Source organism: Nicotiana attenuata, unplaced genomic scaffold, assembly GCF_001879085.1.
Source record: "Nicotiana attenuata strain UT unplaced genomic scaffold, NIATTr2, whole genome shotgun sequence".
In the NCBI taxonomy this organism is placed as follows: Eukaryota; Viridiplantae; Streptophyta; class Magnoliopsida; order Solanales; family Solanaceae; genus Nicotiana; species Nicotiana attenuata.
In genome coordinates this window covers 267,899-331,022 of record NW_017671203.1, presented here as the reverse complement: position 1 = coordinate 331,022, position 63,124 = coordinate 267,899, and the positions used below count along the sequence as shown (strand labels likewise).

At 38.5% G+C, this 63,124-nt stretch overlaps 4 protein-coding genes across 4 annotated transcripts; 3 read left to right on the top strand and 1 right to left on the bottom strand.

Moving 5' to 3' along the window:
* Positions 1-21,453: 21,453 nt before the first annotated feature.
* On the bottom strand, positions 21,454-22,027 carry LOC109206669. Its single transcript, XM_019369515.1, has 2 exons — positions 21,779-22,027; positions 21,454-21,579 (listed from the first exon to the last, which is right to left on the bottom strand). Exons 1-2 carry the CDS (start codon positions 22,025-22,027, stop codon positions 21,454-21,456), a joined length of 375 nt encoding a protein of 124 aa, XP_019225060.1.
* A 4,150-nt stretch (positions 22,028-26,177) lies between these two features.
* On the top strand, positions 26,178-27,555 carry LOC109206668. The gene is made up of 3 exons (XM_019369514.1): positions 26,178-26,629; positions 26,743-26,957; positions 27,062-27,555. Exons 1-3 carry the CDS (start codon positions 26,178-26,180, stop codon positions 27,553-27,555), a joined length of 1,161 nt encoding a protein of 386 aa, XP_019225059.1.
* A 4,327-nt stretch (positions 27,556-31,882) lies between these two features.
* Positions 31,883-33,740, top strand: LOC109206667. Its single transcript, XM_019369513.1, has 4 exons — positions 31,883-31,928; positions 33,039-33,101; positions 33,219-33,316; positions 33,399-33,740. Exons 1-4 carry the CDS (start codon positions 31,883-31,885, stop codon positions 33,738-33,740), a joined length of 549 nt encoding a protein of 182 aa, XP_019225058.1.
* Positions 33,741-45,822: 12,082 nt separating this feature from the next.
* LOC109206674 (pentatricopeptide repeat-containing protein At5g55740, chloroplastic) lies at positions 45,823-48,821 on the top strand. The gene has a single exon (XM_019369522.1). It carries the CDS (start codon positions 45,919-45,921, stop codon positions 48,439-48,441), a length of 2,523 nt encoding a protein of 840 aa, XP_019225067.1. The 5' UTR covers positions 45,823-45,918; the 3' UTR covers positions 48,442-48,821.
* The last annotated feature ends 14,303 nt before the right edge of the window (positions 48,822-63,124 follow it).

Genomic DNA, 63,124 nt, shown 5'->3' with positions numbered 1-63,124 from the left:
TATCGACCCCTTAGAGTTGACTGGCTTCGATTATTGTTTTAGCATTGCTTGATGATCCCTTTAAAGTCTCACCATGACAAAACCAAGTATCATATGATGGCATAATACCATTAATCACCAGATGATCATATGCTGTAGCCCGATTAACTTGATGGATAAGCACACACTTCATACAAGGACATATAATTTGTTCCCCATCTTGTTTTATAGAAAAGGCATGGTTTATAAAATCTTCTACTCCATCCAAATATTCCTTAGTAACTCGATCGCAATGCATCCATCTTTTATTTCTAGGATTGTCCATGACGTTCAAGATATTCTTTTCTTTACTACACTTACTGCAATAGCTAAAAAATCGTTAGTAAACAGCGGGAATTATTCAAAATGTAGTAAAATAACCATCCTATTTGTATGTAATTCCATAACTCAAAGATTATTGTACAACAAACAACAAAGTACTGGATATACTCGTTTATCTCATTCTTCTCTTCTATCTCTTCTCAGTTATTCGACAATAGCTGTTTTGTTTAATTTTTCTTTTCTTAGTTTGATTTCTCGATTCAGTTTTCCAGTTTGGGACCTAACTAATCTTGTTTAAAATTATAATTTCTTAATATATAGTTTGGGATCCACGCAGGCATTGTTTCATTGGCAATTTACTTATCTAAACATATTTATTAGTTTACTAAGGTTCACTTCTTTTTTTCTTTCCTGTGTGTTCTCTTCTTAGTGTTAGGTGAGATAGCGGGAAACATTTGTTATTACAAATGGAAATGCTATCATTTTGATTTTACCTGAGTTTTGTTATTAAAAGCATCACATCTATGTGGATTCACCCACGACTATTCGGTTTTCTAGACGCAAATACTTTGTACCTACCTAATAGAACTAAAGTTGTCTAGCATACCAATCCGTTGTCTGATTGTAGGTTTTTAGATCTCAAGACTATAATGTTGTTCTTTACTGTGTAAGACATGTATCTTTCCTTCCTTTCAATACTCAATTATACTTTTAGTATTTATATAGATCAAAGGAACCATTGCCTTTGCATTTGATTGGCAGCTTTTTGATAAGTATAACAGAAAATATATAGAGGAATACATCTCGACTGATGGTAGATTCAATGAAAACATCAATATGCATCGACGACACTTAAAAAATTATGAACAATGTCGAGAATAACAGAAAACATACAGAGGAATTCATATCTCGACTAGTGGTAGATTCAATAAAAACACCAATATGTATCAGCGACACTTATAAAATTTCTAAATAATTACAAGAATAGCAAAAAACAGAGGAACAAAATCATAAAACAGTCAAAGAACAGAGGAGGAATAAACACAATCATCGCACGTCAATTTACAGCAATCGGATATCACAAAAGACTCGCATATGCAGAAAAAACTGTACTTTCGCAAAGCTCAAATTGCAACAGTTAAAGACACGAATTTGTACCTGGTAAGCAGATTTTTTTGTTAATAAACACAAGAAATTGAAATCTGAATTTTGCAATGATCTTGAAACCTACTGGAAAAGAGAAGTGGGAAACGGATAAAACAGAGAATACTAACAACGACGATAGATCATAATCGAGCAGCATAATCCTAACTCCACTGTTAATCGCGTCTGCTGGGTGGAAAAACGAAAATACCTGGGGAAGAAGAGCAGTTATCTGGGGAAGAAACTGGCCGGAGACCTTCGATTCTGTTAATCTGGCCGGAGACCTGCGATTCTACGATTCTGGCTGGGGAAGAACAACAGTTATCCCGTTTAATGAAACGATAAAAACTCGCCAGACCTATATGTAGACTCTGTAAATTGTATCTAGATCAATGAAGGAAAATCGATATGTGAGATTCGTATCCTATTCGATGAAGGAAAATCATATCCCGTTCAATGAAGGAATAGGTTTTCCTATTTTTTCTGATTGCAGGGAATCGATCGATTATTTTTTGTGCAAAATATTTGGAGGGAACGATTTATTTGGCAGGGAGGGAAAGTTTTTTAAAAAAAAAAAGAAAGAAAAACCTATATGCGCGGTTAGTCGATTAATAGTTTTTAATGGCAATTTATTTTAATTGCCGGTGAAAGGTTATTTTTTAGTGGCCAATGGTCATTTGCCGCATATGTTTTAGCTTATAGAATATATTAGCGGCAATTGACTTCTTGCCTCTAAATAATTGCCGCCAAATGCCTTTTTTGTAGTAGTGCCCAGACATACTGCTAGGGGGCCATCGAAGGTTCTTCTGTACAGAGTATTGTTTTCGTCGAGCGAGAACCGCGCTGCCTTAGTTTGCAGGGCCCTCGACTCTTTTGGGTCCGTGGATAGTTTCCTATCTTTTAAATAATCAATATATTTGTTTCTCCAGTCCCATGTATGGCTGGTGGAGTTAATCTCGGCGTGACCTTCTTCGACCACTGATTTAGATAACTGAACAACAGCCCCAGGACTAGGTCATCTTCTTCGACCGATGATCCCAAGTTTGCGAGTGCATCGGCCTCACTATTCTGCTCTCGAGGTACGTGGACCATGGACTATTATTTGAGACGGGGTAATGTGACCTGGATTTTATCTAAATACCTCTGAATCCTGTCTTTCCAGACTTCGTAGCTCCCATTCACCTAGTTTACTACCATGAGTGAATTGCATTTTGCCTCGATGGTCTCAGCTCCCAAGCTTTTAGCCAGTTCCAAACCTGGAATCATAGCCTCGTACTCAGCTTCATTATTAGTCAATTTTGCAGTTTATATAGATTGTCTGATGACGCCGCCCGTAGCTGGCTTAAGGACTATATCGAGTTCGGATCCTCTCACGTTTGTGGCACCATCGGTGAACAGGGTCCATACCCCGAAGGACATGCCTGATTTTAATAAAAGTTCCTTCTCTACCTCGGGCACAAGGGAGGGCGAAAAGTCGGCCATGAAGTCCGCCAGAATCTGGGACTTTATGGCCGTTCGAGGATGATACTCGATGTCATACCCTCCGAGTTTGATGGCCCATTTGGCCAACCGGCCCGATAACTCGGTTTTGTGTAATATGTTCCGGAGAGGATATGTTGTCAGAACGCATATACGGTGGCATTGAAAATAGGGCTTCAATTTTCGCGAGGCGCTTATTAATGCGAGAGCCAATTTTTCTAGGTGTGGATACCTAGTTTCGGCATCCCCTAGGGTCCGGCTTATGTAATAAATAGGGAATTACGTACCTTGCTCTTCCTGAACTAGCACGCCGCTTACTGCTATTTCTGACATGGCTAGGTATAGATACAGTGTTTCATCCTCCTTAGGCGTATGGAACAGAGGCGGACTTGTTTGATATCGTTTCAGTTCCTCCAAGGCATGTTGGCATTCTGAAGTCCATTCAAAGTTGCTTTTCCTTTTGAGTAAAGAGAAAAAATGATGGCTCCTATCGGATGATCTTGATATGAATCTGCCCAGAGCCGCTATTCGCCCCGTCAGCCGTTACACGGCCTTCATATTATTTACCACCGTGATTTCTTTGATGGCCTAGATTTTATCGGGGTTAATCTCGATCCCCCTGTTTGATACCATGAAGCCCAGGAATTTTCCCGAACCCACTCCGAAGGCGCACTTCTTGGGGTTGAGCTTCATGTTGTAGCTCTTGAGGATGTCGAATGTTTCCTGCAAATGATTCAAAATGTCCTCTGCACGCAGGGACTTAACCAACATATCGTCAATATAAACCTCCACGGATTTGCCTATTTGGTGCTCGAACATTTGATAAACTAGACGTTGGAACGTAGCCCCCGCAATTTTTTATCTGAAGGGCAATACGTTGTAATAGTAGGTGCCGTATTTTGTCATGAACAAAGTCTTCTCCCTATCCTCGGGGTTCATCTGAATTTGATTATATCCCGAGTAGGCGTCGAGAAAGGTGAGGGTCTCGTGGCCGGCCGTAGCGTCAATCAGACGATCGATGTTAGGCAATGGTAACGAATCCTTGGGGCATGCTTTATTTAAGTCCTTATAGTCTACACACATTCTTAACTTATTTACCTTTTTGGGTACCACTACAACGTTGGCCAGCCATTCGGGGTATTTACCTCTCTAATGGATCATATTTTAAGGAGTTTCGTTACCTCTTCCTTGATGAATGCATGTTTTACCTCGGACTGTGGTCTCATTTTCTGCTTTACCGGTTTGAACCTGGGATCGACACTTAGTTTGTGGGAGGTTATTTTCGGCGAAATACCTATCACATTTAAGTGGGACCAGGGGAAACAATCGATATTGTTAAATAGAAATTGAATGAACTTTTTCCTGAGTTCGGGGGTTAATCCCGTTCCAGGTATACCTTACGATCTGGGAGGTGTTTGTTCAAGACAGTTTTCTCCAGATCTTCGGTCGTTGACTTCGCATCCGACTCTTCGGGGGCATTGAAGGTTCGGGGAGCGAAGAAATCTTCTTCGTCATCCTCGGGGGTCTGTATGCTCTTAGACTCTTCCAAGATCGGATGCTTCAGTGTCAGTGCCTCATGGTAAACCGCAAACATTTCTTTCGCCGCCTGTTGTTCTCCATATATGGTCACTATGCCATCCCTTGTGGGGAATTTTATCTTCTGGTGCAGGGTCGATGGTACTGCTCTCATGCTGTGTATCCATGGTCTGCCGAGCAATGCATTGTACATTATGTCGTCGCCGATGACTTGGAACTCGGTGTTCTGAATCGTGCCGGACGTGCCGAGGAATTTCTTCCTTTGCCCAACTTGGATTTTGTTGAGTTCCACATGGGATATTTTGATGTGCTCTTTGGAGAATGCGAGAAATGGTGTCGACACATTGGGTGTCGCGTGAGGTCATATCCTCGGGGATTGGCTTCAAAGCACTCACAAGGTTCTGTGGTGGTATACTGACACCTGGAATAGCCATACCCTTTCCTCCGCAGTTCTCGAAGTAGCTGTTTTCACCTTTATTTACCGAGTTACACATTCCGACCTGAAACTTGAAGATCTTGGACAAGGAAAGCGTGAAAGATAGCTTGCGTTGTGTAATGAAACCACCAAGAAAATAATCACTATTATTTTTAGCCCTACGGTGGGCGCCAAACTGACCGTGAAAATGGTAATAACAATTAAATTTGTTGATGGGACTCTAAAAATATGTGATCTAATTTTATGCTAGTTGTTAAGCAGATAATTATGTGTGTTTGAAGTTTAGAGACGGAGTAAGAGTTAGAGATTAGACGATAATCAAACCAAGAGGCTGGCAATTGAGGCCTCGAGCTCGTCGATATGAGGGCCTCGGGGCCAATTCAGTGGCTCGATAATGAGCTATCGGGGGCGACTGGGGTATGACTAATAGTTATGTCGAAATTAATAAAGGCTCTTTATGGCCAATGATAAGCAATAAATGAAGAACAAGTATGAAGATAATAAATGAAAGCAATAATAAGAAGAAAATGTGTTAGAAAGTAGAGAGAATGTTCTTCATATATTCGTGTGGATTAACTGAAGCAACAGAACCTTACATAATGATAGGGATCCCCTTTTTATAGGAGGGGAGTCTCAACATAGTACAAAAACATATTAACGGCAAAGAATTGGAGATGGGACAGCTAGATATGACACCCCGATTCAGGGTTAGGGTAGTCAAGTAGGCTCTGTCAACCCTAGCTGTGTACCTTGGGAACTCCCCATTTCTCTCAATATATCTGTTGATCCGCAAGGTCCCGAGATCGAACACCGACAATCCCTCTAAGGTGAACCTCGACCCCGGTCTCAAGCCTCGAGAAGTGTCCTTATGGGGCATCATGGTCACGGGGAAATTGGACCCCCCGATTTTACCCTACACAATGTGTGAGTGACTTTACTTATTATTTCATGGTAGACTATCAATATATAGTAATTTGTGGAATAGACTTCTAATTCATACTGAATGATGTAGGTTGATGATTCAAATCATCATGTAACAATAAGTAATTATACTATATAATAATATATGCTTTGGTATAACTATATGTGCAAAATTGATTTAAATCCTTAATATGTTTGTTTACTTTATGTTTTATATTTTAATTAAATAAATTAAAAATAATAAAAGTCTCTTACGATAAATATTTGAGTTCATTTTTCTCTTTAAAGGAATTATAAGACCTTAGTACTATCCTTTTTGGTAATTTGACACTCAAAAGTACTTTTTAGAAAGGTAGGCCAAAAATAATTTGTTTACCAAATGTTGCAAAAAATACTTCTTAAATAAATTGGCCAAACACAACCTATTTTTTTCCAAAAGTACTTTTGAAAAAAGTACCCCTGAAAAAAAGTACTTTTCAAAATAAGTAGATTTTGGCAGCTTGGCCAAACGGGCTCTAAATCAATGAAACATGTTACGTCGTGCAACCCGATCCCATAAATATCCTCGCAATCAGGCCCTCGGCCTCACTCAGTCATCAGCCTCTCCAGTCTCTCGGGCTCTCAGTAATCATGAAAATCATCCCAAACGGAAATGATATAGTGTATCAACAAAGAATAATAAAGAATGAGATATAATATGCAAGTAAAGCTGAGACTGAGTACAAAACAGCAATTTAGCAGATAATTTAACATGTACACGACCTCTAAGGGTCCCTACGATCCCAAAACATGGCCTCAACATGATTTCTAACCGAATGCTCAGCTCAATTTCTATATCACATGAAGAATTTACGGATAGCAATAGATTATTCATCTATACAATTCCATGGAATGGACCAAGTCACAATTCCTACGGTGCATGCCCACAAGCCCGTCACCTAGCATGTTTGTTACATCAACACCAATCATAAGCCACATAGTACGAGGTTTCATACCCTCATAACCAAATTTAGAACTGTTACTCACCTCAAACCGTGCAAATCTCTACTCCAGCACGCCTTTGCCTCACAAATCAGCCTCCAAATGCCTCGAATCTAGCCACAACCAATTCGATATCATCAACACATGCTAAAGGAATAAATTCCATAAGAAAACACTAAGTTATTAATCCAATGTCAAAAGTTGTCTCAAAAGCCATCCCCCAGGCTCACGTCTTGAAACTCGAAAAAGTTATAAAACACGAAAGCCCATTCAATCACGAGTCTAACCATACCAAATTTACAAAAATCCGACACCAAATTCCCACACAAATCCCCAAATCAGGCTCTCTAAATACCTAGCCTCAAACTCTCAATTTACAACTCAAAAGCACACAATCTATGTGGGAAAATCAATAGGGAAATAAGATTATTGAACAAAAATGAGCACAAATGATTTACCTCAAAAAATGAGCACAACCGCCCAATCCCGAGCATGAAATGTCCAAAATGAAGATAAATCATGAACCCTTGATTTGACTTATGATATGGAGCTGGTGGCCATTTTAGATCGACAGGTTCGAAAATTGAGGTCAAAGAATATAGCTTCAGTGAAGGTGCAGCGGAGAGGTCAGCCATTCAAGGAGGCTACTTCGGTGATCGAGCAGGGGATACAGAGCAGATGTCCCAACCTATTTAGGACTCCAGGTATGACTCTAGACCCATTCGAGGACGAACATTTGTTTAAGAGGGGAGAATGTAACGACCCGGTCGGTCGTTTCGAGTATTATAGCCTCGTTCCCCCATTTATCGCATATTCTATGTTTGATGTGATTTTACCCCTTGACTAAGTTTGTATCATGTTTTAGCACTTGTTGGTATGTTTGTTTGAGGTACCGGGGGCCTCGAGTAGATTTCGGATGGTTAACGAATCGAAATTTGACTTAGAAGATTTGCTGAAGTGTTTTAGGTCTGCTGTCATTGCTCCTGCAAAAGGATATGCAATAGGTGCGGAGCTGCAGAAGCGGCTAGGTACGTGCAGGTGTGTAAAAGGAGAAGCCAGGTGGGAAGCGCAGGTGCGGAGGAGAAATCCGTAGAAGTGGACGCACTCCTGCACGAAGTGTTCAATAAAAACGGAGCTCGGCAGTGTAGCTGGGGATCATAGATGCGATGGTGTGATACGCAGATGTGGTCCGACAGGTGCGAAGGGGGGGACCATAGGTGCGCTAAGCCGGGGAGAAACGAAGATTTCTCCACAAAAGCAGAATCGCAGGTGCGCCCCCTGACTCCACAGGTGCGAAATGCCCGGGCAGTGTATTAATTCGAAGGGTTTCGAAATTTTCTCAGTTTTGGACTGTGCAAGCTCAGTTGGAGGCGATTTTTGAGACGGGTTTCACAGTATTTTAGGAGGTTAACCACTTTTGGTCATTTTTATCTATTAATATTGAATAACTATTGAATTTCCCACCTAGATTATGTGATTTTTAGGTGGAATTTGGGGATTTTTGGACTAGGGATTAGAGAGTAAGATTTGTGGATTTGAGTGATGATTTGATGTCGGAATTGGGTAATTTTGGTGTTGTTGGACTCGTTATTGAATGGGTGTTCAGATTTTGTTAATTTTATTGGATTCCGATACATGGGACCAGGGTTGACTTTTGACTTGACTTTTTTTTACTTTTGTTAACAAACCTAGCTTTACCATATGGAATTGATTCCTATAGCTTGTGTTTATTATATTAAGTTATTTGTGGCTAGATTCAAGTGATTCGTAGGCTGATTCGCGAGGCAAGGGCTTGTTAGAGTAGAGATTTGCACGGTTGAGGTAAGTAACACTTCTAAACTTGGTGCTGAGGGTATGAATCCCTGAAATACGTGTTATGTGATTGGTGTTGAGGTGACGCACATGCTAGGTGACGGGCGTTTAGGTGTACACTGCATTAGTTGTAACTCGGTTGATTCTGTGGTACTTTGTAGTCATCTAATCTTGCTAATTCTCGTATTTATTGCATGTGTTAGAGAAATTGAGCTGTGATTCCTGTTAGAGATCATGTCTAGGCTATACTCTGGTACTATTGGGACCCACTGAGGTCGTTCTTTTATTGTTTAGTCATTTGCTTAAATTGATGTTATGTACCCAATCGCATTCATCATTTGCATATCATATCTCAGTCTCTATTATCATTTATTGTTACATCATATGTCATTGTTTTGGGCTGATTGGCATGAGTGTTGTTAGCCCGAGACACTGGAGAGATTGATGATTGAGTAAGGCCGAGGGCCTGATTGTTATTAATGGGATCGGGCTGCACACTACAACAAGTTTTATTGACTCATGATGGGAACGGTATTCGCGTCGCAGCAGGTACTATTGATTCATGATGGAATTGGGTTGCGCAGCGCAGCAGGTTTATTAGCGCTTAGGCATGATACTCCTCTTTGGAGTTTGACATACCGGCAGTGAGCGCATGTACCATACAATGCTGAGTGACTGAGTGTGATGAGTGAGAATTAAGATAGCCGGACTGAGTACTCAAAGAGTGTGGGTACGTGAGGTTATCATTGTGATGTATTACATGTGACATGCACATTTGACATGTAGATGTAGAAATATAACATTCCTCGTATCAGTTATACTTGGCATATTTCATCCATGTTGAGCTTAAACTGTTAAACTTGAAAGCATATCTACCTTTCCATACTGTGTACAAACTATTTAAGAGTTTTCTCTGAGATTTCACTATCATTCTTCCTGTCATATCTGTACAGCTATAAATCTGGATTTTGATTGTAAGTATCTGAGCTTGTCACTACTTTATCCCAAGGTTAGTCTTGTTTATTGAGTACATTGGGTCGGTTGTACTCATACTACACTCTGCACTTCGTGTGCTGATCCAGGTACCTCTAGGCACGGTGATTCCTAGCTTTGGAGCTTTGTTTGTTGGAGACTATTGAGGTAATGCCTTGGCGTCCGTAGACCTCGACTCTCCTGCTTTTCAGTTTATTTCTATTGTTCTATCTTTCTAGACAGATGTTTTAGCAGTTAGATTGTATTGTCATATAGATCCAGGTACCTCTTGCTCATGTTCTAGACAGATATTATCATATAGATGCTCATGGGGGATTTTGTATTGAGTCGCGGAATTTTCTTATCAGTTATTTATGAGATTTTCACTATCAAGCTTATTTCTTTATATTTTAAACTTTAAAGATGCGTGGTTATTTGTGAATTGTCGGCTTGCCTAGTTTTGCGATAGGCGCCATCACGACATATGAAATTTTGGATCGTGCCATTTATGATAATGATCCTTTAAAGTCAAGAAATGAAAGTGTGGAATATGAAATACGGCCGTCGTGCCATGGAAGAAGAACTCTATGAATGGCCAAGAGAGCCAATGAAATAATGATGTTGTGAGTGGCTAAAAGTACTAATGAAGCTATATGTGGTATGAAAGATAATGAGGTGAATGCACTTGTCTTTTTATTTTCTTTGTATACAAAAATAATTTTGGGAGTATCATTAGCGAGCCGAGGAAGGGTGGGTTGTAACGGCTCACGCCCGAAACTACACGTGCCAGTGTAGGAGTAATTGAAATTATTCCCCTTAATTGGGAAGAGATTGATATGTTGAGATTATTCCCCTTGATTGGGATGAGATTGTTGTTGGCCTTTGATTGGATGTCGACTCACACGGCATATGTGGGGAGGCGACCTAGCCGATTGGGTGGTGATCGGACATCATGTCATGCGCATTGTGGTTCCTCCTTCCTATTATCATATTTTGCATGCATCGCCATGTCAATCCACATTGATTCGTGGAGAGATGGCTCAGCCGATCGAGTTTGTGATCGGACTCCATGCCTCGTGTATGGTGTGATGATCAGAGGCTAATGATCTCACAACCAAAAATGTTAATTTCTTATTGAGTTAATACCCTAAAACCCACGTAAACTATAATATTTTTATCAGTTTCCTACTTAAACTATTTAGTGTCCCCAAAATCTCCTTAAACTATATTGTCCTTCGTATTGAAACTCCCTCGTTGCGGACCTAGCATAACGTGTGTAAACACTCGCTTGGGATCGCGTGACAACTAAAAAAAGCTATCAAAATGGCTCACATGACAGAAAATAATGGCTTATTCGCCTAACCCTCTTTCACATTTATATTATTAATAAATATTCTCCTTATTTTAGCTCTATCCACCTTTCTTCCTCATTTTTTTACCATTCTTCCTCCTTTTTTTCCACCTTTCTTCTTTATTTTTTATCTTCTTCATTTTTTAACTTTTTTTCTTCAGTTCTCCATATAGGTTTCCTCTAGAAAAAAAATTTCCCTCTCTTGTTTCCTCTGGAATGATTTATTCACTTTCTTGTTTCAGTCTTCTTTCATGCCTTACACATATTTTAAAAGAATACCAATTTAAATCTTCTTATTAAACTCAACACCTTGTATAGAATAAAGTTGAATCCCTTGAACCTTCTTTATTTAATCTGGACTTTGAGAACGTAATTGTTGGCCAATTAATTTTTATTTGTGAAATTTTATTTTGTGTAATCTTTTTTATGTAATATCTGATAATTTTTAAGAAATGCAACACAATATGCCTTTATTTATATTTTTACTATACTACAAAGTAAATTTAAATAAGGGCTTATTTAATTGGAGTTAATTAACATAAAACACAATCACAATTAAACCTAAAAATAACGCAGCACCTTAGATATTATTTTTGCCGAAACTCCTAAAATTAATCAATCATCCGAGAGTAATACGTCATGAGTAAATTATATAAACAACATGCACAAACTATAAGTTAATATAGTTAGACGGACGCACCTTTAAAAGTCCAGCATGGGGTTTTAATATATAGGGGAATATAGTTCAGGGAGCTTTTGGGGACAACGGATAGTTTATGTAGGTAACTGATAAAAAAGTGATCGTTTAGGCGGGTTTTAGGCTGAGTTAAATAGCCACGTATAGTGCTACATGGCATATTTTTTAGATAATTAGGAGCATGCAATGGACGCACCTCTAAGAATGCAATGAGGGATTTTTAATATGAAGGGCAACATAGTTCAGGGGAGTTTTGGGGACACTGAATAGTTTAAGAAACTAACAAAAAGATGATAGTTTAGGGGGATTTTAGGGCATTAACTCTTTCTTATTTTGAAAATTTATTATGTTTTCACTTGATATTTTGATATCTTTGGTTTTTCCTGGTTGCTTTCATGATTTTTTCCATTTTTATGTTGGCATTCTATTTTATGAGAGGGTATTTAGCTTTACATACTAGTACTATTCCATATGTACTAACGTCCCTTTTATCGGGGGAACTACATCTTTAATGGATGTAGGTGGTTCCTCAGTAGGCGGTTATGATCCCTGTCAGCAGCTACCCTCTACCCAGCATACTTGGTGAGCCCTATTCTACTTCGAGACCTTATGACATTTGATTTTGCATATTGTGTTTTGAGGAATAGCCAGGGACTTGTCAGTGGCACTTCCATGCTACTCTTTTGTTATACTTAGAGGCTCCGTAGATAGGCTGTGGGTGGTGTTCAGTTTGGGATAATGAACTGGAAATGTTGTAGTTTCCAAACATGTTTTCCTTTCGTAACTATAAACCTGTAATATTTTGAAAATTGTAAATGAAGCTTCTATAAGTAATGGATAAAGGATGTGGTACACTTTACTCTTCTCATGTATATTTCTTGCTACTAATTCTTAAATTGTTCATGGGTAAGGTTGGGTTGAAGGCATCAACTAGGCTTTCTTGACTAGGATGTCTCGGTCGAGCACCGGTCGCGCTCCCCAAGGTCGGGGCGTGACAAAAGGTATTTAGTGTGAAGGTATCTTACCGAACACTTCTTTATAGACAATGTTTTTTTGTGCATGTTTCCTTCTAATGCTTTGGTTACTCTTCCATAACCAAAACTCTTGTTGTCGATATTGATATCTCTCTTGAAAGTACAACATATAGTTATTCGTATAAGAAAATATATTGTTCTAAATATAGTCCAATATTTAGGATATTTGTCCATATGCTTTATATCATGACCCAATTTCCACTATAGGCAGTGATGTCGCCCAACGTCACCGCTAAGCAAGCCAATAGTAAACTACCCATTTAGTTTCTCATATTTATAATTTTAAAGTCTTTGATTTTTATATTTAATACGAAAGCAAATAGTAAGTGAGCGTAGTAATGTAATGCAAAAACTAAACGAGAAAAGTAAGATAGTAAATTAAATAATCAAAACCCATGAGTGTCTACTGAACTCCCAAAATCCGGTGTCACAAGTGCACGAGCATCTATACAAAACTCTCTAAGAACTACTGTCTGAAACAAAATAGATAAAAATAATACAAACATAACAAGAGAAGGCTCTGGGTGCTGCAGAACGGAGCATGAGGAGCAGCTCACCAATAAGCCTTCGAGAAATGAAAATGTGCGCCCGGACGAACTCCAGATGCACCTGCCGCAGAACTTGCACTATATGGGCAGAAGTTTATCATGAGTACGTAAAAAACGTGTAACAAGTAATAACCTAGTCTAACCTCTAAGAAGTAGTGACAGGAGATTGACATCGACACTTATTAGTAGGCAATATACATAATGTACAAGAATATTTAATAGGCATGAAATACAACAACAATAATGGAATAAGAGACAATAATTAAATGACCCTTTAACAAAATAACAATTAAAATTCCCCAAATATCACATGTTAATCTCAACAAGTAAGGGATCAACATTTATAAATCCTCGGGTCATGAACGTCATATCAAGTATAATTGGACTCCAAGTGACACACACGAGTTATGCCGAGGCCGTATGGACCGATCCCTAATAATCATGTACATACACTACTGAGGTCGTCCGGCTCGATCCATGGATGCATCCCATAATATACATATATATATACATATACATACATACATATATATATATATATATATATATATATATATATATATATATATATATATATATATATATATATACATATATATATACATATACATATATATTACCGAGGCATTCGGTCCGATCTACGATAATGGAAACTCTTCGGATTACGAATTATGTATTTACATCTGTAAGGTAAACCAATAAAAGAATATAAATTTCCATCCATGACTAAACATTTCCGCCAAATCTCTGAGTAATGAAGCTCGATTTAACATCATGTTTAACAAAAATTTACTTATTTATTCGAACAATCAAATTAGTAAGTCGAGTTCAAATAGTGCAAGTAATAGCGTGATAGAGACCTATGTCTACCCAGACATAACATTAATTTTAGCTACGCACGGACTCTCATCACTTCGTGCGTACGTAGCACCCACAATTAGTTGCAACTAACAAATTTAAATACCTATGGGGTTAATTTCTTCTTACAGGGTTAGGCAAGAGACTTAGCTCATTCCCAAGTCCCTCACGGACTGGCCTCTTACAATGTTAGCCAAAGATTGTACAAAATAATCAATATTTTCTCAAAGGAAAAAAGGCCATTATTGTCCCTGTACTATGGGAATTTAAGCACGTTTATCCCCCGTTACACATTACGTTCAATCCCCACCCTACCGTTAATAAAGTTTATGTAATTACCCCTAACCCTAACGCCTCGTCGATGTGGCAGCTGACCCCCTCTCTTTTTTCCAAGTCAGCTGCCAACTCAGTTTGCAACCACCAATTCTACGATTAAAGCATGAATTAAGCTAAATATCACTAACCCATAAACAATTTAGCCCTAAAATTCAAGACTTGTTAAATACCCACACTAGGGTTGGGTCATAACCCTAGCTATGGGGTTTAGCTACTCATAATAACAGTAGAAATCAAAAATGAAGATGAAATATTAGCCATAATATTCAAATACAAGATGAAAATCTAAAGATTGAACATAAATCTATTCTAAAATTACTCAAAAAAGTAAAAACCATCCGTTCACGTGTTCTCTCTAACAAAACATGACCTAAAAATGTCAAAAAGGTTTATTTATACCGAGCTGAAATTTCCGGACAAAAATGCCCCTGTGGAGAATTTGAGGACGCATAAATCTGACCGCGTCCGCGCTTGACCTTCCGCGACCGTGAAATAATAAGCGCAGTGCGCGTTTCTTCATAACAGGGCATGGGTAGAGCTTGAATTCGCGGACTGTATATTTCAAACCCCGTCCGCATGAGAAACAGATGCGACCGCGTAATTTGGAACCGGACCGCGTTCTTCACTTAAGCCAACAATGTAGAGTCTCTGGACCTTGGTTCAAGCTCTCAGCAAAAATCCATCTGCGGTTGTGCCATAGATTTCGCGGTAGTGCTTTTGCATCACGGTCAGTGTTGGTTCTTGAGCTCAAAAACAGCCTCTCTGAACATCACTTTCGCGGACCGCGTAATAGTGATTGCCTGAGCAGTAGTCCTTACGCAGCCATATTTTCTGCCGCTGTCGGCGCTCCAGTCCCAGCCTTGGATTTGTGCAAGTTGACTCCTTCATGAGTTGATTATGGCTTCTTTGCCTCATTTTGTCCAAACCTTGCAGCACGCACATTAAGTTAGTTTTCGGAAATACCTTTACGCATTTTCGACCCAAAACTTAAGCAGAAGAGAACAAATAATAGGCTAAAGTCCTTATTTGTCAACTCCCCCAAACCTAAGCTTTTGATTGTCCTCAAGCAAATAAAGTAATTCTCACCTCCACAGAGGAAAAAAAGAAAATTTCAGCTGTCCTAAGATGACTTCATCAAGGATCAATTGGGACTAATAATTACCCTCAACACAAATGCTTTATCAACAACACACAAACTTTTTATTACCATAGTTCTAGTACGACACAAGAGCATCAAGAGTTGACTTATCTCACCAAGGAAGCTCGCTCTACTACGTAGGTCATTGTGGAACCCAAACTCCTCCTCCCCTACTTTCCATGAGCAAATCTCAGTTTATAGAATATGACACTCAAAACAGAGATTGTGAAGAAGTACACTCATCTCTCACAAGGGAATATCACAAGTCCGGCTTTAAGTACCATAAGCTTGCCCCTTATGTGAATCACCACTAATGTAAGCTCACTCAACTCGAAATCCTATAGGAATTTTGCGGGAATGTAACGAAGGCTTTTGGATCAAGGTAGGATATATCGGTCTATGAAGGTTTCATGTTTCCTTAAGCACTTCCTTTTTTTTTCATTTCGGCTCACACTTTCTTCTTCCTCAGCAGAACTAGAGAGATACATGGTCACTCTTTCTCGTTCATGACAATCATTTTTCCTTTTCTAATCATTCCAAGCCTTTCATCATTGCTTTCATTGAATCCCTTCATTTTTCTATACGATTTTCTTTCTTTTTGACTTTTTTGGCTTTTCTTTCTTTTCTTTTGCCTTCCCTTCACTTCATTTTATACCTTTTATCACTTTCACATTCCTCGTCTCTCCCCCCAAACTTATGTTTTTTCCAATTGTGAATGCTAAGGAAAGATGTTGGTGCCAAGAGAGGGTCATTATAGAACGGATAAAGGCTTGAATCATGGTTATTGAAAGAACAAGGGCTTTGGCTCAACAGGGTTGACTAGGGATATCCTATTTGGTGTGCTATGGATGCTTTCAAGTTTAAAGTTGGATCAAGGAGAGCCTATAATCATTTCTCAAGTCGATCTACACTTAAAATTTTGCCTAGACAAACAGACAGGGCAAGTTCTAGACTTATTGGCACGGGACTTGGACTTCCAAATTAATACCTCACCTCACAAGCTGTTGGATTGCTAAAGAGAACAGAGTCGAGGGCCCGCAACAACCCTAGCAACGATTGAGCAACACAAATGGCTCCAAGAAGCCACTCGGTGATTGTTTAGTCAACACAGGAGTCTAAAGGTCACAACTAGAACTATTCTTTGCCAATCAACTTGTTTCCAACCATAAGGTCAAAGGTAAATGTGTTAGGCCCAAGTGAAGCTTGCCTGAAACACTTTTATTCATTACTACTATTTACACAAAAAGAAATAGGAAACAGACTCAAACCCTTAAGAAGGTTTTCACACCATCCATCATCGGGAAGAGCCACCCGGTTCACACAACATTCACCTTTGCAAAGAACCATGGCATTAATAAAACCAAAGGCTTATTGATCACGAATCTAATAACTCAAAAAAAGCTACTAAAGGAGATAAAAAGCTAAGCAATTAAGGAAAAAGAACACAAGAAGTTATAAAGTAAACTACAAAAAGTAAAATGAATATGTACAATAATGGAAAGAAACGAATATACACAAAATAGGAATGAATATATACATAGAATGGTAAAGTTATATACATACCAAAAGTGAAAAATAACGAAAGTGAAAAATAAATGGTAAAGTTATATACATACCAAAAGTAAAAATAACGAAAGTGAAAAATAACAATAAGTAAAAATAAAGAAAAAATAGTATCATAATTATTACATGCCAGTCATCAAATCAAAATAAGACCACCCCTCCCCCCCCCCCCCCCAAATAAAAGCTAGCATTGTCCTCAATGCTAAAAGCAAAAAATAAGATCAGGGAAGGGATAGAGAGTAAAGAAAACTCCCTATGTGGTCTCTGTCTCCATGGGGAAGCTATTTGCAGACCTTCTATAATTCATTAATGTGGTCCGTGAAATTATGCACGCGGCCGCGTAAAGCCAACCGCAGACCACGGAAAAATCACCGCGTCCGCAAACTTGTAAGCAATTCAGCCTCACAAAAGCATGAACGCGGACAACATAATATGGACCGTTGTCCGCGAAAATTAAACCAGACGGGCACTGATGAGTTATCTTAGACCTAGGGTTTCACTTAGTGAAACAATTTGAGCAATTAACAGTCATAACGAACAACCCTATCCCCCTTAGGCATGCAAAACAAGTACCCACATGAATTTTAGCATCAATTAAGCATGATATTGATTTTTGGCATGTATTAACCCTAATCAAAAAGAAAAAGCAAAATTAAATAAAAGAAAAGAAAGAAAATAAAATTACTACAAAAATTTGAACATACCAGTTGTGTTATTTCTGGTAGAAATTAACTCTTGCTTAATGATATGAGATTGAAGTTCAAAGTAGAAAAGGGTGATTAGTAGTCTGATTGCTCTGAGAGTTCGAGGGTCAAAAAAGGGTAACAGTGCTAAGGACGTTCTATTTATACCAACAAAATAGGGACCCACAACTTACCTGAACGGGGCCACAGGATTCTACCGCAGTCCGCAAACTTTTACCTGATGAAGATCCTTTTCAGAAACATGTTCGTTGAGAGCGAAAAAAAGGGCGCGGTTGCATAAGATCAACATGGACCAAGAAATAACGAATTCGGACGTGAATACAACTTCAGAGAGTTGATATTCTAGACTTTTGAAGTCCGCGCCCGCTGACAAATTGCGCCCCCTCGAAAAGCTCTCGCTGACCGCGTAATTTTGAGCGCGGTCCGCATAATTCCCCACACTTAGGCACATTTTTCCAGCAACAATCCTGCACTGAACAAGCAATTCCTACACAAACTTCACAACCAATTAGTCCAAGACAAAGCCTAAACTAAGAAGAAAATCAAAAAGAAAGAAAAATACATGGGCTGCCTCCCAAGAAGCGCCTGATTTAATGTCGCGGCAAGATGCATGTTACCATCATTCATTTGAAATGAATCAATGCCACCATGTGGCTATCATCAAACTTGCCAAGATAGTGCTTCACTCGGTGCCCATTAACTCTGAAGATTTCACCATTTTTTTTTCAAATCAAGAGCACCAACGGAGTTACATGCACCACTTCAAAAAGGTCGCTCCATTTTGATTGAGCTTTCCCGGAAACAGTCGTAATCGAGAGTTGAATAGAACAACCAAGTCATCCTCCTTGATTTCCTTGCGCCGGGCATATTTGTCATGTAAATACTTCATCTTGTCCTTATACAAGGACGAGCTTGAATAAGCATGAAACCGAAACTCATCAAGTTCATTTAGTTGCTCTACCGCGAGATTTGCAAATACATCCCATTCAAGGTTTAACTTCTTCAGCGCCCACGTGGACTTATACTCTAATTCCACCAGAAGATGGCATGCTTTCACGAATATCAACTGGTACGGAGACATACCAATTGGAGTGTTGTACGCAGTTCTGTAAGCCCACAAAGCATCGTCAAGTTTCCTTGACCAATCAGTCCGGTTTGCATTGATAGTCTTGAAAAGAATATTCTTGATCTCCTTGTTGGAGACCTCAACCTGTCCACTAGCCTGGGGATGATAAGGGGTTGACACCTTATGATTGACACCATACTTGGAAAGTAAAGTATCGAAGGACTTGTTGCAAAAATGTGAACCCCCATCACTGATGATTACCCTTGGAGTGCCAAACCTTGTGAAGATGTATTTCTTTAAGAAAACCACCACACTTCGTGCCTCATTGTTTGGCAAAGACACAGTTTTAACCCACTTGGAAACATAATCAACATCAACCAAAATGTAAGTGTTACCACATAAACTCGCAAATGGCCCCATGAAGTCGTGCCCCACGCATCAAAAATATCAATCTCAAGAATAGTGGTGAGAGGCATTTCATCCTTCTTGGAAATTCCACCAGCTCTCTGACACTCATCACATCTCTTAACAAGCTCACTAGCATCTTTATACAGGGTAGGCCAATAAAATCCACAGCTGAGAACCATTGAAGCAGTTCTCGCCCCACCATGATGACCACTGTAGGGCGAGGAATGGCAAGCATCAAGAATACTCATTTGCTCCTCTTCCGGAACACATCTCCAGATCACACCATCATTACAAATCTTGAAAAGATAAGGCTCGTCCCAGTAATAATCCAAGTTGTCTCGTTTAAGCTTCTTCCTTTAGTTAGAAGAGAGCTCACTCGGGACAATGCCGGTCAGAAGAAAGTTAGCCACATCGACGAACCAAGGCATAAAATTCAAAGACACGGAGAGGAATTGTTCATCCAAAAACGAATCATTAATTTTGAGGCCATCATGGGGCCTCCCCTCCTCTTCCAAACGGGACAAGTGGTCCGCCACTTGATTTTCACACCCATTTCGATCAATAATTTCAAGGTCAAACTCTTGAAGCAGTAGAACCCATCTCATCAACCTAGCCTTAGAGTCCTTTTTCGTCATCAAGTAACGGAGTGCCGCGTGATCGGTGTGCACAATCACTTTGGTACCCTTGATATGGCCTGAACTTTTCCATGGCAAAGACAATGGCTAGTAACTCTTTCTCGGTCACAGTATAATTGACTTGGGCATCATTCATCGTTTTGCTTGCATAATAGACCGGATGAAATATCTTGTTGATCTTTTGCCCCAAATCCGCTCCTACCACAACGTCACTAGAATCGCATATGAGCTCAAATGGCAAGCTCCAATTGGGTGTGGTGATAATGGGAGTGGTAGTCAATCTATACTTGAGAACTCAAAAGCTTTCATGCAATCATCATTAAACACAAACTTTGCATCCTTTTCCAACAACATGCACAAGGGATTCACCACTTTAGATAAGTCCTTGATGAACCTTCGGTAGAACCACGCATGCCCTAGAAAGCTCCTAACTCCCTTGATGGAAGTAGGAGGGGAGTTTTGAAATCACTTCAATCTTCACTTTGTCCACTTCAATACCGTTCATTAAGATCTTATGGCCGAGGACAATGCCCTCCTCAACCATAAAGTGGCACTTCTCCCAATTTAAGTACTAAGTTGGTCTCTTTACATCGGACCAACACTTTGTCATGATTACCCAAGCATTCTTCAAAGGAGTCACCCACAACACTAGAATCATCCATTAACACTTCAAGGAAGTCCTCCACCATATCCGTAAATATAGCCATCATACACCGTTGAAAGGTGGCCGGTGCATTAAACAAACCAAATGGCATCCGTGAGAATGCAAAGGTGCCATACGGACACGTGAAGGTGATTTTCTCTTGGTCCTCCGGTGCAATCAAAATCTGGTTGTAGCCTGAGTACCCATCCAAAAAACAATAGTAGGGACGCCCGGTAAGTCTATCTAACATTTGGTCAAAAAAGGGCAATGGAAAGTGGTCTTTGTGGGTCACTTTGTTCAGCTTTCGGTAATGCATACATACCCTCCATCTGGTGACAATCCTAGTGGGGATCAATTCATTCTTCTCATTTGTGACCAAATTCATACCCCACTTTATCGGCACACATTGTACCAGCGAAGTCCATGAATTATCCGAAATAGGGTACACAACTCATGTATCCAGCCACTTGATAATTTCCTTCTTGACGACCTCTTGCATGGCCTCATTCAACATCCTTTGATGTTCCACAAAGGATTTGGCATCATCCTCAAGTATAATTTTGTGCATGCAAAAGGCGGGGCTTATCCCCCGAATGTCAGCTAGAGTCCATCCAATTGCCTTTTTCCTTCTTTGGAGCACTGCAAGGGTGGCATCTACCTTCACGTTAGTTAATCACGAAGAACGAATAACAGGTAAAGTTTAACAATGGCCCAAGAATTTATACCTGAGGTGTGAAGGCAAATGCTTCAACTCCAATATGGGAGGCTCCTCGATTGAGGGCTTTGTTGGTGGAGTCTTTTGGTTCTCAAGATCCAAGGAAAGTTTTCGGGGCTCATATGTGTATGAACCCATTCCTTGCAAAGTGTTGACATATTCCACCAACCCTTCGTTCTAAGTCAAATCACGGTTCAACAACACAGCTTTCAAAGGTCCCTCCACATTAATCTTAGCACTGGTGTCTTCAACAATCACCTCGGTCACAAGATCCACAAATGAACATACTTCGTTGCTATTAGGCTGCCTCATTGAATTGCACACATGGAACACAACTTTCATCACCCACCCGAAAGGTGAGCTCCCCTCCTTCCATATCAACTAAAGCCTTCCCTGTAGATAGAAAAGGTCTCCCCAATATGATCGGCGCCTCATAGTCAACCTCGTAGTCAAGAATCACAAAATCCGCGGGAAGTATGAACTTGTCGACCTACACTAGCACATCGTCAATTATCCCTATTGGCCTCTTCATTGTCCTATCTGCCATCTGCAACCTCATGGATGTGGACCTTGGTTGCACAATCCCCAATGTCTTGAACACAGGATATGGCATCAAGTTAATGCTTTCCCCCAAATCGCACAAAGCTTTGGCAAAATCGGCACTCTCAGTAGTGCACGGGATTGTAAAAGCACCGGGGTCTTCTAGTTTTGGGGCCATGGAATGTACAGTGGCACTCACTTGATGTGTCATCTTGATAGTTTCACAATTTATGGATCTCTTCTTTGTTACCAAGTCTTTCATAAACGTGGCATATCCTGGCATTTGTTTAAGAGCTTCCACCAAAGGCATATTTATCGACAAACTCTTCATTGTATCAATAAATTTCTTGAACTCGTTCTCATTGTTCTATTTTGCAAGCCTTTGATGGCATGGTGGAGGAGGCCTTGTCAAGGGAGCCTTAGCTTTGGGCACTACTGTTTCCGGTATGTCTATCACATGTTCCCCAGACGGGTTCACATCATTTTCTGTCTCCTCCATGTTGTCATCAATGTCAATTCTCACTTCTTCATTCACATTCTCATCACTTACTTGCACATCATTGCTTTGCTATCATCATCTTGCACCAACACATCATCACTCACATCCTTTCTTGCATTAGAGGTATTATCAACACCAACTCTACCACTCCTTGTAGTCACCGCCATAGCATGGCCCGTATTGGTCCCTCCCTTCGGGTTTACTACCATGTCACTAGGTAGTGCCCCTTTAGAGCGAGTATTCAAAGCTTGAGAAATCTGGACAAGTTGGACCTCCAAGTTGCGTATAGAAGTATTATGGGACGCCAATTGGGTATCGGAGTCGGCGTTTTTCTTCATCATTTGCTCAAACATTGACTCAATCCGTCCCATCTCATTGTTGGACAAGCTAGGGCCTTGAGTCGGAAATGGAGGCAGGTTGTTTGGTTGTTGATACATCGGAGGCCTTTGAAAACCCGGCCCCTGATTCCCCTAATTATTATTATTATTCCAACCCCCTTGGTTGTTGTTGTCTCCCCAATTGCTATTGATATTGCCACCCCAGTTTCCTTGGTTACCTTGGTTGACCAAATTTTGATTGTTGTTCCCCTAGTTGCTTTGGTTGTTGCTGTTTCCACTATTCCAATTTCCTTGTTGATTTTGATTCCCCCATTTTCCTTGGGATCTCCACTGTTGTTGTTGATTGGGAGCATTGCCCCGTTGTCCTTGGTAGTTGTTCACATACTGAACTTCTTCACTTTGATCATCATACACATCATTTTAATTGTAACTACTACCACCTTGATCATATTGATCCGGATTTCCTTGACTTTGTTGACCTCTTTGCCTCCTCCTGTTGACCATCATATTTACCCCTTCCATGGCATTCACTTGTTTTGGCCCTTGAACTTGTTGCAATTGAGCTTTGGCCAACTGGTTCATGGTTGTAATTAACTCGGTTATTTCTTGGCCGTGGTCATGGAGCTCTTTGTGTAGGTGAATGACATTGGGATCACCATGTGGCACATTAGCTCGACTTTGCCACGCCGAGGAAGTATCCGCCATCTCATCAAGTATATCAGATGCCTCAGCATAAGGAGTGTTCATAAAGTTTCCCCCGGAGAGTTAGTTAACTACACACTGGTTGGTAGTGTTGATGCCACGATAGAATGTTTGCTGGATCATAGCTTCGGTCATGTCATTGTTCGGACATTCTTTAACCATCATCCGATACCTTTCCAAAATCTCATGAAGCGGTTCATTTGGCTCTTTTTTAAAGGCAAGGATCTCTTCTCTCAGTGTCGCCATATGTCCTGGCGAGAAGAACTTTGCTATGAATTTCTCGGCCAACTCATCCCAAGTGGTGATGGAATGGTTGGGCAACCTCTCGAGCCAATCCAAAGCCTTCCCCCTTAGAGAGAATGGGAAAAGCCTTAATCTCAACGCGTCTTCAGAAACGTTAGTTTGCTTGCTCCCCCGGCATGTATCAACAAAACCCTTGAGATGCTTGTAGGCATTTTGGTGTGGTGCTCCGGTAAAGAAACCCCTCTGTTCCAAGAGTGTAAGCATAACGTTGGTTATTTGGAAGTTGCCCACACTAATCTGGGGCCGGACTATTGCACTTGCGTAACCTTCGTTGGGCAACATCGGTGTGTTGCCCTTGCTGGAGGTGGGGAAGGGTTTGGAATATTATCGTGAGGTGGTCGGCCTCTCCTTTGTGCTTGTGGTTCGGGTTGAATCTCATCCACATTATTATCATATACCTCCTCCCCCAATGACAATTTTTTGGGAGCATCATTGTTAAGAGCCATTTTGTACCTAAAAGTAATTTCACAAACAAATTAGATAATCAGAAGGAAAGAAAAACAAAACACACAATTAGTTAGATAGATAGCTAAGACCGTCTAACTCCCCGGCAACTGCGCCAAAAATTGATCGGTTCCAAGTGTGTACCACTACTGAGTGGCAAGGATGGTCAACGCAGTCTTACCCAATAAAGGTCGGGATCGATTTTCACAAGGAGTTAATTGATTTGGAGTTAGGTATCTAACTAATCTAGATATGCGTGTTGTTCTAAATTGCACCTCGAAACATGGTCATGATTGATTATACTTCTAATTCTATACATAATATGCTAGAATAAGCTAAGTACACTATTTTTGGTGGGAATTTTCAAGTGTTAAAAAGGCACTAGGTTAGTGACTATACCAAGGTGGGTATCTAACAGGTATCGAGAATTCAGGGCAAGCTAGTTATGATTGAGGTCGTGATATAACCATCACACATAAGTGCTCACTCTATACCTCTCGGTAGATTGAGTGACTTCACCCAATTTGGCTTTCTCAAGTCCAAATGGTTGTTCATGCATAACAAATGATATTGACTCAAGTCGGGTATGAGTATCTCTAGGTTTAACCCTTTAATTGGGACTTCAATCTCTTGAATTCACCCCAATTCCTTGTTAGCCTAATTTTCCTAGACTTAGACCCTCTTTCTCAAGAAGCGTCTAAGTCATAAAGGCACGAATCAGTGTTTGCAACCACTAATTCTACAATTAAAGTATGAATTAAGCTAAATATCACTAACCCATAAACAATTTAGCCCTAAAATTCAAGACCCATTAAATACCCACACTAGGGTTGGGTCACAACCCTAGCTATGGGGTTTAGCTACTCATAATAATAGTAGAAATCAAACATGAGGATAAAATATAAGCCATAATATTCAAATACAAGATGAAAATCTAAAGATTGAAGATAAATCTATTCTAAAATATCACTACAAGAAAAAGCCTTATTTACGACCAACTTTTAGGGACGAGTAAATAATCTCGTCGCTAATAATATATGTATTGGGACGAGATTATATTGCGGTCCTTAATGCTTTATTTTATTGCGAAGGTAATAAATCTGGTCCCAAAAAAATAGTAACTGGTCCCAAATTATAATTGAGAGGCCTTGAGTGTGAGAGAGTCCCGCCAAATCTAATACCAAAATACTAAAAAATTATTTTTTTCTAAAAATTAGGCGCCAAAACTAAAAAGTAAAAGGTTTTAACAAAATTAAACCTCTGTTATCTCAAAACAGAGTGCCGCTAGAATCCTCTGCCCTAATCTCCCGTCAAGCTAGCGTTAGAGCTGGTCTGCTCGTCTGGTCGTGTGCGAGCCAAAATCGATCAACTGATCTGATCGTCTGCCCTAGTTTCCATCTCCTCCTTTGAGAATCCAAGGTATGCCTCCTCTTTCAAGTTGCTCTTTTTCTTCTTCTTCTTTCTTCTTCTTCCATGAATGGAATATTAGTCAAGTTTCGAAAGCTAATTATTCCAAGGTATGCATCCTTTGAGAATCGTCTGGTTTTGAAAGCTAATTATTCCATGAATGGCATATTAGTTTTATGTATTCAGCGAGGGATTAATCTTGAGAATATTTGGGCTGCTATAATTTTTACTGTTGTTTGCTCAAGTTTGTTGTTTGGGATCTCTTCTATAAACTGATTAAATAACAAAAAGTTTGCTCAAGTTTGTTGTTTGGGATTTCTTCTATAAGCTGATTAAAAAACTGAAAGTTTGCTCAAGTTTGTTGTTTGGGGCTGCCCTAGTTTTATGTATAAACTGATTATTCTTGCTGTTTCTGAAAGTTTATACTACTTACATTGTGAATATTTTTGTGCAGTTCACGTTTTCCTGAGTTTCGTTAATCTGTTATTGTGTCATCTAGCAAATAAAAATTTCTTTGAGCTGAAAACAGAGGAGCCGAGTCGACTAGAATGTGAGACCTTAGAGTTGAATCGGTTATGTTCATCTGATCATAACAAGTAGTGTGCATCGTAGTATTTTTCTTATCTTTTATCTTTATTTAATTTCATTTTTATTTACTCTCCAAGGTTATGGCACCTAGTAAGCAATGGATGCAACTTGTTGATAATCGGCTCGATGAAGCCTACTTAATCGGAGTGCAAAAGTTTTTGGATTATGCTTTTCAAAAAACAGGAGAAGAATATGAAATACGTTGTCCGTATGTCAAATGTTGTAATACAACTTTAGGAACTCGTAAGATAGTTGAGACACATTTGAAAGTATATGGAATAATTCAAAATTATACTTTTTGGTATCATCACGGGGAAAAGTTTGGTGAGCCACTGTCAGAATCAGAAGATGAAGACGGTGATGAACTAGAAGAATGTGAAAGTGAAGATGAAGTACAAGAATTGTTGAGAGATCTATATCCTAATATTGATGGAAGAACCGTGCACATTGATTGTGACGATTTAATTGAAGAGGAACCAAATATTGAAGCAAAAAGATTTTACAGGCTATTAAAGGATTTCGAGCAGCCACTGTACCAAAATTCAAAAGCTTCAAAGCTTTCCTCTTTGATTAAATTGCTTCACATCAAAAGTATGGGTCGTTGGAGTAATGAGTCATTCCCAATGTTATTGAAAATGTTAAAAGAGGAGTTGTTACTGATGGTGCTGATTTGCCAAAATCGTATTATGAGGCAAAGAAGATAATTCAAGACCTTGGCCTTTCCTACAACAAGATTGATGTTTGTACTAATGATTGCATGTTATACTGGAAGGAGGATAGCTTACTTGATTCTTGCAATGTTTGTGGTGCGTCTAGATGGAAAATAGATAGACATAGCGGGGAAACAAGGAATAAAAAAGGTAAGAAGAAGCGTCAAAGACTTTACGCTATTTTCCATTAAAGCCAAGGCTTTAGAGGTTGTTTATGTCTACAAAGACATCTACTTTAATGACATGGCATAAAGATAAAAGAGTTGATGATAGAATAATAAGGCACCCAGCTGATTCAATGGCGTGGAAGTCATTTGATGAACTTTATCCTTCATTTGCGACAGAGCCTCGTAATGTCCGACTTGGACTTGCCAGTGATGGATTTCAGCCATTTCGGAATTTAAAAACCTCATATAGCATTTGGCATGTGGTTCTTATTCCTTATAATTTACCACCTTGGTTGTGTATGAAACAAGAAAATTTTATTTTGTCAATGCTTATTCCAGGTCCAGATAGTCCAGGAGATGCAATTGATACATATCTTCAACCATTAATAGAGGAATTGAAGGAGTTGTGGGAAGTTGGCATTGAGACCTTTGATGCATCATCTAAACAGAATTTTAAGTTGCATGCTTCTTTGTTATGGACCATCAATGACTTTCCAGCCTATGGAAATTTATCTGGATGGAGTACAAAAGGAAAATTGGCATGCCCATGTTGCAATAAAGACACCTCCTCAATTCGATAGGCTAATAGTAAGAAGCAATGTTTTATGGGTCATCGACGCTACCTTCCTCTTAGCCACAAATGGAGGAATGACAAGGATTCATTTGATGGTACAAAAGAGAAAAGGCTCCCACCAAAAATGCTTTCCGGTATTGAGATTCTTAATAAAGTGCAAGATCTTGAAGGGATACAGTTAACAAAGGATCCAAAGAAAAGGAAGAAGATATCACATGAAAATCGGAAGGATAATTGGAACAAGAAAAGTATTTTTTTTGAACTTCCATATTGGAAGTCTCTCTTGTTGCGACATAATTTGGATGTTATGCATATTAAAAAAATATATGTGATAATATTATGGGAACAATCATGAATGTCAAAGGAAAGACCAAGGATACAATTAAAATACGATTAGACTTGCAAGACATGAATATTAGGCTAGAATTGCACCCCATCCAAAGAGGGGAGAAAGTTGAAGTTCCAACTGCATGCTACACATTGCCTCCCGAAAGTAAGCACAAATTATTCCAATTCCTAAAGAATTTAAAGGTTCCTGATGGGTTTTCATCTAATATTTCTCAATGTGTGAACCTGAAAGATCACAAGATATCTGGGTTAAAAAGTCATGATTGCCATGTTCTTCTGCAACATATACTCCCTCTTGCACTTCGTGGTATGTTATCCAAAGAAGTGTGTGAACAATTTATTGAGTTATCTTTGTTCTTTAATGTGCTTGGATCAAAGGAGTTAAGGGTTGATGACTTGAAACAAATTGAAGCGCAAATTCCCATAACGCTTTGCAAGTTAGAAAAGGTTTTCCCTCCTTCATTTTTTGATGTCATGGTGCACTTGCCTATTCATTTAGCTAGTGAAGTTGAGATTGCTAGACCTATTCATTATCGGTGGATGTATCCTGTGGAACGATGGTTATATTTTTTGAAATCTTTGATTCGTAATAGGGCATGTCCAGAAGGCTCTATTGCAGAGGGCTACAATGCAAAAGAATGTATGACCTTATGTTCACGGTATCTGCATACGATTGACACAAAATTCAATCGACCTGAACGAAATTATGACGGGGGTTTGAAAAATTCTAATGGAGGTTTATCTATGTTCTATCAACCTGGAAGTACTCTGGGAGCTAAAGAACAATGTGAGCTTGAAGCAAATGAATTGGAACAACCACATATATACATACTGAAGAATTGCGATGAAGTCATACCATATCTCGAGTATGGAGAGTACTTTCATATTGTCTCACTTTTCTTATTTCCTTTAGGGTAATATTTTTTATATGACATTATGGTTCACTTCAAATTTGTAAAGAGTTTGCACAAACACATGTGGATACTGTGCAACACTTGTTTGATGCAGAATAGAACCGACAATTTATTGAATGGTTTAAAGTTAGGGTGAGTAGTACATAAAAATCAAATTTGAATTTTTATTGTTGTATTACTAATTCTACATTATTCAACTTAATCTTATTGATAGGTTGCCCAATTGCATAAAGGAGATGATAGTCGGATCATGGAAGATCTGCTCTCACTTTCACATGGTCCTACCCAATATATGATACATTTTAATGGTTACATTGTTAATGGATATAGATTTCATGTAGAAGACTATGATAAAAATTTAAGGACTCAAAATTGTGGTGTTGTTGTAGTTTGCGAGAATGATAAAGATAGTGAGAACATTAATTACTATGGAATTTTAACAGATGTGATTGAATTGCAATTTCTCATGGATAGAAGAGTGATTTTATTTCGATGTAATTGGTTTGATGTGTATGATAAAATAAAGGGAGTTAAAAAAGATGAGTATGACTTCGTGAGTGTTAATCCATGGAGATTTTTGAAAACAAATGAGCCATTTATTTTAGCGGAGCAAGCATCTCAAGTGTTTTATGCTATTGATAACTCCAACAAAGGTTGGCATGTAGTGAGGAAGACTCAACCTCGTGATTCCTATGAGATTGTAAAACAAATGGATGATGATATTGTAGACTTAGGAAATCCTTCACAAAAGAAATGAAAAAGAACCGATGAGGTGAAGTATCTATTTATGAATTAGTATATTCATTGTTAAATATACTGATGGCATGATTTCTTTCAATACTATAATGTCATTGTCTAACTATTTTTTTACTTTTGGCTCTTTGCAGGTTCAATATAAAGCCATCAAAGACTGAAAATGAGGTGGAATCAACTATGAAGAGTACAACCAAATATGCGTTCGTCCCGCCAGGTGCTATAAGAAAGGGACAAGGACGAGGACGAGGGCTTAGATCTTTGGTTGAGAAAAAGAATATGCCAATTAAGAGTTTATTTCCTCAATCTAGTGATCTTGTTAAGCAATACATCCAAACAATTGAAACAAGTAAGATAATTTAAATCTACAGTTTTTAATGTGTACAACTAAATTTTAATGTTTAAATATTAGTAATATGATTTCGTTTCGCCAGGTGCTATTGGGAATGGACGAGGACAAGGGCTTAAATGCTCTACCATGTCTGCTAGTCAAGGAACGGGAACGATACATAAAAACTCTATCGTTCTTGAGAAAGAGTATATGCAAATTGATATTCCATTGCCTCCATCTACTGATCAAGTTAAGCAATTTACCAAAAAAGTTGAAGCAAGTAAGTTTTTCCAAATCTCTGGTATTTTTAATTGCATATGTTACTAAAATTAAATGCCAAATTAAAATGGTTTTTTGGTCTAGGTTCAATAGGGAAGGGACGGGAGAAAACTCCTAGATCTTTGTGCTCATCTTTAGGGATTTCTAAAAGCACAAGATCGAATTTTACCATGTCTTCTAACCAAGAAATGCGAACAATGGATAAAAACTCCTTGGTTCTTGAGAAAGAGCATATGCAAATCAATATTTCATTGCCTCCATCTACTGATCAAGTTATGCAACACTCTCAAGCAACTGAAACAAGTATGATATTTTGAATCAATATGTTATTAATTTATAAAACTGAATTTTATTGCTATACTTTTTACCAAATTGTGCAGCCGTAGGTTCTTCATCTAATCCTGGAAAGGTAAAGAGAGTTCGAGGGAAGAACAAGTGCAAAGAAGTTGCATCAGTTGAAGTCGGACAAAAGCTGAAAATAACCTTTTACAATAATCGTACAGTTGGAACAAATAGCAAACTGTTTTCGAGGCATTTGGGAAGAATCGTTCGTGACCGTAATATATGTCCATTGGGAGTATCATCGTGGAATGATATTAAGGAAGAAAAGCTGAATCACATGTGGGCAGCTATTGAGGTAAGCAAGATATTTATACAGTGAAGATGCATATCATTTAGTTGAATACATGTGTTCCTGTTTGTGCCTCTATATAGGAATCACAACGAGTGAACTGGGCAGTCTTGATGATGCTCTTTTTAAATTTGGCAATCACATAGTCTCTAAATGTCACTGTTGCATTGCTCCAAAATGTGAAATACATTAGCATGTGTTTATTGACAGTCAGGTGGGTATAAAAATATGGAGATACTTTGGTGGTCCTCTAGGTATTAGACATCATAATAAACCTATCAGAGAAGTCTTACAAATTTGGTTTGGTACCAAGACTGTCAATAGAGTTCATAAAATGATCCTTAACATTACCCTTTTGGCCATATGTTGGGGCATCTGAAAAGGTATTAGTTCATGTAAATATAGGGATGAGAAGAAGGTGGTGTACAGTAGTATGTACCAAAATATTGTTATGGATCCTTAGAACAACTTTGAAATTGTCATTCCCGGGCTGTAAGTTGGATCAGTCTTGACCTAAAATCTGTGAAATAGTTGAGAAACTCAGACCTATTCCTAATAGCTTGGTTGTATTATGGGAATTGCCTCCTGTAGGGAAAGTGAAAATTGAACTGTGATGGGAGCTTTTTCCACTCATCAGGATTGACATCTGTTCCTTTATAGCCTATGCCTATGCCTTGTGTGTTCTGTTATCATAGATTCGTCTGCCCTGTTATTTGTTCCTTGTTATCTGTTCCTTTATGCCCTGTTATCTGTTCCTTTATGCCTAAGCCTTGTGTTGGTGCATATACAAGATTATGTACTCCTAACAGAGTATCAAAATGCTACAGATTCAGTTTAATGTGCTCCTAACACAATATCATGATTATTTACTAAAATTGAATATTTAACTCTAACTCATGTTTTGAATATTGTAGGATAAATTTGAGAGTGTTGACATGAATGATCATCGTGAACATATCTTCGGATGGATGAAAGAGTTATGGAACAAATGGAGAGGACACTTGCATGCAAAATATGTGAAGGATAAGCCAATCCAATATGCTCTTAAGAATATTCCAAATGGAGTAGACAAGAAAGAATGGGAGTGGTTAGTAAAGGAACATTTTTGTTCAGAAAGTTTTCAGGTATGCCTAGTCATTTAAGAGCTTATGTCTGGATCCTTTCAGATATACATGATGCTGACAAGAACTCTCGTCTAAGTTTCACTTATTTGAGTTATCGAATTATGTGTTTTGATGTGTATTTTAATTCAGATCGTTTAATTCCATACGAATTGTTTAATTCGTCTATAGCAGAGAATGAACACATCGTTTAATTCCATACGAATTGAACACAATGTGAGAAATTCTAGCCATAAAGAAGCTGAAGAAGTTACTACAGTTTGAAATAACAAGGAACACTAGCTGTTGTACAACATAAAAATTTCACAAATTTCACAGTTAACGATGTATCGTAGGTCTCAGTTCCTTCATTACATTACATCTTTTTTTAAGAATCCAGTTAGTTCCTCTTTCATTGAGTCGCTAGTATCCCAAGAATCCACTACAAATAGCTTTATAAGATCCAAAACTAGCACTTCTTGGATGAGTAGCTAGCCTAGTTCAAGATCAGATAAGCAACACATGCTGAAACCTGTAAAATTTCTCTCTACATTTTCTGTGATCTGCTTAAAACAAAGGGCAGCCCAGAACAGGGGAAATAGAAAAGTTAGAACTACGATGAAGCTATAAAACGGCTTAGATCAACAGAATGAATTCAAACTCCACATTCAGATTCACGCAATGGATACTGTCTACAAAAATTCTTCCTTCAACTTTAGATCAACAGAATGAATTTGAACTCCAACCCCCAAGGCAACATAAAATATCAGCTCTATTAAGATTATACTAGTACTTATTTCTGAAGCATTTGTCGTAAAGAAAGTTTGTTAAACTAGTCTTTTAGCATTTTTGCTGCTCTTTATCATTTTTGCTGTCAGGACATAGATATGTATATGTTTAAGTCAAACCAAACAGAAACTTGCAAATATCTTCAAGTAGAGGAGTATTTTTGTCACACTTATTTGCTTCAGCCAACAATGTGTTTACTATTTGGGGTCAGTAGATGCTCATCAGGGCCAACTTGATAGTAAGTAGCCTTTGAGTAAACAAAGTCCACATTGATATTCTGTTGGGTCAGTAGATGCTCATCAAGGGCCAATTTCTTACATTAATCTTAATGTTTCACAAATATAGGCAAGGAAGCAACAGGAAGTGCAGCAAATCGAGCTAAGTTGAAGATGCTTCATCATTATTTTGGTAGCAAGCTTATTCGGTGAGATCATTTATCAAAAAGGTTATTATCATAAAATTTCGATTTTCGTAAGAAAAATATTTACGAGCTGTTATTTGACATGTTTGTCTTTGATGTTAAAGGGCGGAAAAGATGGCAATCCACGGATTGGCAACAATTTTTCTTTGAGACCCGTAAGAAAGATAACAAGCTTGTTGAACCTGAAGCAATTGAAAAACATGTATGTTTGGTAAATTGAATATGTAAATTACTTGAAATTATGGTGGATTCAGATTTTAAATGTGTTTTTATATATTTTGTAGGCTCAAATCGAAGAAATAGTTCAAGCTGATCCATCTCTACCTAGCATAGAGATTGTAGAAAAATGTTGTGGACCTCAAACTCGTAGCCATGTGTTTGGATTTGGGGGTGGAGTGAACGCGAAAGACTTGAAAGGTGGAACTTCTTCAAAGGCTGAATTACTGTCCGCGCTACGTTCAACTCGAGAAGAAAACAAATCTTTGAATGAGGAAAACAAATCCTTGAATGAGCGCTTGTCTACCTTAGAAGATAAGATGAAAGAAATGAGGAAAATGAGAGAGTACTTCACTGCTCAACAATCACATGTCCCGCTTACGACGACATCGCCTATTTCAACTGAATGACCACTGTTTTTGTCTGCTGACCAAGTTAGTCACCATATACCCAACTTTTTAATTTTTATTCAAGATTTGCGTATAGTCAACTTCTATATTACAGAACTGAAGTGATTCAAGTATTGTTTTTAGGATATTAATGTTTGGTTAGCTTATGTTTTTTAATCTTATTAGTGGAACTTTCTACATGCTGCCTTAGTCTGTTGAAGTTTCTTTTATTGGTTGAGGATTTCCTGTAGCTTGATCAACCTCGTGGTCTCCTTTTTCCGATGAGTATCCAGCAAAACCATCACCCAACTCCTCTTCATCATCCTCCTCACGTTGTTCTTTCCACAATCTAGAATTAATAGCCATCCCCTTCACCTTTGTTTGAATGATCCCATTGTTGTTCCCAGTTGACAAGGCATGTTCACCTTAAAATTCCCCATAGGAATTAACTGATTGAGAGGGGATATCAAACACAGAGGTGTTCAATGTGACTAAAGGCTGTTTTAGCATGGTAGTATCAGCATCATTTCTTTTTGAACATCTTTGATGGATTTGTTCTACTTGAGGATTGGAAAAGTGTAGTAAAGGTGCATTGGAACTATGGGCTTGGGTGTTTGTTAATTCTTTTTCCAGATTACTCAAAGATTTATTTCGTCGAGCACCTACTTTTTCAACCAAATCCAGCCTGCCTGGCCCTACTTCATCATTGATTGTAATTGGAACTAGTTGTTTGGACATCCCAATATCATGTACACCTGCTGCATCATGTTGTGTACCTACCATTGCGCAATCATCTCGTGTTGCTGGTATTGTGTTTGCATCTGGAACTGTCCCAGTATTGCCCACCAAAGATTGATGCAGCTGGAAATGTATCTGCTGCCCCTCAAGTTGTTCACCTGTAGTATTATTTGTTGCAGAGGTTTCCACTGATTTAGCAGGTGAAATGAAACCTATATTACCAAAAATAGGTGCAGGTCGAGGACTGCAATTTTCATGTTGTTCAGCCACTGCCTTGTGTTCTGCTGTATCATTCACAAACTGTTGCATGTTCTTATTTGAAATGGTTTTTTTGGTGGACACCATTGTCCAATCTTTCTCAGCTAACATCTGAGTTGTACCATCAACCTTATCCCCATCTTTTGGAACATTAAAGTTCCCTGCATTTATACAGTTGCTATTGTAAATTTCAGGTGCTCGACCAAAAACCTGGCATTGCTTTAAGTTTAGAATGTGTAGGCGAGTGCCCAAATGAAATGACTGCATTTTTGGTCTCCACTTCTTCTTGCACCTTGTTAACTACAAAAACCTGACCTGCAGTAGTCCTACCATTTTGTGTCTCCACGTCACCTGCTAGTTTTTCAACAAAATCAACAAGTGCAGCAGTAGATTTGGTAGCCCCAACATTTGGTCGATCAGTAGTCATATTCAACGCTACAGTAGCTCCTACTTTGAACATGCAGTAGCTGCTTCACTTCCATATTTGTCAACATGTCCTACCACTACATGTGTTGCTCGATCAGCATTAGTTTTAACCACCCCAGTTGCAGCTCGAAAACTTGCTGGTTTTTGACTTGGTGATACCACCTGTTTTGTAGGTGATTTTCTTGCTGAAACCACGTTCCAAACCCCCTCTTTAGTATTTGTATTAGTACCCTTACCTGCACCAACTGATTTACCAATGTTCACCTCCATACCAACACCCGTTTGGCCAGTCATTTTACTGTCTAAAATCTGGTCCTCAGCAACATATTGAGCCAGAGTCTCCTGCTCAGTTTCAGTTTGAGCACTTGTACATTTATCCTCTACATTGACCGCCTTATAATCTGTAGAAACTCTTCGATCAGCAGTTGCAATATGATCATTTGTAGACTTTCCAATTTGCACAGGTGCATCTGCTCGATCAACAACTACCTTTGGGCCTGCTGCTCCACTGAAACGTGTAGCCTCAATTTGCCCATCTCCTACAGTAACCGCAAAAAAAAAATTCAAGATCTCTTACAAATGGCTATGATTTTGACTAAGAGCCAAACATTGAAATTGTGCAATCTACTTTTTTTCTTTTGGTATGGTACCTGACTGTTTCGTGTAAGATTATTTGGTTGCATTATCAAGTAGATCTCTACTGCTGGTATCCAGGTTCAAATACTAGATTTATTTTGGTGTTGTCATAGCTTTAACGATCTTTCATGCTAGTTTCCTAAGAAGCTATCCATTCCTTTGTGCTTGTCAACTGACATAAGTAGTTTTTTAAAAGATGCAAATATTAACGATCTTTCAAAGATTATAGCTGGTTTTGGGCTGCATTACCAGAGATGAATGTTTGCAAGTGCTTGGGGTAGCTACTTTGGTTAAGGTATCACACTTTTCACATGATGGACTTAGCTCATTTCTACTACATCTTATCGCTAGCGTCTCTGGTAGATGTCTGCCAAATACAGCAATTTCCTAAATTAGAATCTTTGAAGCTTGAAATGACTATAATGATGAAACAGTAGTATTTTGTCATTGACTGAATTTTCACAACCTGAATTCCTGAATTTAACTGAACTTCCCAGGCTCTTGGTCAATCTCGAATGGTAAATCTCGAATTGTCTTACTGGAATTTATCAAACCAAAGTAAGATTAACCATTCCAAGCTTTTCTAAATAATTTTTCATATATTCTTGTAGCCTTGTTGATGTTGCTGGATAACACCTCGTGAATTTAATTGCTTTTGGGGTAAGCGATTTAACTATTGCTCATTTTAAATTATATATGTTATTTTACCAATAGTTGTTTATCATTTTTTTTCAATCTTTTGTACTTACAGGTTTTGAAGATTGAAGCTATAAGTCAAGATGCAAGCTTAGAAGATGCACAAGGTCATTATTTATTTTGCTAAAAATGTTATGCAAAACTTGATATCATAGTCTAGCGCAGGATGATAGCTAAGTTTTTTTTTCTGTTGAGGTGTTGAGAAAACATAGAAAGTAACATCATCATTGGATTAGACCTTGATATCTTATCTTTTTATATCTAGATTTTTCGATAACAATTTGATACTTATTGATAAAAATTACTTTTTGTTTCATTGAGCTTTTAGGACTACTCATGGTTATTAATAGACCATGAATATTTTGCTAAATTACAAAATTATTTTAAATAGGGACGTCGTCTCTAAAAATAATCTAGGACTAGTTAAAGGTTGGTCGTGAAAATGGTTTAATGACCAGATGTTTTGTTGGTCTCTAATAGATAATTTAGGACCAGTTGGCGTTGGTCGCTAAAATGATTTAACGAAGGGAATATATATTTATCATCGTCTATTAGGGACGAGAAATATAGTCTCAAAATGTTATTCACGACCAGGTTTTCTGTCCGTCCCTAAAAGGCAATTTAGGACCTGATACAGTTGGTCGCTAAAAAGATTTCACGACGGGAATAAATATTTTTTCATCGCCTATTAGGGACGATAAATGTGGTCTCTAAAAGTATTTCACGACCAGTTTTCGCCCCGTCTCTAAAGTGATTTAGCGACCAGGTTTTTCGACCCGTCGTTAATGACTTTTTGCGGCGGAGGCTATTACAATGGGTTACGACCAGTTTTTCCCCGTCGTAATATACCCTTTTGGGACCAGATTTTTGGATTTTAAGGACCATATTTCCCTTCCTTAAAGGCCGTTTTTCTTGTAGTGATTATTTGGTTCAGAATGAGGTGACGGTTCTTATCAGGAGTATAGAGCCAATGATTTGTTGATTCGGCAGTTGGGTATGAATTTCTACACACCTCTTCCGTCTTGGCGGTACTGTAAGAGTTAGAGCAAGACTTATGTAGGTCATGAGGTGCAATGGGAGCATCAGATTCGTGGAATTTTGACTAATTGATCTGAGAATGTTATTGTGGTCCTGTGAGTAAAGTGGTGCGAGGTGTGAATTCAGCTAAGGTATGCAGTCATGTTTTGGTGCCGCGGGTAGTTATTGACACGGTGAGCGTATGTTGGAACATGCCTGACAGAGAATTCTGGATGTAGGAATTGGGCTCTAAGGCTCATTTGCTTAAGTGAAAAAGGATATCTTCAGATTGATCGAGCTAGGGTACCCAGCTGAGTTGTGGTAGCACGGGCAGGTGCTCGGGGTGTTAAGCAGTTATTTCAGACAACCCCAACACAGTTCTTAGCACGTTCGAGGACGAACGTATATTTAAGGAGAGGATGTAACGACCCAACCGGTTGTTTTGAGCTCTAGCGCATCGCTCAGTAGTTTGGGGCCATGAGCAGCTTCACTTCAGGTATGTCTCGATGCTCGTTCGAGGACGAACGGATGTTTAAGTGTAGAAGGATGTGACAACCCGCCAGTCGTCTTAAGAATTAACGCCCGATCCCCTATTAACTGCTTTCCCCAAGTTTATTTCTGCTATTTTGATTTGCCGGGATGTTCGGTATTGAGTTTCAGAGAGATTTGGGACACTCAGTCCCTAAATGAGAGCTTAAGTGTTGCAAAGTTGACCGTAGTCGGAACAGTATGAAGACGGCCTCGGAATGGAAATTCGATGGTTCTGTTAGCTCCGTTGGGTGATTTCGGGTTTAGGGGCATGGTCGGATTGTGTTTTGGAGGTCCATGGCTAATTTAGGCCAAAAGATCGAATTTTGAAGTTTCCGGTTCGATAGTGATATTTTGATCCGAAGGTCGGAATGAAATTCCGAAAGTTGGAGTAGCTCCATAGTGTTGAATGTGATGTGCTTGCAAAATTTCAGGTCATTCGAACGAGATTTGATAGACTTTTTGATCAAAAGCATAAGTTTAGAGTTCTTGGAGTTCATAGGCTCGAATCCAATGTTAAATTGGTGATTTGATGTTGTTGTGAGCATTCCGAAGTTTTGAACAAGTTTGAACGATGTCATGGGATGTGTTGGTACAATTGGTTTGAAGTCCCGAGGACTCGGGTGAGCTCCGGGATGTTTTTTAGGCCGAAAATCATAGTTGTTGCAGGTCCAGAAGAGTTGCAGGCCTCGGAACCCACCAGTGCGGTCCGCACAAAATCCAGTGCGTCCGCAGTGGGGGCTGTGCGGCCGCACAAAATGCAGTGCGGTCCGTGGTGAAGAAAATTTCACTGGTCCTAGTTTGGAAGCTCATATCTTTTGATATACAAGGTATTTTGGGATGATTCAAAAACCAAAGTTGTAGCCCTTCATGTCTACTTTCTAGAAAGGTAAAGAAATCACAATTTGGACATCTGTAGAGAAAAGTATTGCCAAAATACTAAAGCCTGTCACTGCAGTGAAAACCTGTGCAGACAGCAGTCGTCTTTGTGCGGACAACACTGGTTTTGTGCGGTCCACAGTCGTTTTTATGCGGTCCGCAGTGGTGGAAATCCGGGGGGTGCTCTATAAATACGAGGTTTTGGGTTTTGTTTCATATTTTGACCTAGAGAACTCGAATTTAGGCGATTTTTCGAAGGTTTTTTAAGAAATTCATCGGGTTTAGTGATTCTAACTCAGATTTGGCTAGAGTACATGAATCTATCATTGAATTCATCATTTAATTCGTGATTTGGGATGGAATTTGGGATGAAAATTTGTGAAATCTTTTAAAAATGTAAATTGATGATTTGAAGGACCAAATGGTATCGGAATTGGATAATTTTGGTACGGTTAGATTCGTGAGGGTATGAGAATTCTGAAAATGTAAATTTTACCCTATTCCGAGACGTGGGCCCAAGGGGCATTTTGGTCATTTTACCTAATTTCGTGTATTAGCTTAGAATTTAATTATAGAATCAGTTACTTGAAGTGTTATTTACATTATGAAATTGAATTGAATAGATTTGGGCCATTTAGAGTTGGATACTCGTGTCAAGAGCGTGGTTTCGGGTTGATTTTGAGCCGGTTCGAGGTAAGTGGCTTGTCAAACCTTGTGTGGGGGACTTTCCCCTTAGGATTGATATTGTCGTATTTGAAATGCCCTGTACGTGAGGTGACGAGCGCGTACTTGTGCTAATTGTTGGAATTCAGTTTTTCATTAAAAATAGCCTTGAATTATGTTCTTCCTTTTCTTGCTTACACTATTGGAAATAAGCCTGCTGCTAGCCTAGAAAATCATGTATACTTGATTAAACTGCTTTATTTGCCTTAACTGTCTTATTTGTATTACGTGAAACATGCTAGGTTAGGAATATCTGCTTTTACCTTGGTATGAAATTGATTGAATTGAGTTCTTGTTGCTGCTGTGTATGTTTACTTGGGACTACGGGACGGTATCTCGGGAGCTCCCCTGTATGTTTACTTTGGGACTACGGAATTGCATTCCAGGAGATCCCCTTGCACTTTTACATTGGAACTACGGGATTCCACCCGGTAGATTCCCCAGTACTGAGTATTTATATTGGGACTACGGATGTGGTATTCCGGTAGATCCCCGCGCATTTACTAGTTGGACTACGGGACTGCACCCGGGAGATCCACTGGATGTGATATTTATATTTGGGGACTACAGGACGGTATCCTAGGAGATCCCCGATTGTTGATATTTATATTTGGCGACTACAGGACGGTATCTTGGGAGATCCCCGGTTGTTATCTTGGAGCTGAGCTGTATTCTCTTTCTGTGTTTTATTTGTCTCTGTAATAGTTGTTGCCATTCTTCATAACCTGTGCTACTTATTTACACTGTTTATTTCACACTTTTAAACCTTATATCTTATTTAACCTCAGTAGGGCCCTGACCTTCCTCATGACTACCCAACCGAGGTTAGGCTTGGCACTTACTGAGTGCCGCTGTGGTGTACTCATGCCCTTCCTGCGCATGTTTTTCATGTGCAGATCCAGGTACTTCGACTCAGTCTGACCACCCCTGAGGTGAGGCGATTGCTATAGCAACTTCGAGGTATATCTGCCGTGTCCGCAGACCGAGGAGTCTCTTTCTATTCTTGCTGTTTAGTATTAGCCCTTCTGTATCTCCGTTCTTGTTAGACATTATGGAGTTAGAGCTATGTAATATTTCTTAGCTTGTGATTCATGGGTTTTCGGGTCTTGGATATATGTGTTGGTTTTGAGAACTTGATATTGTGTATGCCGAGCGGCATCCTAAATACTGTTTCATTCGGTTATTTTTTTTAGGTTTAATTATTTCTTCCGCAAATTATTTATTTCTGCATTTGTTAGGCTTACCTAGTCATAGGGACTAGTTGCCGTCAAGACAGTTCACGGAGGGCGAACTGGGGGTCCTGACACCAACCCAACCAAACTATCAATTGAAATTGTGGCTAACAAGTTTTGCCAAAACAAATAAGCCAGTCTGAATTGGAAATTAGCATCAAGATTTTGTTTGTAATTTGAAGGGAAAAAATTGAGTTGAGATAAAGGGGTATATATTTTGATTCAACCTTTGCAAAAGGTGATTTTGAGCAGGCGTTCGATAACATTCCTACCTACGAGGGCAAGAACATGAACTTAAATCTTAGAATTCATAGGTGGGCACAAATTAAAATTCCTCCAATTTCTCTTCTCTTCCCTCCATCTAAAAATATATTTTGGAAAAACAAGTGGGTAAACAGAAGAAAAAAGTGTGGTAACTTATGTCCGAAATTGATTCTCTGATTCTCTCCATGAATGACCATGACTAATTCTTTTAGGTTTTTTTTTTTTATTTTTTTTTGCAATATACAGTAACAGTCATAAAGATTTCCTTGCTACTTCCAGAATAATAGTGGCATCACGACAGGTTCTAAAGAAACTAATATAGCAAAAACAGTTGTGGGGGGGAGGGGGGGGAGAAGAAGCAGTTGCGTGGAGAAGGGAGAGAAAGGGTTTGTGGGAGAAGAAGGGATGGGAGAGGGTTTTCTATTTCTTTTCTTTTTTAATTACAGTTGTCAATTTTTATAAAAATTACTCGTGTCACATATTTATTTGTTCATTTGACACGTCACAGGGGTGTGAATTACACACATGTTTGTATTTTGACTACCTATTAACTTTGTGTCTAAATGACACATTTGATATATGGTTGGAGTGTTCAAATGGAACAGACTTAAAATAGAGTGCTTAAGTGAAAAGTGAGGACAAGTTTAATGGGGTGTCGATGTATTCTGCCTGCATATTATTCCGCTGCTAGTTGTAGTAATAGAAGATATTAGATCTTTTCTTTATTTATAGTCCCAATAGCAATCACTTTCGCGAATACTTTAGAAACTAAATAAACTTTTTTGAGACTTACTGCGACACAATACCTTATTGATAATCAATTTTATTTCTCCAAAATAGTAACAATTGGCTCTTCTGGAGCTCTCAATTAATTTTATACCACATATTTATCAAAATCCATATGGTGCATATATCTTTCAAAGAGAGACTTATACTATTATGGTCACTGTCAAAATCATTATAGGCAAGATATGTTGCTTCCATTACTTTTGCCATGTAATAATCATATTGCCATAATATTTTGGCATAATCTCAAGAGGTACGTGATCAATTATAATTCCTGCCTTAATAATGAAATTATTTTCTTATTTCATCTCAAACCTCCTTCTAGAGTTGAGTGTGGTATATTCACTACCACTAGCATGTTCATATTCTTTCAAAAATGAATATGTATTCATAAATCACATGTTGTCACATTCAGATCATGAATGGACCATAAGCATCTATATGTGCTTTATGAATCTCATGTAAAATCGATGACAAACATTAATTTTACTGAGTGAATGATTATTTTAAAAATTCTTATTGGTCTCACTACCATAACGATGACGATTATAATTTCGTCTATTGCCGCTTCCACATCTATTGATACCTTCACCGTAATAATTTTGTCTTTGTTCAAACTTATTACATATTGCTAGCACATTATCTTAAGGGAACGAGAAAGAAGCAAACTCAATGGGATGAGTTTTCACTTCTTGTGCTTATAATCATACATGAATTTGATCATAGCAAGACATAAAATTTTACCACAACGGGTGGTTATAATTTCTCACAACTCTATTAGAGTTATAATCAAAATTTATTGTCTTTGCTTGTATTTAAAATCAAATTATAGAATTTTAAGATTTTAAAAGAGAAAAATAAGGTAAAATACTTACCCTAAATTTAGAATTTATTCTTAAATGAAGTTCATGGATCAATTGACAATCTTGAGCACCATGCATGTATCCCAAAGCTTGGTTACCAAAGCAGATGCCTAGTATTTGAATATCAATACATTCACGTAAGAGCCTCACAAATTCTTATATCTTCTATGCACAGGTGGTTTAATTTCTCAAACATTGGACAACTAATTAATAGGATATCTAGAAATTAAAATAAAAGACTCTACTCAATCGGTTAGAGTCTCGTGCTGATAACGTGTTATAAAACAGTAAAAGAAGAAAAGAGTATTAGAGAGAAAATTCTTATTGATTTGGATGATTTACAATGAAATATGGCATCTTTATTTATAGGGAAAAAGTAACTTAATCACCAAATAACAAACTCTAAAATCTTTATAAAAAATAGACACTTACCTTAGATATAATTTTTTTATAATATAAAGAAACTTGTAATCTTTTTTGTAAGTGCTAAAATTACCAAAGCAAGTGTTTTTCAAATTTCTCAGACACATGAACATCGTCCAAAAAGCAAACTCCACGTACTTCTTATCAGAAAATGAATAGCTTTTGCCGGAAAATTATCGATGAACTTTTCTTTTCATTTTTCAGATCAGTGACCCCCCATATCTTCACCTTCTTCCTCAAACTTCTTCAATATTTCCATCATCCAAATACCAACCAACCCAACCAAACTATCAATTGAAATTGTGACTAACAATTTGCCAAAACAAATCAGCCAATCTTGATTGGAAACTAGCATCAAGATTTTGTTTGTAATTTGAAGGGAAAAAATTGAGTTAAGGAAAAAGGGGTATATATTTTCATTCAACCTTTTCAAAAGGTGATTTTGAGCGGCCGTTCGATAACTTTCCTATCTAAGAGGGCAAGAACATGAACTTAAATCTTAGAATCCATAGGTGGGCACAAATTAAAATTCCTCTAATTTCTCTTCTCTTCCCTTCATCTAGAAATATATTTTGGAAAAACAAGTGGGGAAACAGAAGAAAAAAGTGTGCTAACTTATGTCCGAAATTGATTTTCTGATTCTCTCCATGAATGACCATGACTAATTCTTTCAAGTTATTTTTTTTTTTTGCAATATAGGTAACAGTCAAAAAGATTTCCTTGCCGCTTCCAGAATAATAGTGGCATCACGACAGGTTCTAAAGAAACTAATATAGCAAAAACGGTTGTGGTGGTGGGGGTGGGGGGGGGGGGTGAAGAAGCAGCTACGTGGGGAGGGGAGAGAAAGGGTTTGTGGGAGAAGAAGGGATGAGAGAGGGTTTTCCATTTTTTCTTTTCTTTTTTAATTACAGTTGTCAATTATTATGAAAATTACACGTGTCAGATATTTATTTGTTTATTTGACACGTCACAAGGGTGTGAATTACACATATTTGTATTTTGACTGCCTATTAATTTTGTGTCTAAATAACACATATGATATATGGTTGGAGTGTTCAAATGGAACAAAATAAAAATAGAGTGCTTAATTGAAAAGTGATGACAAATTTAATGGGATGCCGATGTATTCTGCATACATATTATTCCGCTGCTTGTTGTAGTAATAGAAGATATTAGATCTTTCCTTTATTTATAGTCTCAATACCAATCGCTTTCGGGAATACTTTAGAAACTAAATAAACTTTTTTGAGACTTACTATGACACAATACCTTATTGATAATTAATTTTATTTCTCCAAAATAGTAACAATTGGCTCTTCTGGAACTCTCAATTAATTTTATACTACCACATATTCATCAACATCCATGTAGTGCATATATCTTTTAAAGAGAAACTTATACCATTATGGTCACTGTCAAAATCATTATAGGTAAGATATGTTGCTTCCATTACTTTTGCCATGTAATAATCATATTGCCATAATATTTGGCGTAATCTCAATAGGTACGTGATCAATTATAATTCATGCCTTAATAATGAAATTATTTTCTTATTTCATCTCAAACCTCCTTCTAGAGCTGAGTGTGGTATATTCACTACCACTAGCATGTTCATATTCTTTCAAAAATGAATATGTATTCATAAATCACATGTTGTCACATTCAGATCATGAATGGACCATAAGCATCTATATGTGCTTTACGAAATCTCATGTCAAATCGATGACAAACATTAATTTCACTGAGTGAATTATTATTTTGAAAATTCTTATTGGTCTCACTACCACAACGATGACAATTATAATTTCGTCTATTGCCGCTTCCACATCTATTGATACCTTCACCGCAATAATTTTGTCTTTGTTCAAACTTATTACATATTGCTAGCACATTCTCCTAAGGGAACGAGAAAGAAGCAAACTCAATGGGATGAGTTTTCACTTCTTGTGCTTATAATCATACATGAATTTGATCATAGCAAGACATAAAAACTTTACCACAACAGGTGATTATAATTTCTCACAACTCTATTAGAGTTATAATCAAAATTTTGTTGTCTTTGCTTGTATTTAAAATCAAATTATAGAATTTCAAGAATTTAAAAGAGAGAAATAAAGTAAAATACTTACCCTAAATTCAAAATTTATTCTTAAAAGAAGTTCATGGATCAATTGACAATCTTGAGCACCATGCACGCATCCCAAAGCTTGGTTACCCAAAGCAGATGCCTAGTATTTGAATATCAATACATTCACGTAAGAGCCTCACAAATTCTTATATCTTCTATGCACGGGTGGTTTAATTTCTCAAACATTAGACAACTAATTAATAGGATATCTAGAAATTAAAATAAATGACTCTACTCAATTGGTCAGAGTCTCGTGCTGGTAACGTGTTATAAAACAGTAAAAGAAGAAAAGAGTATTAGAGAGAAAAGTAGAGAGAAAATTCTAATTGATTTGGATGATTTACAATGAAATATGACATCTCTATTTATAGAGAAAAAGTGACTTAATCACCAAATAACAAACTCTAAAATCTTTATAAAAAATAGACACTTACCTTAAATATAATTTTCTTTTATAATAGAAAGAAACTTGTATATCTTTTTTGTAAGTGCTAAAATGACCAAAGCAACCTAAGCATTTTGTATGGCCAAAATGATCCCCATATCCATCTTTTACTCTTTCAGAGTTCAGACGATACAATTAAGCTGCTGCTGCTACTTGCATGGCTTCACTGCCCATTAACCCCAATATAAACCCACATACCCTTACCCTTAAACCCAAAACATCGCTCAACATCCCCCACACTCATTTCATAACTTACCAAGAAGATGGCAGAAACGATAAACTTCTCCATAAATCTTACTTCAAACGCATTGGATCTCTATGCAAAGAAGGTCAACTTCAAGAAGCTGCGGACCTTCTCAACGAAATGGAGTACCGAAATCTGTACGTTGGACCTGAGTTCTATGGTGAACTCCTCCAAGGCTGTGTGTACGAGCGAGACCTTCAATTGGGTCAGCAAATTCATTCAAAGATTCTGAAGAAAGGTGATTTCTTTGCCAAGAATGAGTACATTGAGACAAAGCTTGTGATTTTCTACGCAAAGTGTGATGCTTTTGATGTTTCCAACCATCTGTTTCGCAGACTGAGAAAACAGAATGTGTTTTCTTGGGCTGCAATTATTGGACTAAGTTGCAGGATGAATTTGTCAGAAGAAGCTTTGTGGAGATTCGTTGAAATGCTAGAAAATGGCGTTTTGGGCGACAATTTTGTTCTCCCAAATGTTCTGAAAGCTTGTGGTGCCCTAAATTTTGTTGATTTTGGGAAATGTGTTCATGGGCATGTCTGTAAATTCGGTTTTGAAGATTGTGTATTTGTAGCGAGTAGTCTCATTGATATGTATGGAAAATGTGGGGTTTTGACTGATGCAAGAAAGGTATTTGATTGTATGGGTGAAAGAAATGTAGTGGCCTGGAACTCAATAATTGTGAGTTATATGCAAAACGGATACAATGAGGAAGCTATTGGAGTCTTGTACGATATGAGGACAGAAGGAATTGAACCAACTCGTGTAACTCTGTCAAGCCTTCTTTCAGCTTCAGCCAACTTATGTGCTTTGGAAGAAGGTAAGCAAGCGCATGCTATATCTATTCTGAGTGGATTAGATTTAGATAAGATTTTGGGGAGTTCTCTTATAAACTTTTATGCTAAAGTTGGTTTGGTTGATGATGCTGAGCTAATATTTGATAGGCTGATTGAGAGAGATGTGGTAACATGGAACTTGTTAATGTCTTGTTATGTACAATCTGGTCGGATTGACAAGGCTCTCAGCTTGTCTTGTTTGATGAGATTGAAAGGCTTTAGGTTTGACTCTGTGACACTGTCATCAATATTATCTGCCTCAGCAGATTTAAGGAATTTAAAGCTTGGCAAAGAGGGTCACTGTTTTTGTATCAGACACAATTTTGACAAGGATGTAGTTGTAGCTAGTGGTATTATAAATATGTATGCCAAATGTGAGAAAATCCCTGATGCAAGACGGGTTTTTGACTACACCAAAGAGAAAGATGTAATTTTGTGGAATACATTATTGGCTGCTTATGCAGAAGTGGGTTTGAGTGGCGAGTCGTTAAGATTATTTTACCAGATGCAGCTCTATGGTCTACCGCAAAATACCATATCTTGGAATTCCGTAATTCTTGGTTTCTTAAGAAATGGACAGATAAATGAGGCCATAGACATGTTTTCACAAATGAAAGCTGTTGGTTTAGACCCTAATATAGTTACTTATACTACTCTTATCAGTGGTCTATCTCGAAATGATTACAGTAGTGAGGCCCTTACATATTTTAAAAAACTGCTTCAAGCAGGGTATCGACCAAATAGTGCAAGTATTGTTGCTTCCCTCTCAGCTTCTATAAATATAGCATCACTGCACCATGGAAGAGCCATCCACGGATACATTTTAAGGCAAAAGATTTCATTATCTCTTCCAGTGGCAACTTCATTAGTTGATATGTATGCTAAATGCGGAAATCTAAACTATGCGAAATGCATTTTTAATCTGATCCCAGAAAAGGAGTTGCCCTTGTATAATGCTATGATATCTGGTTATGCTTTACATGGATGTGCTGTAGAAGCTCTTGCATTGTTCAAACGTCTATGCAAGGGAGGCGTGGAACCCGACAGCATAACCTTCACTAGTGTCCTATCCTCTTGTTGTCATGCTGGACTGGTAAAAGAAGGTTTAGCTGTTCTTTATGACATGGTCTCTTTGTATAATATGAAGCCAAGTTTGGAACATTATGGTTGTATCATCAGTCTTCTCTCTAGGTGCGGTGATCTCTATGAAGCTATGCAGCTCATTCAGAAGATGCCTTTCAAACCTGATGCAAATGTTTTTGAATCACTACTTGTGGCTTGTAGAGAACTCGGAGAGACACAACTCGAGGAACATATAGCTAATTTTTTAATTATCATGGAACCAGATAATTCAGGACACTATGTCTCACTTTCAAATGCATATGCAACAACTGGAAGATGGGATGAAGTCTCAAAACTAAGGGATTTGATGAAAAAAAAGGGTCTTAGGAAAAGACCTGGATGCAGTTGGATTCAAGTTGGAACAGAGTTTCATATGTTTGTTTCAGGAGACAGGTGGCATTCACACATACAGGAAATAAGTACAATATTGGCTTTGCTGGATAGGGAAATGCAGCTTACTAGACTCTCTTTCGACAGCTGAGGGTATCAATTTCATGCCGTAGGTACATTGTTACCTTTGCAAACTAAGCTCATGTTAATCAGATACTTTCAAGGTTAAAGATGGCTTGAGGACGAGAAAAGCCCCAACATAAGAGAGTGTCAAAGCCTGTGAAATAAGATATATGTATTCGTCTTCAGGAGTCTACATTAAAGCTTTTATGCTGGACCAATTCTCCTGATGGATCAGAGAATTAGAGGAGACAACATTATGCTTTGTGAGTGAAATGATTTCTTCAACGTTGCGAGAATGCACGGGAGAAAATATTATTGATATTATTCTCATATGTTAAACATGATACAATGAGCCCTATACATAATATGTCATACTCCTAATACACATGAGATTAGCGTTATTTACTACTCCCTCTGTTTCAGTTTATGTGAACCTATTTTCTTTTTTGTCCGTTCCAAAAAGAATGAACCCTTTCTAAATTTGATAACAATTTAGCTTAAACTTATAACTCTACCCTTAATGAGAAACTTTTATAACCACACAAATACTCTGGGCCCCATTTGGACTTATTTAGGACCACAAATTCCAAAAGTCTTCATTTTTTTCTTAAACTCCGTGCCCAGTCAAACAGGTTCACATAAATTGGAACGGAGGGAGTACTATTTATATAACTATTCTAACACTCCCCCTCAAGCTGGTGCATATAAATCATATGTACCGAGGACCAGCGAGTGACTTGGTGAAAATATCTGTAAGCTGATCATTCGACTTCGCAAACATTGTAGCAATATCTCCCGAGAGTATCTTTTCTGTGACAAAGTGACAGTCAATCTCAATGTGTTTAGTTCTCTCATGGAACACTGGATTTGACGCAATATGAAGAGTAGATTGATTATCACACACAAGTCTCATCTGACTAATCTCACCAACTCATGGAACACTAGATTTGACGCAATATGAAAAGCAGCTTGATTATCACACACAAGTCTCATCTGACTAATCTCACCAAATTTTAACTCCTTGAGCAACTGTTTGATCCAAAGTAGCTCACATGTCGCCATAGCCATTGGTCGATATTCTGCTTCTGCACTAGGTCGAGCAACCACATTGTGTTTCTTGCTCTCCCAAGACACCAAATTTCCTCCTACTAAGACATAATATCCAGACGTAGAACGTCTATCAGAAGGTGATCCTGCCCAATCAGCATCTGAGTATCCAACGATCTGCTCATGGCCTCGATCCTCAAACAATAGACCTTTGCCTGGAGCTGATTCTATATACCGAAGAATGCGAACAACTGCATCCCAATGACTATCACACGGAGAATCCATAAACTAACTCACAACACTCACAGGAAAGGAAATATCAGGTCTTGTCACTGTAAGGTAATTTAATTTACCAACCAACTGCCTATATCTTGCAAGATAGCTAAGAGGCTCCCCCTATCTTGGCAGAAATTTAGAATTCGGATCCATCGAAGTGTCAACAGGTCTACAACCTGTCATTCCTGTCTCCTCAAGAATATCTAAGGCATACTTCTGTTGTGAGATCACAAAACCTGAGCTAGACCGAGCGACCTCCATACCCAGAAAATACTTTAGTTTGCCCAGGTCATTAGTCTGAAAGTGTTGAGAGATTTTGCTTCAATTTAGTAATACCATCATGATCATTGCTGGTAATAACAATATCATCAACATAGACCACCAGATAAATACAGAGACTTAAAGCAGAGTGCCGATAAAATATAGAGTGATCAGCTTCACTCCGAGTCATGCCAAACTCCTGGATAACTGTGTTGAACTTACCAAACCAGGCTTGAGGAGACTGCTTTAGACCGTAAAGTGACCGGCGCAAGCGGCATACAAGGCCACGAGACTCCCCCTGAGCAACAAACCCAGGTGGCTGCTCCATATAAACTTCATCCTCAAGGTCACCGTGTAAAAAGGCATTCTTAATGTCCGGCTGATAGAGAGGCCAATGGCGAACAGTAGCCATGGATAGAAAAAGGCGGACTGATGCTACCTTAGCTACGGGAGAGAAGGTATCACTGTAATCGAGCCCAAATATCTGAGTATATCCCTTGGCAACAAGACGGGCCTTAGGGCGATCAATCTTGCCATCCGGACCAACCTTGACTGCATATACCCAGCGACAACCAACAGTAGATTTGCCTGAAGGAAGAGGAATGAGCTCCCAAGTACCACTCGTATGTAATGCAGACATCTCGTCAGTCATAGCCTGTTGCCATCCTGGATGAGACAATGCTTCACCTGAGACTTAGGGATAGAAACAGAGGACAAAGAAGATTTAAAAGCATAATAGAGTGATGACAAACGATGATAACTTAAACTGACATAATGGGAATTAGGATTAAGGGTGGTTCGCATACCTTTCCGAAGTGCAATCGGTGTACTAGGAAGAAACAAGGAGGAGGCTCAGGTGCAGGACGTGAATCAGTTGGGCCTGATGCTGGGTGCGGACGACGATGATATGTCAAGAGTGGTGTTCCTGTGGCGGGGAGTCTAGGAGGAGCCACACTAGACTCCCTAACGGTTGGAATGGGTAAGACTTCTGTGGCAGAAGGTGAAGGAGGAGCAATAGTAAACTCCTTAAAGGTCGGTATAGGTAAGACCTCAGCTATATCAAGGTGGTCAGAATGGTCAGAAGAGGTAAAGAAAGGTTTAGACTCAAAAAATGTGACGTCAGATGACATAAAGTACCTACGAAGATCAGGTGAGTAACAACGATATCCCTTCTGAACACGAGAATAACCAAGGAAGACACACTTGAGAGCACGAGGAGCTAAATTATCTTTCCTAGGGGCTAAGTTATGAACGAAACATGTGCTCCCAGAAACACGAGGGGGAACAGAGTATAAGGGTGATTGGGGAAACAATACTGCATATGGAATATGATTCTGGATGGGAGATGAAGGCATCCGATTAACCAAATAACAAGCTGTGAGAACTGCATCGCCCCAAAAATGCAACGGAATATGAGATTCAATGAGAAGTGTGCGAGCAGTCTCAATGATGTGCCTATTCTTTCTCTCTGCAACCCCATTTTGCTGAGGGGTATAAGGACAAGAGGTCTAACGAATAATTTCTTGAGAAGTCATAAACTGCTGAAATTGGGAGGATAAATATTCTAAGGCATTATCACTGCGAAAAGTGCGAATAGAAACACCAAATTAATTTTTTATTTCAGCACAAAAATAGTGGAAAATAGAAAACAACTCAGAATGATCTTTCATTAAGAAAATCCAAGTACATCTTGAATGATCATCAATGAAACTAACAAAATAACGAAATCCCAAGGTTGAACTGACTCTACTAGGACCCCATATATCAGAATGATCTAAAGAAAAAACAGACTCTGCATGACTCTCAATACTACAAGGAAAGGAGGCTCGAGTATGTTTCCCGAGCTGACATGACTCACACTCTAATATAGATAAACTAGACAAACTAGGCACCATCTTCTGAAGCTTGGATAAGCTTGGATGTCCTAAACGTTTGTGAATGAGGTCCGGAGGATCTGTAACTAGACATGCCTTAGAGGAATTGAGTGAGTTAAGGTAGTAAAGGCCTTCTGATTCAAGTCATGTACCAATCGTATGTCTCGTACTGCGGTCCTGCATAATAAAAGAATCATCAATAAAATATATACCACAATGGAGGGCATGAGTCAAACGACTAACAAATGCAAGATTAAAGGGACAGCCATGGACATAAAGAACGGAATCTAGAGTGACAGAGGGTAGGGGATTCGCTTGTCCAACTCCTTTTGCTTTGGTTTGAGACCCATTGGCTAAAGTAATAGTGAGAAGAGACTGTGAATACGCAATATTTGACAAAAGTGATTTATTACCAGTGATATGATCAGAAGCGGCTGAGTCCACAACCCATTGTCCAAGAGGACTAGACTGGGAAACACAAGCAAAAGAATTTCCAGCAACAGAAGTATCAGTCTGAGCAACAGAGGCTACTTGTGGAGATGTCTGCTTACTTGCTCGATACTGAAGGAAATCATTATACTTCCCTTCAGATAAAGAAAATCCTTGGTTACCTGTAGTCTCGGTCTGAGAAACATAAGCATTTTTGGGTGGGCGGCCATGTAAAGAATAGCACACGTCACGAGTGTGTCCAAGTTTATGACAATAAGAGCACTTGGGTCTGGATCTTCCAAAACGACCTCCTCATATATTCTCCATAGTATGAGATGCCCGATTGTCCACTGCTGGGATGCAAGAACAGATGAGTCAAGTGTCTTTGATGAGATCACGGGGTAACTTGGTACTGCGGCAAGGCGAAGTAATCGAGAGAATAATTCATCAACTGTGGGGACAGTCGGACTAGCCAAAATTTGATCGCGTACTGAGTCAAGAACATTAGGAAGCCCAGCAAGAGTAAGAACTAGAAACATCTTTTGTCGCTACTCTTGCTGCTTTTCAACACTAGCAGAAACTGGCATCAACATCTAAAATTCCTCCATGACTGCATGTAGTTGTCCCAAGTAAGTAGACATATCTAATTCATGTTTCTTTAAATTTGTCATCCGCGATATCACATCATAGAAACGAGATATGTCATTAGTGTATAAACTGGCAGCCCTTTCCCAAACCAAATAACATGTCTCAAATGGACGAAACAAGGGCATCAACTTGGAATCAATAGATCGCTACAGAGTACTGCATAATTGATTAGTTGATCTTCTCCCAAAGTGCTTTGGCATTTTCATCTCCTTCACTAGACTTCGTGATTAGTTGATCATGAACACACTGACCTTTACACCACAACTCGACAGATGAAGCCCAAGCTAGGTAGTTTGAACTTCCCACTAAAGGTTCTGAGGTAATCATAACATCGGAACTGCCAGAACCCGAGTTTTTCGACCCGAAAGCATCGACTCCCAAAGACATCGTTGGATTGAAGTGAGGTCTATAAAATTATCACCAAATACCAGAAAGAATCAATTGAAAACTCGCTGAAACAGAAGAAGGAAGCAATGCTTTTGCCGGAAAATTATTGTAGCTGCCGGAAAAAAATCAGTGTAGTCATTGGAAAAACTCAAAGTGGTCGTAATCAAACGAAAAAGGTATGGATAGACTCGGAATTACTAGGCGATCCGACTGTCCAACTGGAAGTTTTTCAAAATCTGGCCGGAACAGGGCTCACGCGCCGGTGCGTGGCCGCGTGGATCAGATCTCGCCGGAAAATTTCTTCCTTTTCCGGCGGGTGAGGGCGCGTGGAAGTGTGTTTTCTGGTGGGGTTGACTGGGGTTTGGTCGCCGGAACCTGAGGAGTCTTGTGGTGGTGTTGGTTTTTTGCACACACCAACAGAAAATAATGTGATTACGGACAACCTTCTAAGTCGCCGGAAAATTGCACGGCGATGAGGTCTTTCTTCCCGGAAGTCGCTGGAATGCTACACAGCGATAGGTTTCTCACTAAAGCTCTGATACCATGTGAGAATACACGGGAGAAAATATTATTGATATTATTCTCATATGTTAAACATGATACAATGAGCCATATATATATATATATATATATATATATATATATATATATATATATATATATATATATATATATATATATATATATATATACGTAATATGTCCTACTCCTAATACACGTGGGATTATGGTTATTTATTACTATTTACATAACTATTCTAACAAACGTGTTAACCGCAACTTGGATATGGTCAAGTGAAGTCTTATCCTCGTGGAACAAGCAGTGGGCATTTCCTACAAGCAACTGTACATCAATCATTTGATTCACAACAAGGATTGATTGATGGAGCCTGCCTGTCCATTCCCGAAGTAGTGGAAATCGATTGAGGATAGAGATGACCCAACATGAGTTATCTAATGGAATTTCTTCCATTGTTCTAGGTTGTGGTACTACAGACCAAATGGAAATCTTTGAAACTATTGAGTCTACTGTATATGTATACATTTTGGTATCTTTTTCTAGTAAATCTCTGTAATTCATCACCTCCTCTTGTGACAAGCATTTACCCTGAAAAATAAGTGAGTTCAATGTGTTGGACCACAGATGCTTTCTGTACAGATCATCCTCTTCATTTTTCATTCTTCTACTGATTCAGTCTTCCTTGAAAGTTGGGCAGTGCCATTTATTTATTGTTTTGCAAGAAAATGGAGAAACAAATCTGGATAAACTTTTCTAGGATGACGGCACAAGTGAAACTCTAACATATATGGTTCAAGTTGATGAATGCTCTTTGGTCCAATGATCCACAAGGTAATTGATACTACTATATGTTATGTTGCAAATAATTCGAGGTTTACCTTTAGAGGAGAACTATATGCAACAATGGCATTTCAATCTTGACTATCGGTCTGAAATAAAGTTGTTTATCCATCTACGAAGTAAGAGGGTTTTTACAAACCTGGTCATGGATGTTGTAATGAATTGTGGATATCAAGTTCTCTAAAATTGTAATCAAGAATTGATATCGCCAGAGTAAACTGTCATAAACAATAAAAAATGTCTTAATACATACTTTTAAATAAAACAATACGTTATGTGAAAGTAGTACATATTATATTTCCCATTTCAATGATTATTGGTCTCACTTGTTTTTCTATTTGATGCCTTTTTGGTTCGGATATGAAGTTGTTAAGCCAAAAGATGACGGTTTGGGAGAGGAAGGTAGTGTATACGGGTAAAACTGGGGCTAATGAGCACCTCGATTTCCTGGTGAGGGAAACGAAGCAAGGGCGTAACTACAAGGAATCAAAATTAAAGCTGGGAGCTTTCCGTATCAAGGCTCAAACAAAACACTTGTCCTCGGAGCCATCGAGACCATGCCCTCCGGACCCAGTTCAAGCTTCGAGACCTCGAAAAGCATTGTCAAACATTCGCACACGATTAACAAAGAGTTGTGATATCCGTGCTCGATTGGATATCATGGCGTGAATCTCGACCCTTATCGGCAGCAGATCAATGAATAGCGAAAAGGAAGATTTTTACCTTTCTTATAATTGTACTTAGGGTAAAATTCCTCTACTATATAAAGGGGAAGTTTATTATTCAATAGGCACTCTGTAACGTGCATATCAAGGCAATATGCATCTGTTTCCTCTGCTTCTAAATGTTATTCAAAGTTCTTAATTTTGCCCATAGTACTTCATAAGTGTTTGGTCCCGAACCGAAGGTAGGCTACTTGTTAAGCTTATAATCGAGCTTGGACTCGATATTACTACTGGTTTGGCTGTTTATTCTATCTTCAATTTGTTTATCTAACATCGCTAACTACTTGTATCGAATTAATCCACATATCCTTAAAACAACGTATAAATTCAATAGTTATCCATTTTAAGGGTAAACAGTTTGGCGCCCTTCATGGGGCTAAGGATAATAGTGGTAGTTTGATACAAATTTTCATAACACACTATATTTTACGCTTGTTCTTTGAGATTCTTTCAGATCTACCTGAGAATATTAAACTCTCAGTCTGCTCACTTGAATGTTGATGTTGGGTCTGGCCATCATGGCGAAAACAACAACATAGTATATAGAAACGAGGTCCCTCATGCTGATCCTAATGGAGTCCCAGTTATTGGCCCAATCAATGCCAACTCGCATTTGGCCATCGATGCCGACCTGTCGACCGACCCTAAGAACAAAGTTCGTGGAGGGGCCCGACCAACAACTCGGTGTACGGCCGAAGGTGAAGGCGACGAGATCAATCTGCAAGTGATCTTCGAAATATTAAAAGCCCAAATAGGCGGCGATAGCACAGTTGTAGAATCAAAGCCGCGTCCCCAGCAGTATTGAGCCAGAACCATCCGGGAAAACACGCAAAGAAATGAGCATGACACAGAAAGGCCAGATGAAGCTATGCCCAGGACCATCCCCGAAATAATAAAAATGCTTGAGGAACTGACAAAGCGGGTGGAATCAGGGGAGAAGAAAATTGAGGCCAACGACAAAAAAGTGGAGACCTATAATTCTAGAGTTGATCAAATCCCAGGAGTGCCCCCGATATTGAAAGGACTGGACTCCAAGAAATTTGTGCAAAATCCTTTCCCTCCGAGTGTGCCGCCGAATCCAATCCCGAAGAAGTTCGGTATTCCTGATATTCCGATGTATAACAGGACCACTGACCCAAATGAGCACAGAACCTCCTACACTTGTGCCAACAAGGGAAACGACTTAGAAGATGACGAAATCGAGTCGGTTTTGCTAAAAAAGTTCAGAGAAACCCTGTCAAAAGGAGCAATGATATGGTATCACAACTTGCCCCCAAATTCTATTGATTTGTTTTCTATGCTTGCAGATGCCTTTGTGAAAGCGCACGCCAAAACCATCAAGGTTGAGACCAGAAATTCAGATCTTTTCAAGGTAAAATAAAGTGACAACGAGATGCTTAGGGAGTTCGTGTCGAGGTTTCAAATGGAACGAATGGACTTTCCTCCGATTATGGATTATAGGGCCATTCACAGCAGCAGAAACAAAATTTGATAGAGTACCCGGCGGTGACTTGGGCTGACGTCCATAACAGGTACCATTCGAAAATTAGAGTCGAGGACGACCAGTTTGGTCCCCCTCCGGGTCCGTTTATCCCATCAGATCTGATTCCAAAAGTTGTAATTTTGAACTCTTTTATCTTAAATTATTTTGAGCTTTCATGTCAACCTTTCTTTCCAACCATGTCCAAAAGCCTATATTACGGTCTAAAGAAAGGCCTTCCGACCAATCTTTGAGGATGCCAAATCAAGTGTGTGGTAAAAGTATGGTTTTCTTGTATCATGGGTAGTACCTTGTTCTCAGCACAAAGAGAGAAAATGATAAAATGAGAGAGTCTTATCGGTGAAAACCCTCATGGCCACCGTAAGGCGACAGTGAGTTGAGAAAAGAGAGAAATGAGAGAGGCTTGACGGTGAAAACCCTTCAGGGCACTACAAGTAAACTAAGAATTGTAGATCAGATAGGACAATTGGAGCGCTGAAGCCCAGTTTCACAGCTTAGAGGCATAACAAGAGTTGAAGATTAGACTCACTTGACAGATCAGGCCGCTTAATCCAAAATGCATGTCATGGTCAGTGGAGATGGCCTTTAAACCAGATTAGTTTCTACTTTGTTCTTTTTCCTGGGAAAAAATATTTTCTTGTTAGATACCATCTCTTCTTGTTTTTGTCCTTATTTTGTTCCTCTTGTTTGAGTCCCTTCTTGAGTCTGTTTGGTCAGAACAAGTGAGAAATGACTTGAAAATTTGCTACCAACTTTCCAATTGCATAAAACGGATTTGGCTAGCACATCAAAGTGGCATAGGTCAGGAAAGAACAGTATGCGCACTGAGCTGGTATCAATCAACATGCTTTGGGATTCATGTGAAATGCAAAGGTTCGGTAAATGTCAATTCAGGAGCAAAATGCAACAGATAGAGGATATTGGGATCGAATGGAGCATAGGTGTTTTCTGTGATAAGGGCAGAAAGAAAATGGGTAGTCGATAACTGGCAAGGTCTTCCAAGTTGAAATCAAAGTTATCTTGGCAAGTGCAGAAGCAATCCCCTTCAAGGTCAAGGCCACAAACTAACCACCACATTTATACTCACAAGTTTTCTTTGTTTTAAACAGGAACAAAGAAGTACAAGATAGTTGGTTCAAAAACAAGAAAAAAAAAAGAAAAGAAAAGAAAGAAAAAAAAAAGAAGAGCCGATAAAGGGAAGTTTCTCAAATCGTTGCATTTATCTGTCTTGCTAGTGTGCATAACATGTTGCCATTGCTCTTCACATATTTCCTCCTAGGATAAAAAGTCCTAGTCTGATGGGTTATCCTTCCAATCAAATCTTAGTCTGATGAATTTCTCCTAAGATAAGAAACCTAGTCTGATGAACTTTCTCCTAGGATCAAAATCTTAGTCTGATGAATTTTTCTCCTAAGATAGAAAACCTAGTCTGATGAATTTTCTCCTAGGATAAAATCTCAGTCTGATGAATCTTTCTCCTAAGATAGAAGACCTAGTCTGATGGGTTATCCTCCTAGGATCAAAATCTTAGCCTGATGAATCTTTCTCCTAAGATAGAAAACCTAGTCTAATGAATTTTCTCCTAGGATCAAAATCTTAGTCTGATGAATCTTTCTCCTAAGATAGAAGACCTAGTCTGATGAATTTTCTCCTAAGATCAAAATCTTAGTCTGATGAATCTTTCTCCTAAGATAACAAAAAAAAGGTACATGGGATCAAAATCTTAGTCTGATGAATCTTTCTCCTAAGATAAGAAAACCTAGTCTGATGAATTTTCTCCTAGGATCAAAATCTTAGTCTGATGAATTTTTCTCCTAAGATAGAAGACCTAGACTGATGAATTTTCTCCTAGGATAGAAATCTTAGTCGGATGAATCTTTTGCCTAAGATAACAAAAGGGACCTAGTCTGATGAACTTTCTCCTAGGATCAATCTTTAGTTTTCTTAAGTTATTAATCTTTAGTTTTCTTGAAATCAGGGGTCCCGCTTGGAGAATAGGATCGGTTTTTACTTTAGTCCAGCTTAGTTTATAGTTTTCCGCAAGCTCAATCTTAAATCTAGGAGACGCACTTCCTAGTCGGGGTCATTCAGGTTTTGTTCTTAGCAGATGCACTTGCTAGTCAAATATTCTTGTCTTACTCATAAGAGACGCACATCCTAATCAAGTCTTTAGTTTTACTCTCATCATTGCATCAATAGCATAGGTGATTTATAGTTTTGCTAACAACTCACTAATCTTCATAGTGCAAACTGGGGTAGAAAATTTTGTTTGTTTTGTTGTTTTGATTGCAGGCACCCACCTGGAGAATGAGGGAATTCGTTTCGGAATTATTTCACGTTTTGGCCATTAGGTGCCCACCTGGAGAATAAGGGAATATAGTTCGATTTTTGGTAATCAGGCGCCCACTTGGATAACAAGGGAATACATTTGAAGTTTTGGCATCAGGCGCCCTGGTGTTAGAGTGACCCAAAATGATGGATGAAATGTTTGCCTTTGTTGACATTTCCGATGGATGTTGCAAATGTGATAGTAGATCTCCTTGTGAGACATCCAGATGGTGCACTCTAAAATAGTACAGCTAGATATGAGTACTTCAACGATAGGCACTGGAAGCCTTAAAGGAATAAACATTACCTTATTGTGGCTCCCGTCCCTAGTAGAGCTAGAATGTTGAGCAAAACTGAAGAGCCACTGCATGGAGAAAACAGGAGCTAAGAGAAAAAGGATGTCTTGTTGGAGTTTTCAGAATAAGGTGATAGGCATAAATGTTAGCAGAGAAATAAGAAGATAGATAATGAAGCATTATGACTAATATGTGATACAACTACCAGAAGGAAAAGTTAGATCCTAGAGTAATAGAAATCAGTATGGACTGATGAACAAGATAAACTAAACATGAATTAGGGGCCGAGTGATTTGATAATAGTCAGTATTGTGAGAATTTTAGATTTCATTCCAGCAATAATAGAATGGACAACAGAAGAAGAATCGTGAGAAATTCAGAGAATGGTCGTTCAGGAAGACGTTTCTCTAAAGAAAGTAATACGAGCAAAGTTAAGTTTAAGCGACTGTATGTTCTAGTTATACTAAGTGTCACCCTCACGAGTAAGGAATTGTGTTACCAGAACAGAAAGATTACTGCAAGGTGAGTAAGAATCATCGGTGATGTGAAATTGAGCCAAAGGGGAAGAAGTAAAACATATATAGGTAGATCGTCATAGCTCTAACCCTTAATTTTCCCTAAAGGGGAGGGGGGGGGGGAATATGGAGTGATGTGGCATTTAAGACATAATTATTTGGTTCTAGTAATTATAGAGTGGGAAAGGAAGAATGCGACAAAGATGAGAGAGGTATGAGATTGTACTTATTCAAAGCCTACAAATATGCTACAATTCTAGAACATTATGCAAACACGATGGTAACGAGAGGAAGTAAGGGCTTCTTCCCAAGATGTTATTAATAAGTAAGAAGTCAGTGCGAGACACAAGTTAAAACAAAGGAAATAACCTAAGAAAGATTATGCGGAATACTGATACGAGAATGGGCCAACAAGTAGTTAGTAGTTGACTTAGGAAAAGCTTAGTTATGGCTAGACAAGAAGATACAGACAAATCAACAGATCGTGCGAGATAAACATAGTGAACCCCAACATAAGACATTTAGTCTCGCAGATATGACATCGTGAACTTGAGAAATACTTAGATAGGAGTTGGGGTAGTTAAAAGTACTGTATGAGTATTACAAAAATAAAAGAAATTGCTTGGAAGACAGTAAAAATATCAAGTTCAGAAGCAACACTACAAGCACAAGGGCGTAGAGGTAGGTAACTACGGATAATTATAGGCGAGGATGGACATAAAAAATTCAGTCGAGTAAACAAAGTAATAAGCTTGTAGCCTTGCAAGAATCAGGTGGTCCTCCCTAAGTACGACAATGGAAGACTAATTGAGGAAATAAAGGAAGAAGGTCCAACCTAAGCACAGTAACTTGAAGAAGAAATGGTCATGTAAAAACAGTCTCACAACAACATTGTATGCACTCCATAAGAAAATGGCACCTACCGTGGCTAATGAACGAGAAGTAAAATCAGAAGTGATATTCAGGGTAATTCCAATATGCATGGGAACTAAGAAAAGCTAAGTATGCGCGCAAAAAGGGGGCAGAAAGACCAAGAAAAGTGATTGCTTACGTTTGAAGAAAGCCGAGATAGAACAAAAAGAATTATTCGATTAATGATCCAGAGTAGTTAGGTTATGAACGCGCTTAAGAGTTTGGAGTTTTATACATGCAACATATAAAGCCGTAGAAGATTCTTGTATACGTTAAAAGAAAGAATTCAGCCCAGGTCATAGACGAAGGATTGAATTGTTAAAGGATTGCATCATGGATATTCCTCAGCACCCATGAAAGGCTAAACAGTTACTAAAACCATGAACTGCAGATCGAGAGATAACATAAGCCTACATAAACGCCAATCAGAAGTAGGGGGAAGCTAAAGAGTTATCGACAAAGTAAATCAAGAATCTGATTATTGCACCCAGAAAATTATAGACATCGTGATTAAGAATATTGCAGAATCACTCTTAAATTACAGAGGTGCAAGAGAGATAGTACAGTAGCCATATTTTATGAGCGCTCTAGAATGAAGCCAGTTAGAAGTGTACCAACCTCTTAAGAAGTTAGTGCGAAGCTCTCACCAAATCATGTAAAGAGGTGCAAGTATTATAATGGAAGTTCAAGTTGTGGATGTGAAATATACCTGTGTAGAAGAGACGTCATGAAAGACATAGAAGATGTGATGTAAGATTTTAAGGTGAGTAAGGTAAAGGTGAACAATGTACGAGATATTTAAAACAAAAGGTTGTGTAAAGTTCGTACTTTCGACAAAAGGCTAGAGGCGCTGGGATTCAATATCCAGGAATGATAACGGCATCGTCAATGGTATATCTTCTAGCCTATGGTTTCTAGGTATCGAGAGGTATAGTTAAAAGAGTAACCAAGAGTTTGAGACGATGTGATGTCTCGCTTGATGTTCCAGAAAAGCATAAAGAAATCAGTCGCAAGCTAAAATATGGTAGAGCGACAAGGTTTAAGAAGACAGCAGTAAGGATAAGAAAAGGCAAGTGAGAATGTGAAAAAATGGATAAGTCCTCGGGATTAAGCCCATGAAAACAAGAGAGCTGGTGGTTTCTCTAAATTATACAAAGCCCAGTATAACCTGAATGAACTCAAAGGAGTCTAAGACTAGTAGCATCCTAATGAAATGGAATGCTGCCTTGATAGTAGAATAAGGGTGTAACTGTGACAAATAAAGGATGACGTTTGGGCCTTCTATTAAGTAATTATTTGAAGAAGATTTCATTAATTGTATGGGATTAAAATACCCACCTAAGGTAAATCATATTCGGATACTATTAAAAACGTTAATGAAGCACAAATCGCCCTACATGGATCAAGTCAAATCACTTCAGATGTTCCCCAATGAGATGTAAGCCCTAGTGGCAAGGTATTATGTAAGAAGTTTCAGTTATCAGCAATGGATTGATAAAAGTTACAAAGAATGAAATGAGGTTAGGCCGTCATTCTTAAGATGAACAATAATGAGGAAGCATTAAAGGACTTAGACTTATGCATTTAGGATAAACAACGAGAGTAAGTTGGAATTTGGTAGCAGACCTCATCAACGATAAAATGAAGTAAGAGTTACGGTATTCTATGACCTATCTTGATGCAGTTAAGTCATATGGATGGATAAACGGGCCTATGAAATAAGATTTAGCAATATTCGTAAGTTCAAAAAAAGTACAGAGCAAAGAACTTCAAGTATACCTATAAATGCCCAGATGGACATCTTTTCAAGCTTTGTATATGTTTACAAAATAAGGCCTAGAGATTGGCTAAAAGACGGAGGAAAAAGGAGAGAAGAGTCGCATTGGCGCACTCACAAGGTCAAATTCATACAGGCTGCATGATAAAAGGTAACAATAATACAAGATTGGAAAAGTTCCGTCCACCAATCATGGTGTGAGAAAGAGGCTTGAAGGGGGGAATTCCCTGGCCTTTGGAATTATTCACAAGAACAGTTGCCAAAATGGCAAGGAGAGTACTAAAGTATTCGGAAGACATATGTCAAGGACGAATTATCCAAGGGGAGGAATGATGTTACACCCTATTTTTTCGTACGTAGAAGTACGCCATAAGTA

What these genes read in the sequence shown, in the direction of transcription:
- LOC109206674 (XM_019369522.1), top strand. Translation starts at nt 45,919, where the DNA reads ATGGCTTCACTGCCCATTAACCCCAATATAAACCCACATACCCTTACC.
- LOC109206668 (XM_019369514.1), top strand. Translation starts at nt 26,178, where the DNA reads ATGGCACCTAGTAAGCAATGGATGCAACTTGTTGATAATCGGCTCGAT. An exon ending in AAGGATTTCGAGCAGCCACT is followed by an intron (nt 26,630 to 26,742) that starts GTACCAAAATTC and finishes AAATGTTAAAAG; the next exon opens with AGGAGTTGTTACTGATGGTG. An exon ending in GGAAACAAGGAATAAAAAAG is followed by an intron (nt 26,958 to 27,061) that starts GTAAGAAGAAGC and finishes CATGGCATAAAG; the next exon opens with ATAAAAGAGTTGATGATAGA.
- LOC109206667 (XM_019369513.1), top strand. Translation starts at nt 31,883, where the DNA reads ATGGGAGTGGTTAGTAAAGGAACATTTTTGTTCAGAAAGTTTTCAG. An exon ending in TTTGTTCAGAAAGTTTTCAG is followed by an intron (nt 31,929 to 33,038) that starts GTATGCCTAGTC and finishes TCACAAATATAG; the next exon opens with GCAAGGAAGCAACAGGAAGT. An exon ending in GATGCTTCATCATTATTTTG is followed by an intron (nt 33,102 to 33,218) that starts GTAGCAAGCTTA and finishes TTGATGTTAAAG; the next exon opens with GGCGGAAAAGATGGCAATCC.
- LOC109206669 (XM_019369515.1), bottom strand. Translation starts at nt 22,027, where the DNA reads ATGACACATCAAGTGAGTGCCACTGTACATTCCATGGCCCCAAAACTA. An exon ending in CAATAGGGATAATTGACGAT is followed by an intron (nt 21,580 to 21,778) that starts GTGCTAGTGTAG and finishes TCAATGAGGCAG; the next exon opens with CCTAATAGCAACGAAGTATG.